The 72,089-nt window shown below is 35.5% G+C and overlaps 1 protein-coding gene across 1 annotated transcript; it reads left to right on the top strand.

Annotated features, from left to right (window-relative positions):
* Positions 1-49,936: 49,936 nt before the first annotated feature.
* On the top strand, positions 49,937-57,491 carry LOC149546730 (nudix hydrolase 2-like). Its single transcript, XM_089794649.1, has 8 exons — positions 49,937-50,131; positions 50,215-50,283; positions 50,393-50,530; positions 50,633-50,710; positions 50,812-50,861; positions 50,957-50,992; positions 51,110-51,218; positions 57,303-57,491. Exons 1-8 carry the CDS (start codon positions 49,937-49,939, stop codon positions 57,489-57,491), a joined length of 864 nt encoding a protein of 287 aa, XP_089650775.1.
* The last annotated feature ends 14,598 nt before the right edge of the window (positions 57,492-72,089 follow it).

A 72,089-nucleotide genomic window follows, 5' to 3' on the forward strand; every position in this document is an offset into this window, starting at 1 on the left:
AAACACCCTTTTGGCACATAAAAATAAATAATGCATTAAAATAAAATAAAGGATAAAAGTGTTGCTTAGGTATTTTGTCTCATTTTCCTGTGACTTGCATTAGATGCCAATGGTACAAAGTTTGGTGTAACCATTTGAAAAAAGTAGAAGAAAAGAGAAGAGGGGCTCTGTGACAAGCTGATCATGGAAATTTCATGCTAAAAAAGTGCCAATTCATTTGAGCTCCGAGCATTAGATGCCATTGTGACTGATTCTTTCAAATAGCTCACACAATAATATTCTGGAGCATAATTGGCAAGAGGCACTTGGCACCACCTTGAATTATCTGGTGCCTCAATTATAGGGCACACATTCCTCCCTTGGAATTCAAGGTGAAATAGAGAAATTTCTCAAGGTGATTTGGCAATGGCAAGGGGAACAGGCAACGACGAGCTTTCTAGCTAGAGAACACCCTTCTAACATATAATGGAACAGATGATAACTAAGTTTCCCCTCAACATAATGATGCATCTATATCATATTTTGAACATGGTGATGTTGTACCGATAGAAGACATTTATCAATAAAATAATTAGATAAATTACTTCATTTGAAGTTGTATACAATGATTACGTTATGAGAGAGGAATTGAGGATTTAAACTTGATGCATAGTTTGGGATACACATAAGGTGTATACATTGGATATTTGTCATTAAAAAATAATTGAGGTTGATGATCTTATAGATTCAATGGTGTTATAATCATCAATATTCCAAGTTATGTTGTAGGTTGAATATGCTCAGACATGCTACTGATTCAAGATTGGATAGTTCGTCACTATGATTCAACACTATTATAGACCTCTTAGTTCATTTGATGAAAGATAGAGAGGAATGTGGTATACAAACAAAAAGGGTATTGATATACCTACAATAGTATGAAAACCTTTAAATGGGTTTGTGTCATTCAACAATTTACACCTAACACTTCCCAACAACATAACAAAATGATGACTTTCACATACTTAAAACCAACCAAAATATGTGGTGGTCAATATATGCCTAGCATATTAGGAGATAAAACCAAGATGTGGGTATTGAATACTTGCTAAAATACCCATTGAACTTAGAGAACAAGGACTCATCTATTCAATGTGCAAATATAGAAGATATCATGGGATAAGGGTCTTAATGTGGAATAAGAGAGGTATATTATTACGGAATTCCACATCATCACCCTATCACACAAGTTATGAGGTAAGTTATATATTTTCTTTATATTGTTACTTTGAAAAAAGTTGTTAATATGAAATGTTGTTATTATCATATAAAAGATTATTATTAGTAACATTATTGACATATTTCATTATTCTGATGAATATTGAATAGTCTAATACCTCCTACAATGAATTCAATTGACTAGTTACAATGAAATAAAATTGATTTTTAAATTGATAGGTAATGATCAAATTATTATTGAATTAGATATTTACCATTAATAATGATCGAATATAATCAAGTTTTCAATCTAAGTGAGATTAGTTTCTAATCATTATCACAAATAATATTATTAAGTAAAATCAACAAGGTCATCATCTTTCAAGATAAGATAAGGCCTGCAGTGGAATGGGCTGGGTGATGCCACTCATTGGGCTGCATCATCCAAGGGTACTAGGTACGGTCTACATGGGCTAAATACCCTAGGCTACATCATATAAAGGAACTATCTTAGAGATGATGATCAAATAGAGATAACAATAATGAGGGAGAATAATGAGGCCCATGATTGGGTAACATGGCACACAATTATAGTTTCTCCTCCCATAGTTAGAAAATGTTGAGTTACCAAATGGACTATACCTTTGATTGACATGACACTAAACTGAAACCATAAATACCTTGTCAGAAGACTGATATAAGGAAATCCTAAAAAGAAAAATTTATATATAAATGTGTACTAATGATTCTTTGTGGTTGCAGGTTTGCAATCAAGGAATTGCATAACATGTGTCTTCATCTATTTGCATCACATTTGCTTCATGTCTTCATCTATCTACACTATGTTTGCCTTGTGTTTTCATTCATTAAAATGTATATTTCATAGATCTCTTAGGACTTTTGTATGAAAATATGTTTTGCATCTATGAAGGAATTTATGTATGAATGATTTTGCTCAACGACAAGAAAATTCAAGAGGGGAAGACTATGATATCCCCATTTTGGCATATAAATTAACTAAATAAGTATTATATATAAGGAGTATAATATTAATAATGTTGGTCTCAAATTGGTTTTGAGAATTGAGTGTCAAGACACTTAACCAATTTCCAAAATGATAACGAGTATAATACAGATGCCAAGCTATAGTGTGTGCCAAGCCAGAGATTAAATAAGTCTTTAGCAAGTATCAAGTGTCAAGTAATAAGTGATGTCGAGTCACTATAGGTGCTGAGAAAATTATTGATGCCAAGTGAGACAGAGTTACAACACATGTCGAGTGAGATAGAATTTTTATATGTGCCGAGCATCAACAATTAGTAAGTGTCGAGTAACACAGAATCAGCATATGAGTTTGTGCCTTCACAAACTCAGATGTAAACCATTTTTGAGCTAACTCAGGATGAATCTCAAAGGATCTTGAAGATAAGATCAAATATTTTACATTCCCTATGTAATTGTTATCATTTTTCTGCCCTACCAAGATTCAAATTTTAAACGTCCAGCCCATCCAATGGCTAATTCCCAGAGTTAATATTATTTTAATGCCTGAGAGCCATCAAAAAAATCTAGACGATCAAACCTTATAAAAGTTTCTACGGCCCGCAGGTTCTCCATCGTCAGATCTAAGGCAGATCGACGGTTGGCACTATCTCGCCATCGAGAGTTGCACGGTGAATATGATGGCGACATAGCGCCCTGTCGACGCATGTCCAATGGGTATAGTTTGCAGGTCATCCAAGGTTATTTGGCGGGTCAAAAAAGTTTCACGACGGATGGTCAGTTTCACGGGTCAAAGATGAGAAATGCCGGTGAGGTGCTATGTTACCATCAAAAAACTCACAAGTTTTTTGATAGCAACATAGCACCTAACGGAAGGTTGCCGCAGAAAGAACTTCAGGAAATTGAGTCGGGTCCCATTTTATACTTTGTTTGCCCAGTTGGAAGAGTTCTCGATCTACGCTAACAAATCAAAACATGCCACATTTGCGTGAAAGAGCTACTCAATGGGTCGAGGCAGTACAAGTCACTAGGATGATGCTATGTGGACTAGTGTGGGGTCGCCACGTAGGATCAGGGCAGGTCTTTCATGGCCATAAGATCAGAGCAGATCAACGATCAGCACTATGTCGCTTTTCAAAAGTTGCACGGTGAATGCGATAGTGACATAGCGCCCTTCTGCCACATGTCCGGTGAGTCTCAGATGTGCTCCGTGAGATGTCAGCAAGGATTTGTCAGTCAGTTTGTACATGGCCAGTTCCTATTCATTGATGCACTGAGGGGGATGGTCCATCTTGCTCGCGGTCAGATTAGTTCAGATCAACGACAGGTGCCATCTCGCTATGGTGAAGTTGCGCAGTCTTTACCATAGCAACATAGCGCCTCAGTGACACATGTCAGGTGGGGCCATGTTATCTCGTAAACCTCAGGGGTGATGCCAGGTGTGCTAACAGTGTTTCATGGGCCTAGAAGCAAAGTGCAAAGTACAACGAGTCTTCATGATCATCAGATTAAGTCAGATCGACGGAAGGCGCCATGTCACTATGATGAAGTTACGTGATCTTTACCATAGTGACATAACACCCTTTTGCCACGTTGATTAGTGGGGCCAGCTCTCACCAAGGTACATCTGTTAGGTATTTCTAGGTGTCATTCGAGTGTGGTGCAGTTGCTGAGGTGGCGCCAGATATGATGGACCCGGGTAAGAACAGCATAGCGGTACGACGAGTCTTTATGATCATCCGATTTAAGGCAAATCAATAGTTGGCACTATCTCACCATGAGAAGTTGCGCGATCTTTATGTTGGTGACATAGCGCCTTGCTGACACATGTCTTGCTGGCCTGACCAAGGTTGACAGTTGACAACTGGTAGTTAGTGTGATCATCACAGTTAATGATAATAGTTTTATTGGTGGCACAGTTAGTTCAATAAATGGTGGTCAACAAAGAAAGACTTAGTAGGGTGGCAAAAGGATAAAAGACTATTGGTCCACATGGCTCATTTTGGTACCAAGGATATGTTGACTTGTTGGCTCTACTAATTTATGCACCAAAAAGGGAAATTCGAGGATTATCTTGCGGATTTGATCTCGACAATCAATCCAAACCACCAGAAATGAATGCGAAACATAGAAAGACACTCCACTATCTTAGTCAATCCATCTACCTGGTCAAAGCGCAGTTATGGCACCATTTTTGTCTTATCAAGGCATTATTTGATAGCAAGATCAGATTTTCTTCAGATCGCCATGATTGTCCTCCGTAGGACTTAATGGCAGGTAGCTGCGAAGTTATTTCAGCAGGAAAAGATCTCAGTTATGCCTGAACTATAAAGGCAGATTTTGTAGTTTTTGTGAAGGAGGACCTTCTCTCTGATTTTCCTCTGCTATTGCTTTTCAATTCTAGTGTAAATTCCCCTGTGCCTCTAAACTGCCTGATTCTCCACTTATCTCCTTCAGCCATTGGTATTAAACTGCAAGAATTCTTTGCCTGTGCCATTGCTTTGTGGAAATCTATAATCTACTGGCCTGTGAATGATATATAAGTGAACTTCTTCCTTGTGTCATTCATCTTGGTTTTCTGATATGTATGTGGTTATTTGATTAAAGCAAGTTTGGATGTGTATATCCTTAGCTTCATTCTGGTTTAGTAGCGCATGTATGGGTAGATATTGGTCCGAACAATCTATTTTGGTGCACACCTCCTTACATTAGAACTAGGTAAATTTTCTTTCATGCTCTCCTTCTCCCTTTTCCTCTCCAAGAGTAGTTAGGTGCGCCCTGATAGTAAGAGGAAGCTGGCCTTCTCTGAAGACTCAACCTCGCAGTTCAAGTCCCACAGGTTGGAGGTTGTTTCCATGTTTCACTACGTTGTCCTCACGCATAGGCCTTGGACAAGGGTGCAAACCTAAGTGACAATAGTTTTTGGCATGCCCAATAGGACTCACCTATTAAAGATTTAAAGTCTACTGGTGTCAAAGAAGAAAGAGTTTCAAGATTAATACTGAAGAGATAGTACTAGCTTCGGTGTTTAAGCCTTCAAGAGGCTGATTCTTCAAAGTACTTGGCGACTCTGAGCTTCGACAAATCTGGTTCTAGGCCAAAGTTGCAAAAATTCATGCCTAGAGCTGAAACAAGGGCATCATCTAGAGGTAAATTTCAATATCAAGAACTTTCTCTTTCAAATCCTAAAAGAAGGAGGACTAGAATTTCATTATCACCAGTTAGGGGTGTAATAACAGTCGATATAATTGTAAGATCTATCTCTACTCCTCCTATTGTTTGAACTCAACCTAGATTGCCATCAACACTCATCAATAGAACACTTGTTTACATGGCACAACCAAGAGTTCATGCTTTTGCCACCTTTAATGGTGGAAGTCCTCTATTGTTAGCCCAAAGACATGATATACCAATATCTGCACTCAAAAGTATACCTGATTTTACTGGTGAAACTCCCATCTCCCCTTTAGAGCATATCCAAGAAGTAGCAAATGTCTATAATATTCATGGTATTACAAAGGATGATGTTGCTGTCAGACTTCTAGCCTCATCTTTAAAAGGAAAAGCATTATAGTGGTATAGAGACTTAGCTCATGGTTCTATAACTAATTGGGATGGACTAGGAGCAGGATTATGCAAACATTTCAAGGATAGAAGTGACTATCTGTCACTTTTAGAGTAGTTGACTACTATTAAAAGAGCCCCCTATGAGTGTATGACTGATTTTAACTATAGATTTCAAAAGACGTGGGATAGAATACCTACTACAATGAAACCTACCCCTGGTAATGCCTTCGTGCATTACCTTAGAGCTTTTAACAGTGATATTGCCACTACAATCCAAACTATGGGAGGAGATACCTTGCCTAATGCCTATGAGATAGCCATAAAAGCTGAGAACATCCTAATACAAGGAGAAAAGTTGGCTCCAAGGCCCCCTATGCCTTTCTTTCCTGATGTTCCCAACCACCAACCAGCAATGGCCCCTCTTCCTACAACTTCTACATCACAAGCCCTTCCTCCACTCCCTCAAGCTTCCACATCCTCAAATGGGATAGATGAACTCAAAGAGATGCTCCAAGGTCTAGTGTTGAATACAGATAAGAGAGAGAAGACCCTGGATAAAAAATTGCAAGAGCAGGGCAAGGAGTTGAAAGACCAAGGAAAGATATTAGAGGATAGTTTTTCTATGATACAAAAAATGAGTAACAAGGTGGTGGCCTTAGAGAGGCACTAAGCTCAAGGTGGCAAGCCTCCCCAATTACAATATTAAGATCCAAATGGTGGTAGGCCTCCTAATCAGCGGAATAGCTCTTTTGATCAGGGTAGGCAAAATAGTCATGCTTCTACTTCAAGCTCAAATCAGAATAGAGCTATAGTCCCTCAAAATAACTTGGCCCAAGATCAAGATTTGTGTCCTTCCTGCAACTATTCTTATGCCTATTGCATGTGCCAAAAGATAGAATCTTATTTGGCCCTAACTGTCCAAAAACTTGCAGCAAAGCAATCATCCAAGGAGGATCATTCCAAGGAGGCCTCATATATTCAAGGGCATGATGATTGCTCTTTCATGAATCATCAGATTGGGGAGCATTGTAATGTAAACCAGGATTCCATCACTCATAACACTAGAAACAAAAAAAGAGCTATGGAAGATGTTGTCCCTCCTCCTCCTAATCAGGCCTCAACTTCAAATGCAGCATCTCATGAGCAAGCAACAAATGAATGAACAAGTACTTTGTAGCAGCAAAGGCAAGATTCTAGAAGGAAAGATGCAAGTGATCCTTATGTTGCCCCATCTCAACCCCTTATAAGTGCGGCTCCCAGAGTTTCTACTAAAGTTCCTAATGCACCATTTAGTGTGGTAGAGAAAATGGAGAAGACAAATGTGAACATTTCTATGTGGGATGCTGTTGCTACCATACCAATGTAGAAGAGGATGTTGTAGCAAGAATTAGAGAAGATTGAACCCAAGGATCAGCCATCTACCATGGAGAGTGCCACAAGCCTAGTACAACCAGTAGGGGACGTGGAGACAAATAAAAAGGTTAGACCTCCTCCATTCTATGTTTCTCTGGTTATAGGGGAAAATTAGTCCACAATTGCATGATAGATTCAGGGGCTAGTAGCTCAGTGATGCCTAGGTGTGTTGCTGACGCTTTAGGAATGAAGTATGAGCCCATTGTTAGGGATGTGTTACAGTTGGATGGTAGTACTGTCAAAACTGTAGGTATCCTTAGGAATGTGGAGATGGGCCTACATGCATGCCCTAGTTGCACTAAGATTCAAGACATATCTATTGTTGAAGTTAAGCCCCACTTTGCTATCTATCTTTCAAGAGACTTCACTACTCAAATTGGTGTATTCATATCTGTTGATTGGTCATATATGTCTTTTAAGACTAGATATGGAGCTAATGCTTCAATCAAAGCAGAACCTCAAGTCCTTCATCACACTGAATCCTACACCCCCAACTTCATCAATATGAATGGTTCCATTTTAGAAATGAACAAAAATGACACAGTAAATGAGCCTGCCACTTCCATAGCAGAGATTCCTAATTTCTTCTTGGATGAGTGGGCAAATGCATATCAGTTTGAGCCTATGTCAGAGACTCTTGAGACAGGCCTTAGTACATATTGCATAATAGAGAAAGATGCTCAAGTTCCTGATCTTGTTGGGACTAATGATGATATAAATGGAACATGGAGTATGTACTTTGACGGCTCAAGGAATAGAAACAGATCAGGGGCTAGTATTATGTTGATCTCTCCTACACAAATAAGATACTACTTCTCCTTTAGGCTCCAATTTAGTTGCACCAATAATGTGGTCAAGTATGAATCCTTGATTCAAGGCCTCCTACTTGCCCAAAAGAGAGGAATTCAAGCCTTGAAAGTATATGGAGATAGTGAGTTAGTATTCAATCAGGTGAGAAACTAGAACATCACCAAAAATGGCCTTCTCAAGTCTTACAAACACAAAGTTTGGGATTTTCTTGAGGGCTTTAATGCATTTAATATTCAGAGCATTCCTAGGAAAGAAAATAAACATGCTGATAGACTTGCAGCAATAGGCGCATCTTATGGTGTACCATGGAATCTTGAGGAGAAGAAGAAGCAACAAATAAAGGTGGTAGTGAGGCTTGCCATCCCTAACAACAACACTCATTGGCAAGTGTTTGATTCTGATGATAAAATTGTGAGTTTCTTGCAGAATGAGGTAGAATTCTCAGATAGAAACTAGTCAAGACTGCAAGATCAGTATGGTGATCAGATCATTCATCTCAATTCTAACAAGTTTCCCAAGGGTCTCATTACCTTGGAGAGTGTCTTTAATCCTGATGATCAAATAAGAGGCAAAGGAATGAATCTAGCTACAGAAAAGGATGATCATGCCCCAGTTACAATTACTGATGGAAAATCTCTGAATATGGGGAAGGTATGTTCTGAAACTGAGCAAGAAAGCTTCATTCATCTACGTCAAGAATTTAATGATGTATTTGCTTGGACATATGATGACTTAAAAGGGTTTGACCCTAGTTTGTTTCAGCATACCATAGATTTAACTGATAAGTCCAAACCAGTAAGGCAAAAAAAGAGGCCAGTGAATCCTAAGATTGAACTTCTCATGAGAAAGGAGCTATCCAAGTTGGTTGAGGCTAATATAATTTTTCCCATCAAGCACTCATCATGGGTAGCCAACCTAGTCCCTGTTAGGAAGAAGAATGGAGAAATCAAATTGTGTGTGAACTTTAGGGATCTTAATCAGGCTTCCCTTAAAGATCACCATCCTCTCCCTTCCATGGAGCAAATTCTGTCCAAGGTCAGCGGTTCATGGAGATTCGCTTTTCTTGATGGATTCTCTAGTTATAATCAAGTGCTGGTTAAAGAATCTAACAGACATAAGACAACATTTATTACTAAATGGGGCACCTATGCTTATTGCAAGATGCCATTTGGGATAACAAATGCAGGTGCCACATTTCAAAAGGCAATGAGATGGCCTTTAAAAAATTAATTGACAAGCTTGTCTTAGTATAACTTGAATATATAATTGTATATTCAAAAAATGTAGAAGATCATTTTGATCATCTAAGACAGGTATTTCTAAGATGTAGAGAGTTTGGGGTCTCCCTTAACCCAGCCAAGTGTGTCTTTGCTACAAGCCAAGGAAAATTATTGGGACACATTATATCTAAGGATAGGCTGACCATTGATCTGGAAAGAACAAAGGCAATACTTGCCCTTCCTATTCCTAAACACAAGAAGGGGTTGCAAAGTTTCCTTGGTAGGATAAATTTTGTAATAAGGTTTATTCCTAATCTTGTTACCATGGTGAAACCTCTTACAAATATGCTTAAGAAAGGTATGGTCTTCTCATGGACCAAGGAAGGGAAGGAGAGTTTTGAAGAGATCAAGCCAGCCATAGCCTTAGCCCCTACTCTCATGAACCCAAATTTTGAGAAAGATTTCATCCTCTACACTTTAGGTGGTGAGTCAAGTATCTTTGCTATCTTGACTCAAACAAATGACAAGGATGAGGAGCATCCCATAGCTTTCTTTAGTGAAGGTCTTAAGGAATATGAAAATAAGTACAGCTTTATTGAGAAGCAGGCCCTTGCAGTCATCAGAGCCTTGAAGAAATTCAAGCACCTCTTATCCCACAATAAGATCCATTTGTTGGTTCCCCATGCCAGTGTAAAAGACTTCCTATTAAGCAAAGATATCAGTAAAAAGAGAGCTGGATGGATCACTAAGGTAATGGAGTATGATGTTGATATTCAGATTACCAAGTTGGTAAGAGGGAAAGGGTTGTGCAAAGAAATGTTATCAGGTCAAGATTCTGATGAAGAGGCTACTATGGTATTAACAGAGCAGCATGAGGAAGGAAATGTTAATTGTCCAAGGAGCTGGATAAATGATATGAAGAGCTTCTTATCAAGGAATGGATACCCTTAGGGATTGGACAGAGCTAAAAGAAGACAATATAGACTACAATCCATTCCCTATGTTGTAATTGATGGTATCCTATTTAGGAGGGATTTTAATGGGACCCTGTTGAGATGCATTAAAGAGGATCAGGCTAAGAAGATGATTAAGGAACTTCATGATGGCCTTGATGGTGGTCATTTCTCTACAAGAACAACTACCATGAAGATCATGAGGGCTGGTTATTACTGGCCATCCTTGTTTCACGATTGTTATAGATATGTGAGAAATTGTGAGAAGTGTGCTCTCTTCTTAGGCAAACAGAGGCTTGCAACTCTCCCCCTTCATCCTATTCAAGTGGATCAGCCCTTCACTCAGCGGGGGTTGGATTTTATAGGCCCCATTAATCCTCCATCTAGTGCATGTCATAAATGGATTTTGGCTGCTACTGATTATTTCACTAGGTGGACAGAGGTAGTTGCCTTCAAGGGTGCCACAGAACCATCAGTTGTTGAGTTCCTTGATGGGATTGTATCTAGGTTTGGTGCTCCTTCTACTATCATCTTGGACAATGCTAAGTCTTTTGTTGGGACCCAAATTTGTGCATGGTCAATGAACCACAATATCTACCTGATCACATCATCAAATTACTATCCCCAGGGTAATGGTTTGGCTGAGTCTTCCAATAAGAATCTGATCAAAATCATGAAGAGGACAATAGAGTACAATTAGAGGGCCTGGCATAAGAAATTAAGAACTGCTCTATGGGCTGATACAATAACACCCAATAGATCTGTTGGGAATTCACCTTTTGTGCTGGTATATGGTAGGGAGGCCAGACTCCCAATTTCATTGGAATTCCCATCCTTGGAGTTGGCCTATCAGTTGGAATTGATTGAAGATAGTGCCATGTCAATAAGAATGGGAGAGATAATTGAACTAGAAGAGAAGAGAAATAAAGGTATGCAAACCCTAGAGATACATCAGCAGCAGATGAAGAGGAATTTTGACAAGAAGGCTAGGGTCAAAACCTTTAGAGAAGGAGATTTAGTTCTAAAATGGGATTCAGACAGAGCAAAACTAGGAAGACATTCCAAATTTGATGCATTATGGAGTGACCCCTATTTGATTGCCAGTTGCAAATAGGCTAATGCATTCCAGCTGAGCAGGCCAAATGGTGAAGTTTTTCCCATTCTAGTCAATGGGATTTATCTCAAAGCTTGCTTCTAATGAGGGTCAAGTTCCTGTATATAAGTAGTTTAGTTTCCTTCTGTTGTTTCCTGCTTTCAAGAAGTGCGTAGGCACAGCCGTCTTCCTGTGAGGTAGCATATTTTGAGGTGTTTCAGTTTGCAGAGGAAGTTTTGTTTTAGTTCCAATTGTAGTTGCAGAGTTTTAGGGTGTTCATGTTTTAATCTCTCATAGGTAGGGTTAGGATTTCATAGTATGCACAGACCCATTTTTTGACTCCATAGCCTAATGGATACATGAGGCCACTGGTCATACACATAGCAAGCTTGTGTCCCCTATGAGTCACCAGAAATGTTATCATTTTTTTGCCCCGCAAAGATTCAAATTTCAAATGTCCAACCTGTCCAATGGCTAATTCCAAGAGTTAATATTATTTTAATGCCTGAGAGACATTAAAAAAATCTAGGTGATCAAACCTTGTAAAAGTTTCTATGACCTGCAGGTTCTCCATCGTCAGATCTAAGGCAGATCGATGGTTGGTGCTATCTCGCCATCAAAATTTGCATGGTGAATATGATGGTGACATAGCGCCCTGTCGACGCGTGTCCAGTGGGTCTAGTTTGTAGGTCATCCAAGGTTCTTTGGTAGGTCAAAAAATTTTCATGGCGAGCGGTCAATTTCATAGGCCAGAGATGAGAAATGCCAGTGAGGCGCTATGTCGCCATCGAGAAACTCACACATTTTTTGATAGTGGCACAGTGCCTAATGAAAGGTTGCCAAAGAAAGAACTTTAGCCAAGCGAGTCGGGTCCCATTTTGTACTTTATTTTCCCAGTTGGAAGGGTTCTTGATCCATGCTAACAAATCAAAACATGCCACATCTGTGAGAAAGAGCTACTCAATGGGTTGAGGTAGTACAAGTCGCTAGGATGATGCTATGTGAACTAGTGTGGGGTTGCCACGTAGGATCAGGGTAGGTCTTTCGTGGCTGTAAGATCAGAGATGATCGATGGTCAGTGCTATGTCACTTTTCAGAAGTTGCACGGTGAATGCGATAGTGACATAGCGCCCTTCTACCATGTGTCTGATGAGTCTCAGATGTGCTACATCAGATGTCAGCAAGGATTCATCAGTCAGTTGGTATGTGGCCAGTTCCTATTCATTGATGCACTGAGGGGGATGGTCCATCTTGCTCACGGTCAGATCAGTTCAATTCAATGACGAGTGCCATCTCGCTATGGTGAAGTTGCACGGTCTTTACCATAGCGACATAGTGTCTTAATGAAATGTGTCTGGTGGGGCCATGTTATCTCGTAAACTTCAGGGGTGATGCCAGGTGTGCTGATAGCATTTTGTGGGCCTAGAAGCAGAGAAGCAAAGTGCAAAGTACAACGAGTCTTCATGATCATTAGATTAAGTCAGATCGACGGAAGGCGCCATGTCGCTATGATGAAGTTGTGCGATCTTTACCATACTGACATAACGCCCTTTTGCCATGTCGATCAGTGGGGCCAGGTCTCACCAAGGTACGTCTGTCAGGTATTGCCAAGTATCATTCAATTGTGGTGTGGTTGTTGAGGTGGTGCCAGATATGATTGGCCCAGGGTAAGAACAACATAGCGGTACAATGAGTCTTTATGATCATTCAAGTTAAGGTAGATCAACGGTTGGTGCTATCTCGCCATGAGAAGTTTTGTGATCTTTATGTTGGTGACATAGCACCTTGCTGACAAGTGTCTTGCTAGCTCAGCCAAGGTTGACAGTTGACAGCTGGCAGTTAGTGTGATCATCACAGCTAATGATAATAGTTTGAAGAGTGGTGCGATTAGTTCGATAAATGGTGGTCAACATAGGAAGACTTAGCAGGGTGGCAAAAGGATAAAAGACTATTGGTCCATGTGGCTCATTCTAGTGCCAAGGATAGGTTGACTTGCTGGCTCTGCTGATTCATGCACCAAAAAGGGAAAATTCAGGGTTATCTTGCGGATCTGATCTCGGCGATCAATCTAAACCACCAAAAATGAATGCAAAACATAGAAAGACACTCCACCATCTCATTCAACCCATCTACCTGGTCAGAGCGCAACTATGGCACCATTTCTATCTTCTCAGGGCATTATTTGACAGTAGGATCAGATTTTCTTCAGATCCCCATGATTGTCCTCCACAGGACTTAATGGCAGGTAGCTGCAAAGTCATTTCAGTAGGAAAAGATCTCAGTTATGCTTGAATTATAAAGGCAGATTTTGTAGTTTTTGTGAAGGAGGACCTTCTCTTTGATTTTCCTCTGCTATTGCTCTACAATTCTAGTGTAAATTCCCCTGTGCCTCTGAACTATCTGATTCTCCACTTATCTCCTTCAACCATTGGTATTAAAGTGCAAGAATTCTTTGCCTGTGCTATTGCTTTGTGGAAATCTATAATCTGCATGACTGTATCTCTGCTGGGCTGTGAATGATATATAAGTGAACTTCTTCCTTGTGTCATTCATCTTGGTTTTTTGATATGTATGTGGTTATTTGATTAAAGCAAGTCTGGATGTGTATATCCTTAGCTTCATTCTGGTTCAGTAGCGCATGTATGGGCAGAGATTGGTCCAAACACTCTATTTTGGTGCATCACCTCCTTAGATTAGAACTAGGTGGATTTTCTTTCATGCTCTCCTTCTGCCTTTTCCACTCCAAGACTAGTTAGGTGCGCCCTGATAGTAAGAGGAAGTCGTCCTTCTCTGGAGACTCAACCTTGCAGGTCAAGTCCCACAGCTTGGAGGTTGTTTCCATTTTTCACTAGGTTGTCCTCGTGCATAGGCCTTGGACAAGGGTGCAAACCTAAGTGAAAATAGTAATCAACATGCAACCAATAAGAAAAATGGAGAAAGCATGCAACCAATAGGAAAAGTAAAAGAATTGAGCTAGAAAAGAAGAAGAATACTAATCATAGATTCATACCTAACCCTAAGTCTTCGAAACCTTTAAAAGGAGGATGAAACTCCATAATTCGTGTGTATACAAGAGAGATACATGGAATGTATGAGTGAGAGTTATATGAGTGAATGATAGAAAAGTTCAGAAGGGTGAGAAGGAAGAGAAGCATTATAGAATTCAGTTGATTAGAACAGAGCATCAATACTTTGAGCAAAGACATATCAGATCAAGAAGGATTAGAATTAGACTGAGTAGAACAAGGATCTAGAATCAGCAATTAAAGATTGTAAGTCATCAGATCAATACATTCTAATAATTTCTAGCCATTGTATTAGGAATGAACATCCTATAATGATAGGTTTGTCTAATAGCCATGTTGTAATCCTTTTAACAAGGTGCTAAATCCTTTAACAGGGTAACATTCCAAGTGAGTGTTTGTAAATCCTTTAACCAAGTCACTTTTAACAGAGAGTAAAGCCTTTAACAAAGCAGGCCTTTCATAGGGTAAACCATTGGAGTTGGTCAAACTCTATAACCTTAAATAGTTACATATTGCTATAGTGATAATTTGTGGGTGTCATCCCCACCCCAGTTTTACCTTCTCATTTTGTAGGGTTTCTGGGTGACCAAAATCTTGTGTTATCTATTTTCGTGCATGTGTTTATTTTCCATGTTAAGTAGATATGTTAGATGCATATGAATGATCTTAGCTAAAAAATTTAAAATGTTAAAGTTAGTTACTTCTTATTCACCCCCCTCTTAGATGTAAATCTTCCCATTTGTAAATTTCAACAATTGGTATCAAAGCCAAGCTCTCACAAGGAGGAGCCTTACAACTTGAAGAAAAGATCTAGAAATGGAAGTCTACAAACTTGGGAAGGTCATAGAAAACTGGGTGATTGATATACAACTTACTCTACATACTTTGGAAGAAGCTAGAGAAGAACTAAGAAAATCTTTAAAGAGAAGAAGAGAGATTGCCATAGCTGAAAATGATACACAATACAAGGAGATTGACACCTCAAAATTGTTTGCAAATGGAGATTCTAAAAAGTTTGATGCACCAATAGCAGATCTAGTGGAGAAGAATAGAGCTCAAGTAGAAGAGATAAGAACTCTCAAGATTAAACAAGAATCACAAGCCGTGATTCTTTGCGAAGTAATTGAACAGAAGAAAAGAGCCACTGAAGATAAGGCTATGCTACAAGATGACTAGAGAAACCTTGCCAATAGATTGGAAGAAAAATTAATTAGCTTGCAAGAATTTCCAACATCCAGCTAGACAGCCTTAGTTAGATGATGAATACACATCATGAACTAAATATTAAGGATATTGAGATCTCCACACTAAAGATGTAAAATGAACAATTGCAAAATGATCAAAAAAGAGACAAGGAGATTGCAGAGAGTTCCAAAAAACCTAATGAGGCCATGAAGTACTTTGAATAGCTACTAAAATCGCCAAGAGCTAGTAATATTACTTCAGGACTAGGATACACTACCACTAAAAAAGGAGAGTCATCCAAGACTGTAGAAGAAAGGAGTGAAAAAGGTAAGAACACTAAACCTACTTGTCAATTTTGTGGTAAAAAGGAACATACCTCTAATGTGTGCAAGAGCAAGAATGCCCATCAACAAAATGTAGGTCACTGTCACAAGTGAAACAAGAAAGGTCATCAAGCACATGATGATAGGACTAGGACTATCAGAACACCAAGATTTGAAGGTCACTGCTACAATTGCAAGAAGTATGGACATAAAGCTTTTGAGTGTAGGTGAAAGCCTATGTGGACACCTAATCTGCCAAAAAGAGGAAATAATGATGGATATCACTACAATTGGAACTACAACACTAGGTATAGCTACCATTACTGTCAAGAATATGGACACATCCCTAAAAATTGTATAAGAACACACTTCAGTGGAAACTATAGCAGATGGTTGAGTCAAACCACATGTTTCAATTGTTTGAAGATTGGTCATATCAACAGGAATTTATCAACAAGGTCAAAGGCACCCAACTTAGAGTTAAAAATAGGAAAAGAGAAGGTAGACGTTGAACACATTAGAGGAGAAATGAATAAGACATGGAAGAAGAAAGATGGGAGTAGCACATCAAATGAAGGGATCACTTCACCTAAAAGGTCAAGTGGTCAACCTTCATCCAACTAAGCAAAAGAAGACATGGAACTAATATACAAAAGCTTTATCATACATAAGGTCTAAGACTAGTAAGTAATGAAAAGAAGAGATCAGCATGAATAGAGATGCAAAGTTAAAATATTGAGATTTCATAAGTATTGCCAAGTTGTCTTCAAATGCCAAGTAAAATTCCAATACATGCTGAGTTGATTGCCAAGGTTTGTAGAAGCCAAATGGTTAATTGCAGTCGAGTTGGTAGTGGAATCTGAGTGAAGAAAAATTTCAATTAAAATTGAGTATGCGTAACTTCAGTGGATGCTGAGTGTTTGAAAATAAATGGAAGTTGAGTAATGTAGAAAACCTTAAGAAGCTGAGTAGACAGCTATAAATACATTAAGTATTATATGCTACAAAATAAGGGTATATGATCACATTTCAAACCATTTTTCTTCATCGAGAAAAAAGAGCAAAGACGAAGAAGAGTGCAGAATGACTTCAAAGTAGAGAATCTAGCATTTGAGCAAATTTCAACAGTGATTCAGCATAGTTTCATCGATTCCAAGCTATTTACACTACTGTTGAGCTACGTAGTTTCACATTTTCTTCATATTTAAATCCTAGATCACACAAATGGACTCTAGTTCTAGGAAACCATAGGAGAAAGAGCCATTTGAGGTCCAACTCATGTCAAATAGAGTTAAACAACCTAATTTTGAGGAAATCCTTGAGGTGGCATACAAAAATGACCCAGTTAGAGCCCTGTCTGTTATTCCTCCTAAAGTAGTTATAGTCCAAGATGTTAGAAGATGTTATAACTATAAGATTGGTGCTATTGGAGACATGGAAATGAGAGAAGAATATGATAGGTTGTGTGAAAATGAAGTTTTGAAGGAAGAGTACCAAATCGTTGAAAGGAAGGGTTTGACTCGTGCCCTAGAATTCTCCATTGTCTTCAAAATAGAATGGATTAGAATTGTGTTGAGCAGAATTCATGATGGAAGTTTATGGCTAGAAGATGGCCCAATCAAGATATCAAAGAGGATTATTCATAGGGTAATAGGGTATCCAATCCTAGATTGGCCAAAGACCCTCGAAAGTGACTCTAAGGAAGAAATTGAGAAGAACATAGGAGCCAAATGGAACAAGAGATGAATGACTATAGATACTATCGATGACCCTCTTCTTGACTTTGCTATTAGAGTCATTTCATACAAATTTTATCAATCCAGCAGACTTAATAGTGTACCTTACATTGCAGTGGATGTTGGCAACAAACTAGTCAAAAAAAATCATACATATGATCTTGCAGAATTGCAATTACAACAAATAAATGAGAACTTAGGCGCAATGAGGAGAACTAATGGAGCACAGTGAAAATTTGGTGCAATTTTGATTTGCATATTCTTTTATGTACAAAATGAATTTCCATCCTTTGGTAAAGTTAGTTGGAATACTAATAGGTCCATAGTAGCTCAAGTGAATGAATACGTTGAACAAATAGGAGCTAATTTTGAAACTCTTATGACAAGTTATTTTGAAGATTTCAAGAAATCTATGAAATAGAGATTGAGGATACCAGTTTCATTAGTAGAACAACATGTAAATGATGTATGTTTTCCTATAGATATTGATTATTAATACATACAAGCAGCCATACCAAGGGTTAGATGGCTAAGACCTCTTGGATATGAGATAAACATAGATGAGGCATCTGCAACTATAACTGCATTATTCAAGCATTCCTCTATTGAAGATCAATGGTTCAGGTACTCAAGACATTGGAGGAGTTTATCTTCACGATCTTTTTCAATTCATTCATGATCCTTTATTACATATTCTACATCCATCCATTTGTATATCCTTGATTCAAGATATTCATCCACTGTAAGGTGAGTTTGCATATTTTCTTTATATTCATGTTATTTCAATTATTTAAATTCAAGATTAATTCCAAAATTGGGGTTTGACCAAGAAAAATCACAAATCAATAATAAAAATCCTTTTTTTTTGCATGTTACAGCTATCAAATTTACAAATAGGTTGTATGTATGAGTACCCTTTTCAGCTTTCTTTGAAGTTGTGAAACCAAAATCATCATAAGACATAGTCAATTAGGGGTGCATTGCACTCCTGATGATCCCTTTTGCCCCTGAAGATCCAATTTTCCCCTAACAGAGTGCTAAAAGATTTATGGGTTTTATTTGTTGTACAATTTAAGACTAGATACAACAATTTCCATTTATTCTAATAAGAATAAAAAGCTTAACATATAATTTAAAGGTGTGTTCTTCACCCTCTTTGTTCTTTCAACATGTTATCCTTAAATCTAGCTCTAGCTTCTTACATCCATCTAGGGTTTTCAAGGACTTGGACACCTTTCCCCTATTCTTCCTAGACCTACTTTGCATTAGTGCTCCTTTCTTATTTGGTTATCACTAACCTCTCTAGACATAGTTGAAGTTCTCTAGAATTGTGATTGAAAGGATTGTTTTCCTTAATTTCCCTCCCTCTATATGCTTATGTATGTGTGGTTATGGGATGAAATTATGCTTTTATCTTTGAACCACATTTCCACCATGACTACATTTATTGTTGAACTGATGCAAGAGCATCCAGAGGTATAAGGGAAATCCTATGTCACCCAAAAAAATGTACTTAGACAAAGTTTTTGTTTCATGTGCTTTTATTTTTGGATACCCATTTGTGTCAAATAAAGGTTCCAACTCTCACAGTTCCACCATCAGTGTGCTAGAAAATCTTGAGAAAATAGGAGCATGTGATTGGGCCATCATTTTGGTGACCTAGGAGGTGTAAATTGGCTAGATGAATGTAATTTTAATTTAGAGCATTCCAGAAAAAGAATCAGGTCAAAAGGCCCCACGGTTTGAAAGTTATTGCTGTTTTTCGAGTTTTGGAGACCTCTTAAGAATGCTTCAAAGTCAGGTTAGGGGCACTAAATGACCTCAAAAAGGGCCACAAAATGGGGGAGAAGCAAAGCTTGTCCATACGGCTATAGAGCGCTTCAAGAGCTTTCTAGAAATGTAAATGGTTTGTCAATCGGAGCTACGGTTCAAAAGTTATGCCTCCCGAAAGTTTGGTTACCATTTTTGGATTCTTCTAGATTTGCACCAATTTCTAACGCAGCTTCTGGAACCTTCTATTTGGTCGGTGGATGCCTACTAGCACTTTCTAGAATGTACTCCTAGTCCTTAACCCTCTAGGGTCTATTTAAGGAGATTTATGGCATTGTAAAAGGCAGTTTGGAGTGGAGTTTGAGAGGAGGTACTGAAAGGAGAAATTATCTCCAGATTTATGCTATTGTAAGCCCTTAGGGAATGTTTTGAAGTTTATTTTCTCTGTACTATTTGTACTAGCTTATTTTCTCAGTTAATACAATTTCCCTTTTCTGTTGTGTCCATTCTATTCTTGGGTTGTGTCCCCATCATGAACCCAACTTATGACATTTGGATTTTCGATTTACTATTATATTTCTTATTCAAAGTTATATCTTTGCACTCTCTTATATTTTCTTGAGATCTATCCTTTGATGCTTTATATCTTTCTTTACATTGGATTTATGTTCATATCATAAGGTTAGATCTCTTTATGTCTTCTATCCTTGATTGGTGTATGAGATTTACTAGTTTTAGTCTTGATTATAGCATTCCTATTAGGAGAAGTCATAGACTCATGGCTCTCTTTGATCCTCATTCCTCTTCTTGTGTTATTTGAAATCTTAGTAAACCTATAGTCTCTCATGATCCTAATCCTTCTATGGAGAATGAATCTTCCCACTCATCTCATGATGAAGATGAGGCTTAAAGGGTTGTTCTTGAAAAAACTTGATAAAATTACTACTTAGATTGATAAAATGGATGATCATCTTTTACAAGAACATAACAACACCAAAGCTATTGTTTCTTTTGATTATCTTTGATCTATAATGATGAACATGATGTTAGTTTTTTTCATGATCTTACTCATGTTTCCCATACTCATGTTAAGCCTTTGACTCAAGTTTCTTCTAAAGTATGGATTGCGCCTCCTATTTCTACTCTTGAGTTGGTTTTGCCTATTTCTATACCCATCTCTATAATTTCTACTTATGTTAATCCTATTGTGCCTACTTATATTACTGCATCTAAATCTCTTAGTAGTCTTCCCATTCTTTATTTTCCTATGATTTTTATGCATGTCAACTTTAGAAAGGTGATCCTGTGACACATCTTAAGACTTTCCAAATTCTATGTAGTTATTATTCTCATGACCATAGGATTTTAGCTAAGTTGTTTTCTCACACCTTCCATGAAAAAAATTTGCAATGGTATTTCTCTTTGCAAGCCTATTCTATTGATTATTTCCACTAACTTGCTAATGCCTTTATACAATAGTTTTAGAATAATATTGGTCCTTATACATTTCTTTGACTAATTTGATGTATTGTAAAAAGGGTCATAAGGAGAAAGTGACTAAGTTTATTTATACATTAGAGCATTTTAATGCTTATATTGCTTATCCCATGGTGGATCTTGATATTAACCATAGGTTTACTATAAATTCACAAAAAGACAATAGAGATAAAATTATTCCTTTTGAGTTTACTTCTTTTTCACAACTTTGTGCAATGCTTCATCATTATCAATTACAAGTGAGTTAGTTTGAGAGAACCATTGCAATGGCTCTTATATTTATTGATAAAAGTGATGTGACACCTAATCCTAATTTTTTTATGAACCTAACAAATATTTCAAGATTAATAAAACCGCATATATACAATAGATGATCAAGTAGCTACTCCATCTAGAGGTGTCGCTATGTCTTCCTCAATTTTTTGGATGAATAATACATTTAGTCCTCTTTCTGAGTCCTTACATTCCATTATGACTAGGCTGGTTAGTGATATTATGTCTATACTTCCTCTTGTTAAACTACTTCTTCCTTCTACCACAAGTCGTCTACATTTATATCCTAAATCCTTTAGTCGATTTCATTGCTAGTTTGGACATGATATTGAGGCATGTTATTCTTTGAAATATAAGATTCATAATTTAATTTATTCTAATGCTTTATCTTATGATAATAAAGATAATGGAAATAAATATGTGGCACCTCCTAATCAAAATCTTCAAATCTACACCAATGCTTTACCTTGACATACTACTTAATACTATTGTTCAACATTATTATTCTTCTTCTCCTCCTAAAGTGAATATATATTATGATACCTTAAAACAAGAGAATGATAATAATATTAATTCTATGAAATATGTAGTTCAACCTACACCTCCACTTAAGGAAAACATTACCTTTTTCATAATTCCTACTTCAGATCAGTTCCAAGTGAAGCTTAGTTTACCTTGGTTGACTTCCATGCAAGCTATTGTTCCCCTATTCATAAATGCATTAAGTTTCCTTATGATGTTGAGATTAAGTTGATGATCATAGTCTTTAAATAATCCTTCTAGACCTCAAAATTTTGCTGCTCTTATTTTATTTTGGCCTTCTATTCCTAGTACTCCTCCTACTCATCCAAATTATATTTTTCCCACTTATCAAGCTCATAAATATAATTTTTTTCCTAATTAAATATTCTTATTGAAAGTTATAATAGTATTTTACTTGTAACACCTTCTACCCCTATCTCTTTGATTCTTCTATTTCTAATGGTCAACTACCTCTTACATCTATAAATCCTCCTAGCATGGTCCCTTCTTCTAGTGTGTCTGCTTTTTCTATACATATTCTTCTCCTAGTATGGTTTCTCCTCCTTTATATCAACCTCTTGTTTTTCCTCCTCTTGTTCCATCAAATGGTAAGGAACCTATGGTTTCTGATCCTCCTTCATCTTCTCAACAAGTGATGCAGAAGCATCTTGGGTTAATGAGAAATCTTGCATCAACAAAAAATATAACATTTTTTTTTCTATACCAGTCTATTGTTTGTGTAGTCAGTGCTTCTTTTGGTTTCACATTAAGTGTGGTTGACATCATGCTTAGGATATATTTTAGATCCTTATCCTAAGAGCCCATAAGTTCATGCGTCGAGTACTTTGAGGTATAGACCATTTTATTTGATCACAATTTTCTATGATTTAATGTAGAGTGATGTGTTATTTCTTTTGCATGGTTTCCTATGATAAAGTGAAATCTCACACAGTTGGGAGATAACTCCTTGATCATGTTTGGACCTAGCTTTAAGAATGTGTTGAGAAAAATGTAATGCCCATTGCTTGAGTTATGGTTTACACCTCCAACGTAGGACCTATATAGTAAATAAATGCTTGACTGGTCAATTTGTGGTCTAGCTAGCTATATAAGAACTTGGATTCAATGTAGGAAAGTAGTGTCATGTTAATTGGATAGAATATATATAGAAGAAAGTCTAAATCTTATGAGCTTTAATCTCTGATGTTATAAATTCATTATAATGGTCATAACCTAGAAGGCCCTATAATTGGGTGTGTTGGTTGTTAATTGATGACACATTTTATCATTAGTAAATCTATGAATTTTCTATTGTCTCTTTTCTACAATTTTGTGTTTACTTCTATGTGTACTCTTGGCAAGATATTAGGTGATTGGTTCTAAGATCAAATTATCTTCCTTTCTTCTAACTATGTTGCCTCAAGTGGTATCAAAGTAAGTTTTTATTTACTTGTGAATTTTGGAATTGTGTAGAACATTAATTGGATTGGTCGTAGCATGTAAAAACTAGATTTTGACCTATAACTTGTAGAAGGTTATGATCTTATAGGAACTATTGTTAAGATGGTTCGAGGTAGAAGAAAATTAGATAATGCTATAATGGATATGTTGAGGCAGATTGCAGTAAGACTTGAATTTTTTAAGGCAAACTAGAGCACATGTATACATCTTAAGGATATTAGTGATGATGAAGAATTAGTACCCAATCTTGAACCTAAGGTAGAACAAGATGAGGAAAGGCTTCTGAGATTTTTTTCTAGGGCTAATACTAGACCTTCTATTAAATTTTCTTACTATGATGGAAGACTTGAGACTAATGCTCTATTGGATTAGATCTCTAAGATGGCTATGTAATTTGAGTATTAGAGTACTCCAGGTGATAATAATAAGGTTAAGATAGCAGTCACTAAGTTGAAGGGTCATGCTTCACTTTGGTGGGATCATTTACAAATTGGTAGGTAGGAAAGAGGAAAAGATAATATCAAGACACATGCAAAGATGAAGGTGAAGTTTCTTTCTATAGATTACCAGGTTAATTTATTAAGAAGAATGCAAAATTTACAACAAAAGAACATGACTATGAAAGAATACTCTAAGGAGTTCTACAAGTTAGATATCATATTTGTACATGTAGATGATGAAGTTGAGAAGGTGTCTAGATACCCAAATGGCTTGAGAACAATAGTTCAAGATGAGATTAGATATGTTAAGATGGATAGTGTGGAAGAAGCGTATCAGTATTCCTTGAAGGCTAAAGAAAGATTGGAAAAGAAAAATGATTAAAGAAAAAGAGAAAGAGGTGGGAGATTCCAAAGTAGAGGAAGAAACTATAGAGAAAGTAGTAGGAATGGAAGATAAGGGGAAGACCGAATGGATAGAAGAACCTATTAGTAAAAGAGGAAACTTCACTAGAGGTAGCTATACTAGTGGTCAAGGAATAATAGTGGTAGTAAAAGTGAAGAAAGGTCTTGGTTTAAGGGAACTTATTCCATTTTTGGTGAAGGACATATGGCCTTTGAATGTAGTAATTCTAGAAAAAAATATTGTAAGTAGTAGTAGAATACTTTTTCTTCTGTCAAAGTTGCTAAATTGCGCAATGAACCTAAGCTATGAAGAACTAATGCTGAGAAGAATCTCGTGGAATGAGGAAACTAACATGAAGAACCTATTCTACGAAGGAGTTTATTCAAGACTAAGTGTAATCTCACTGAAAAATGTTTCAAAGTAATCAAATTAATAGTTGAATTTTAGATAACTTAGCATCATAGGAGTTGGTTAACAAGTTGTAGTTGTAGAGGTTGACACATCCTAAGCCTTGTCATTTTTCTTAGAACTAGAAGGAACATAAGTTACTAGTAAGTGAGAAATACCTAGTTAAATTCAAAATTGGAAATTATTATGATGAAGTCTTATGTCATATTATGCCTCTTGATTGTTGTTACATTCTTTTGGGTAGACCTTGGAAATATGAAAAACAAACTTTACATGATGGTAGATTGAGTGAGTATACTATTTGGGTTGATGGAAATAAATATGCATTGTTTCCTTTGGTAGACAAACCTAATGAGAATCATTTTACCATGGTGGAAGATTTGAGGCTAATTCTCTTTTGGATTAGATCTCTGAGATGGATATGTACTTTGAGTATTAGAGTACTCTTGATAATAATAAAGTTAAGGTAGCTGTCACTAAGTTGAAGGATCATGCTTCACTTTGGTAGGATCATTTGCAAATTAGTAGGCGGGAAAGAGGAAAATAAAATATCAAGTCATGGGAAAAGATAGTTGGAAAGATGAAGGTGAAGTTTCTTCCTGCAATTACCAGGTTAATTTGTTGAGGAGAATGTGCAAAATTTATGATAAATGAACATGACTATGAAAGAATACATTGAGGAATTCTACAAGTTAGATATTAGATTTGGACATGCAAATGATGAAGTTGAGAAGGTGGCTAGATACCTGAATATCTTGAGGACATCAGTTCAAGATGGAATTAGATACGTTAAGATGGATAGTGTGTAAGAAGAATATCCATATACACTAATACATTTGGCATCAATTTGCGATGGCTATGTGTCACAATTACGAGAGCCATGTTTCACCACTGTGACAATAATAGACGTCGTTGTTTTTTCGTCACAGATTATGACATCTAACATATGACATCACAATTATGACGCATATCCATCACTATACCAAACCTTTATTGTGACTCCAACCCTGTCACAGTGCTTGTGGCTAGCATCGTAATTGTGACGCATGCCCTAGAAATGCAACAGCTATTAGGCATCGTCACTACAGGAAACCATCATAATGCTAGTAGCTTGCATTGTAATGGCAATGAAAACCCTGGCAATTGTGACAGTAGTGGGTGTCACTGCTACAGTAAACCCATCACAATGCTAGTGGCTGGCATCGCAATTATGATGAAAACCCTAGAAATTGCGATGGTAGTGGGCATCGCTGCTATAGCAAGCCCGTTGCAATGCTAGTGGTTGGCGTCGCAATTGCAACGGATACAAAGTAAAACAAAACAAAATTTACTCGCTTGTTTTAGATTACCTTTACAATTTTGGTAATTAGATTCTGGTTTTTGTCCAGGTCAGGAATGGCTACTAATTAGAGTGTGCTTGCGTGTTTGTGTAATGCAAATAACTTAATATTAACCTTGCCCTCTGGACTAAACATTAGTGCTCTCTATAGATCATCTCTCTGCTTCTGCAACAAAATGACCTTCAATTTATAACCATCTTAAAAGATGGATTTAAATATGATACCCTAAAGGAATTTCAAAACAAAAAAGCTCATTAAAATGATATGTTTATAAAATAATTTTTCAATGATCACCTTATAATGCTTTTGGTTTCCCAAGAAAGAAACTAAGGCGAATTTTCTATTAGTAGTACTTGCTCCGATGGTTAAAATCCAAGGAGCAACATTCAACACATTGCTTGGAGTTGGGCCACTGTTTCCTGCAGAACAAACCACAACCCTTCCTTTTTGGACAACACAGAGTGCTCCAATGGAAATTACATCAAAAAGGCGTAGTAATGCACCCTGAACACCTCCAAGAGAAATAGAGAATATTTCTACTCCATCTTATATCCCTTGATCAAATGCTGCAAGAATAGCTACATCATAGCATCCAACTTTTGTGCTGCTACTGTTCAACTTCCAACAAACCTTGTAGGCTACAACTTTGGCAGTAGGAGCCCCTCCCTTTGCAACTCCCTTGGCATATCCAAAAACATTTTCTTTTTCCACAAAATTCCCACCAACTGTGGACAAGGTATGAGATCCATGCCCATTCATGTCTTGAGCCAAAAGTTCTTCCCCTCCTTCAAGAGGCCCAATTTCAGCCTCAAATCCCTTGTGAAAGTACCTTGCTCCAATAAAATTTTTGGTGGAGAACAAATAATCTTAAGACACAAGTTTTTGATTCTACAAATCCACTAAAGATATCAAATTTCCACAATCTAATCATAATTGTTATCATAGATTTCTGAATTTGATTATATTAATTTTTAGTATCAACATTTCGGATCACACTTCGTGATCCATCATCAGAATGAATAGGAAGATATTAAGAAGGGACATTCATCAAAAAAATCCATTAAAAAGGGACATTCTTCCTCTAATACTTGGAAATCTCTTTTAGGGATTAGTTATATCGAGGGTATATACAAGCACAATAACCCAATGATTATTTGAACGCTTAGATCCTTATTCACTTTATCTAATTACTAAAGATCCCTAGTTCTTCTTAACAATTAGAACATCCCGCACACACTTATCTATTGAAAACTTTGAATATAAATATAAAGCATCTTCTACACTAATTACTCTAAATTGAAATTTGGATTGCTCAAAACTGTTTTGAAAACTTAGAATACCGGATTGGATTTTGTGATGGGTATAAGAGAGTACCTATTGCAAGTGAATTTGGTGTTATTTTGGCGAATTCCCCTTCATTGTGAAGGAATGGGACCATAACCCTTGTCACTGAAGCTTGCAGATTCAAGCCACACACCTGACACGAGGCAAAATAAGATTAGCTATATTGCATTATATATGACATAATCCCATATATATATAGTCTAACGATGGGGCTTCTGATGAGCTTCTACTTGAATCCAAGTTAATAATAATGACATTTTGTCTAAATTTTTTTTTGTTCGAGAGCGATTGTGAAAGGATTTGTTGATTGGCATTTTATAGGCCCAAGAAAGCCCACGAATAAGTAGTCTGCAATTTTTGCAGACTATTAGGAACCACAGATGTTACTCCTGGGAACTCTGAAGTAGAACTATTGTGTTAGGGATCTTAAACATATGGTTTGCCAATACATAATGAGAAGAAAAAATCATAGTTGTAAGAATTTAATTGAAATGGCAAGAGCGTGATCTTCCTGGAGTTTAGTAGCAACCTCATTAATAGTTTTACAATATGAATAGAAGATTGATTCCTTGGCTGCATCCTTGCTGAAAAAATTAGACAAAACAGTCGAAAAAATGGAGAATTTATGAGAAAAAAATGAATAACTACCATCCATAGAAATAGAGGAATAGAACAAATATCATTTTTCCTTGATAAGGCTAAAGTAGGGATTTGGGAAGGTTTTTAAATGTTTCACATTCTCAATTAAGTTACAATAAAGAGGGATCGAACTCAGCAATGGATGGTTGGAAGGATAAAAAAATGAAAGAAATGATTGATTAGTTTGAATGGTAGATTTCTATCTTTCGATTTGATTGCAATCTATCATCAAGATGACAGAATACTAATCCAAAAAATATATACAATCAAATTCAAGAAAAAAAATCTACATATCAATAAACCTATATAATAGGAATAAGAAAACAAAAGTATTTCAAAAATTTATAAAGAAAAAATATGTTTATGATTGTATTTTATAAATATTGTTGTTTAAGTTTATAATCACTGAATAAAAAATTGAGATTTTAGAATTGAATCAAACAATATAAATTTTGAGGATTATCTAAATGATGGGTAAAATAATCTTTAAAAAATATGTAACATCTGATTTATGTAAATGAATTTGAAAAATGAACTATCAATATTACATAAGCATAGAATTGTTTTTTTATAAAGGACTCAAATTATAGTGCATAATTTGATCTATTATATAATCAAGACAAAGAATATCAAAAATTCACATATTCCCCTTGATCGATGTAGAATCTAATGGACTCTTGTAAAGCAATGGGTCCAGAGGATTATTTTTAGTTTTATACAAAATATATCTGACTAATACGGCTCTAAAGTTTATATCTATTACCTTCCCAAAATAGATGACATGAATTTATAATGAGACTCTGTAGCTAGATGAGCCCTCACGCTTCCTTTATAATGTTCTCCCATGGAAATCACATAAGACTGCCATCAACCAAATCAAAATTGCATCATGCCATTCTTTCTTATAAAATTTTATATAATTTAGAATGGTCATTCTTAAACATTAGACATCAAGAGGAAAAAAAAGCTTAAAAAATAAGTAGACTTTGATTATTTAATATTTTTAGCCTAAAAATCAAGCCTTAAAGTGTGATGTTTAAGTCATCCAATCCAAAACAACTACAATGATTCAACTTTAATCACTACATATGTTGTCTTCTCCTGACCCTCCTAATTTCATCTAAACGGCATTGTAAAGAAAATATATATGAAATCTATATCATATATATCCTTCTTAGTTATAATCATAGAGAATCAGATATTAAATTTCTACTATTTATTATAGTCATAGTGATTGGTTTCTAGATTAAATTCAATTAAGATTTTTATCATCACATAAAACTAATCTCCTAAGTTTTGAGAGATACAATCGACAATTCTAAAAGATGAGATAGATAAACATTCTGCCTTATGAATACATTATTTCCAAAGCTATATAATTAGATTGAAAAATTTAAAAAAATAGTATGCTTTTCTACTTGGATAAGGAAAATTGAGCATGAAGATAATACTTACCTTACCCATAATACTACGTTGTCGGCTTATTCCCACCCATTCCTAAGTTTTCCCATCAAAATAGCACGCAGTTTTCATACCTGCCCATATACCTTCACAAGAAAAAAACAATAATGACATTAGGACTAGATTTGTATACTACTTAAACAATCCATGATACAAAAAAGTGGAAATCAAAGTCAGGTTTGCGATTTTTTTTGAAGATTGAACTCTCCAATTTAGGCTCAGTTACAATGAGGTGAGATGTTGAGTGTGTATAAGTTCTCTACCAATTTTCTTTAGTACCTTATGATAATTATGATAATCGTATCATTGGTGATAACATAGTCCCAAGATAGTGCTAGGATCCAAGGATGCAATAAAATGTATTAGTGAATGGGCAAAGTTGACTAATGAATTCCTCCTCCTAACACATGTGCTCTATGATTGTTGCATTGTCCTCTGACATGAATTGTTGGGAGGGAAATGTTGGGGAATTATCCACCAGATTCACTGAGAAATTATCTAGTCTCGTAATGTTGTTATTCCCATATGGGCTCCCTCCTCTTTCCAAAAGCAATACTGTGAAGTTCTATGAAAGTGTTGCTACCAGTGGACATCCTACTATTCCTCCTCCCACAATTATGTAGTCATATGTCGCTACTGTGGGAGATTTCATTTCCTCCCTTATGAATCTACCATGGTGTGGCACTGTCACTAGTTATATTACACACACAAATTAGTGCTTAGGGCTAATGGGTGTGTATAACAAGACATAATACACATTAATTTGTTAACTAGGAAGAAATAAATCATTGAATATATATGATAGTTTTTAATCTAGAATGAAGATTGTGAGAAATGCTTCCATAAGCTATGGTGTAAGTTGGTTATCAAGGACGGTATAGAAGCAACATGAAACACTAGGTGGAGTAATAGAAAACATTTCTCAGCAACGAAAGATGGAAGAAAGTAGGTTCATCATGCACTCAGAGCCAAGTTGATGAGTAGGTTTGAAGTAGTGGTTTTTAACATTAGGCAGTTAAAACTAATAACATGAATATAACAACATCAAAGCATCAAGAGCAGGTATTGAGCACACCAACATTGCCTCAAGAAAAAAGAAATCAGTTTTCAGACTGGTAGATCATGAAAAAACTATTCCCTTACGTACCACTGAAAATAATTCTATTGATAGGTAATATCAGTTCAAATCCTTCCACATTAACGATTCTTTTGAAAACAAGATTTTTGATTAAACTTTTGGATCCTTTTTCTTTCTATAATACGTTACTGAGTGTGATTAGAAATGTCCATAAAGTCAGTTTAACCTACAATAGGTCATTGAGATCTATTAAATCAGTTTAACCTACAAGATTGCTTTCAATTATAACGGATTGCAGAGAACTCATATCCTTAATAATATATGGTATTTGATTTTCAGACACGAACTTCTTAAAATCTCTTATAATTTTTGAACATTGATTATCTCAAAAGAAATTAAATGTAAGCATTGTTCATATATAAAACACAATTATAACTTCCAAGCATTAAGTCTATGTTGTGCAATTCATTATCCAAATTACTTTGGCACTCATTGATATTGATTAACGATTTAACCAAGACTAATACAAGAAAATCGTGACCGATCAACAATTCAACCAAGAATAATACAAGAAAATGATGACCTCATTTTGTGGAGCCACAAATGCAAAAGCTGCACAGTACTCCAAACAAAATTAGAACCTTCTTCTTAATCTCCATATTATTTTCCTTGCAACCAACACTCTCGTTTAGCTGCAAATCAAAAAATTAAGATCTGCTCTATATCATATGCATATCATCCAGACTGAACATAACAATAGACAAAATGTGTATTCTACATTAACAAATGACTAATATTAACAGTGATTTAATAGACATAGAAAGTTCATGAAATTTTCCATGCTTTCATTGTGAACCCAGTACCTTCAAGCCTACCACATCGTAGTCGATGAAAAAACAATAGTTAAACAAAAAAATAACAAGAATGGTCCTTTTCATGTTGAGGTGCAAGAGAAAAGACCTACCTAAAGAAGAGGGAAATGTAGCCAATGTGAGCATAAATTTAGCAGATTTTTCCCAGCTACTTTTACTAGATCACCTTTTAGATATGCTTAATTCACTTTGCATGGTTCTAATGTTTGGAGATCTTTAAGCTTTGCTTGAATGAATTTGTCTATGATTTTGTCATGGCCTAATCAAAAATTTATATTATTCATCAACTCATTAGTCAACTTTTCCCATTCACTAATAGATTTGGCATCGATAATACATTAGTACCTAGTTAATTAAGATAATCATATCATTGGTGATAACACAGTCCCAAGACAGTGCTGAGATCCCAGGATCCAATAAAAAAGCTACAAGTTTAGAACTTCATGACAGTTCAAAGCATGAAGCCTTAGATGCATAGGACAATAGTCTAAATATAGGACAAAATAGAGAAATATTTAGTATCTTATTGAACTTCACTTTGTTTCAAGAATAGTATAATATTCTCTACTAAAAAGGGCCAACCACATGAAGGTGGAAGCTCATTTGGCCCCACCCCCCTCCCCCTAACACCACTCTACATTCCTTGTTAACATCTAACATTCATTCATTCTTTCAACCATTAATAAAATGTAACATTCAATCAATATCACATGATAACATTCATTAACACATTAGATTCATAAACATGCAACATTCATCAATATTTTACATTAACACATAATTCATGAACATTCATTAGCACATAATTAAATTCATTGAGACATAAAATTCAGTCATTATCAATTAAGGTATGTAGATGACAATCATTTCTTTTTTTTCTTTCTATTTTTTTTATATGTAAGCTCTAAGAGGAGCATCAATGTCATCAAAAGAGTTAAATTAAAAATAATTTACTGTAATTGTTACAAGTATTTAATTATTTTAAATAACATAACTGTGGCACTCTTTACCTGATATGACCACATCATTTTGTCTGGACTCAACATCAACATGCTCATGAATATCGACCCCTCAATCCTATACAGCTGCTATACAAAATGTTACATTAATCCAAACACCAATTGCAATTACATATAAAAAATTTAATAGAAAATGTATACCTCCATCATTGGGATGCACATCATGCGAACCTTCACCATTCACAGATTGTGTAGAAGGATTGTTAGGCTGCATTCCAACATCCTACACATTGTTATCATTGCTTGCTTAAAATATATATACTCACTTTATATTGGAACTTAACATCAAATAGACTAATTGGTAAAGTATTCAATTTGAAATAAATTTCATTTAGCTCATTTACCTATGGCTCAGATGCATCATTATTAGAACCTTCCACACTGATTTCAGCTCATAGTCATTCAACCATGGCTCTATAGCCTTGTTGGAAGCCAATTCTCTTATCCTCTTTTGTGAAGCATCTCTTGAACTCTTAGCCCTGCATTTTTGCATGGTATGGTGAATTTTACTTGCATTTTTTCATCAACCAATGGAGGGTAGTTAAAATATCAAAAGGAAATACAAAAGTTCCAAAAGTTGAGGATCAGGATCATAGACAAGCTAGTCTATCCTAGCATTTCCCATCACAATATATATAAAAAATTGATACAATTTTTCATTTACTAATACTTACAACTGATGCTTGAAGTTTCAAAAAACCACCAGAGCTAAGCTTGTGTCCTGTGCTTTTTTAGTCTTGCCTTTGTTACCTTTGATGTGTAAGGCAATCTATGAAAAGTTTGAAATATGTTAGATAGTATAAATATAGAGGTTAATTAGTACATAATTACATTCTCAACAGTATCACATAACTTTCTGTACTATCTACTGGTATAATATTATTTTTCTTGTCAGCTTTATACTTTCCTTCCAAAATCAGAGCCTACCACTCAGCCTCAGGAACATAGGGCGGATGCTTGTACCTAGGGTTATAGCATAAATTTTTTTGTACTAGTCCCTAATATACTTCAAACATAAACCAAATTTTTCAAGGAGCTTGTTTCTCTCGAATGCACAAGGTCCAAAGAGTTGGGTCATGCTCTGTACAAGATCATCCTTCAACAGTTTGTCTTGGTTATTCCACCTTTTAAGTAAAAAAAAAACATGTTAGACTCATAAATGAAGTGAAGCTACCTTTAATATAGTTCAAGAAATGGATGAAAAGGAAAACTATTCTAGCAATGATATGAAATCAAAATAGTGGTTTGGGATTTTAGTTAGGATATGATGTTCCACCAGGTACACAGGGTGGGCCCGAATATTCGCAAACACTCATCACCAAGTTTTCTCCAAAAAACATCATTCCCTACAAAACAATCATGGGATTATTAGTCGATGAAGAGTGATCAAAAACTAAATTACTATTATATCACTATAGAATAATAACTTTAAAGTACCTAGAACTTTGGCTACTTTTAATGGAATGCCTTCATCGTTGTTGATGATCAATATGACATCCTTCATCATTCCCATACTAGGAACATATGAACATCCAAGAAATGATGCTGCAGCTCCTATTGCAAAAAGTTTCATAAGTTTCATAAGTCTTTGTCATGAAGTATAAAAGAACAAATGATAATTGATGTTAAAAAGTTGTAAAAAAAAAATTGTTGGACTTTGATAGCGCATACAACTACAGGAATTATCTTTAACCTCTAGTTGTTATGCTGTTCTAGTTGTGGTCTACTCCAAGAATGTCATAAAGTAGCCTTGCAGAAAATCATCCATTAGTTTTGATGAGGATTCTCATAAATTTTACATAGAGAACATTGATTTTCAGTGGATTTGAATATTAGAAGTTGAATTGCAGCATCAACTCAGGCATGAGTTGTTTGGCATAATGCCAAAAGAAGCTAAAGTTGGGGAGAATGCATACAAACTATTTGTTAAAATGTTAAAAGGGATTTTTTTTAAAAACATCAAGTGCATGCTATCTGAGTGAGGTTTATCTAGGAAGAGGAAGCCTTTAGTTTCAAATTCCAACAATCACATTCTTTTCTTGAACAAGAATAGCAGGAGCCTCATATACAACAAATTGAGAGCCATCTTGTGGAATCTGTCATGTTGAAGTATCATTTCAGCCTTCAACTAAGCCGTATGGAAAAAAATGTTTTTAATGTGAAGATGGTTTAAAGGCTAGTCGTGATACATTTTTGATATCTAGGCAATAAGATACTACTCAAGGATGTATGCAATCCCATGACTCGTCTGCCAGGTCAGTTGCCATCAAGTAGAAGGGGTAAGTTGAAGTTGCCATTATGGAAGCATATCAAGCTTTTGCTGCAAGATAATTGGCAAAGCTTTAGCTAAGAAGGAAATTTCTTGGAACTAGATATGGTTGAACATCTAATCAATGATCCTGAATCTTAACATTTATTTCCTCTCCAACTAGCTGTAATTATGTGTAGTCCTAAGTGCATTAGTGCAATGTTCCCTACAGGAAAAATAAGGAATAGAACCAACTCTAAAATGTCACTGTGGATTCTTGAAAAGGAATTCTCTGACAATGTGGAAAAACTAGCTTAGGAAAGTGCTTTTTAATGCTAGTTGTAGAATTGTTATACCATATATGTTTTACACCTTGCAATGGCATACTTTTGATCATCATTTCTCCAAATCGAGGGCTTTCCATGTAGATATATATGGCAGATGGTCTTATGAAATATCACTAACAAAAACATGGCTTGGTCATCCAGGTGCTAAACAGAGTTCATCTAGAGAGTGTAAAGGACAACTAATCATATTAAGATCATGGGGAATTTGAGGCCAAATTTTTTGAAAAGTTTGTAAACATAAACATGGTAAGAACATGGACAGAGATATTTATAGCTATACAACTCAAATAATGGCTTCGACCTCCAAGCTGGTCAATCTGTTGCATCTATACAATGTTGCACCTCGAGAATATACTCCACTTTCAACATGACAAGACTAGGAAATACTCTATCAAATAGGAGCCATTATGCATGTATTTATCGATTAATTGTAGTGAAATGTTGCAGCTCAGTATGCACACCATTTTAATTATGAAATAATTGACCACGCTATAGTCACAAAAGGTATGCTAGGTCATGAAATGAGGGATATAGGCTTAAGTAGAAAGGAATTGGACCTCAAAACATAACAAAATACAAGAGATTAGCAAAAGATAGTCAAATGAATAGACATGAAGAAGCAAAGTATAACAATTCATCATGTGGCTTTCGATGGAGATAGTGATCAATGTCAAGATAGCTAAAGGAATGGACAAATAGGAAAATTTATAGTTGCTACAATATGATGAAACACATGAGCTTCCTGAGGCATCACAAGGATATGAGGCTATACATCTATGTGTCAGTATTTAGAATACTGCACAAGAATGTGTACCCATACCCTTTTATGCAAGCTGATAGCTCCATTCCTCATCGATATGGCAGAACAAGCATAGGTTAAGTAGAAGCAGACATTTGTTGGAACTCGTGGGTGGAAGAATTGGCATATAGGAAGCACATTCACATTCACTTCTATCTATAGGAAATCCCATGCATGCCCACTAGATATGTATTAAGCCATAACAAAGTTTTTAAAAGCCATGACAGTATTAGTGGTTAGTGTAAATTTGTTTAGGCTGTAGTGAACAAGTATAATTTGTGCAGGGTTGGTGTACTCATTGAAATAGCAACTAAACAGGAGTCGGCAATTGTAACAATCAAAAGAAGGTGATGATTCATGCAAGAAGATGTTAAAAATAAATGAAAATGTAATGTTTGAGTTCAAAGACAGTAGACATGTGAGTTTGGTTAATCATTCACATGAATTATAAAAACCAAAGACATATCAAATAAATAGTTGTAAAAAAATTGTGAAAAAGTTTAAACGTTGAGTGACTACCAAAGGGGGGTCATTACAATCTACATAGTAAACACATAACACTTAAACACATAACAAAAGAGAGAAAAAGAGGGATTTCTGTACTAGTAGATGGTGCAATAGTTGATGTCTATAAGTTGCATGTTGTCGACTTAGCAGTCGGAAAGAGATTTGTGGTTGTCTTGGATGGAGGCAATGTCGTCATAGGATCTAAAGCTCAAGAATAAAATTGTTAGAGCATGCATAAATATAGAACACGTGGACTAGCATGGACAAGATTGTTAGAGCATTAAAAAAAAAAGATTGTTCAAGCATATTTTGTCAATGATTATTGTAATTCCTATATATATTTAGTGGAAAACACAAGTGGGGAATGGAGCATGCGATCTACCTAAACCACCTACATCACCCTCATCATGGGAATGAGGCACGAAATCACGCAAAAAACTCTATAAAGACAATGCATCCATATTTTAATTAATGCCAAATGTATAATTTCTTTACCAATTTTCTTTAGCAACTTTTTAATCGAACCGATCGGGTCATCGATCTCTGCTAAATCAATATAAAAAGGGTCCTCCTCAGGGGTGGGATGCTGAGGGACTGTAGGTTCCTTTCCCTCCCTTCGACCACTGGCCCTCTATGACAATAATAGTATTACTATTATCAAAATTACTCAAAAATAATGAAGAAAAACACATTAAAAAAATAACATTTTGCTTCTATCTAGTTTGCACAATTACAATGAGTTTTACCTGCTCCTGTGTAGATGAGCCAGGAACATTGCCAGCATCCACTCCGGGCGGTTGCTCCATATTGTGCCCCTATGTCAAAGATCAAGTATAAAAATTTTAGCCAAAAATTTATTGACTAAATGATATGTTGGAGTCATTGATTAGAAGTTGGTTTAATAGTATGTACCACCCCCATGATAGTAGCCTCGTTTGTATCTATGCGATTCAAATTGTAATCAATAAGAAGCTCTTCCCCTGCACGTATTGATTTTATCACATAGATGAATACACGATTTCCCTCACGTGCCTCAAATATGCAATTGGGTTGCTTTATAGTTGACCCAAGCCATGTACTATTTATAAAACCCAAAATATTCCCTGTTGCTTTTGGCCTTCCATCAATGTATATAGCCACACTTTTACTTTGATTATTGTCTAGCTATTGTATATAATTTTTCGAGAGGGTATACCTATGCATACTTTTTTTATATTGAACAATATGCATCCAACTTTTGTAATCATAACATGGTCCAACATACTCCATCAATTCAGAAACTTTGTTGTAAGACATCTTTATACCATCCATAGAAAATAGGCCCAAACCATGTAATGATGATGGTGCTATGCGATATATCCTCTCGTTAACACAAAAATCAATGTTTATTGGAGGAAGTTCCTTGGGTACCCAATGTTTCTATAGATGTTGGTACCTCAAGAGCACCTTGATGTCGCCTTCTGTCTCATCATCATAAGAACATGACCCCCCTTGAGCAAGGAAAAATTTCATGCATTTATTGAATTTCCTTCTAGTCCTTTGACCTCTAGTTAATCTCCCTATTCTAGATAAATTGCATGTCTCACTTTCTTCTTCTATTCCTATATTTCCCTCACTCGAGGAAGACACTTTTGACAAATACCTATTTTCTGGTACCTTGAAGTGAGAGAGATCTTAGAAGACATCAATCTTACTATTGATAAGTGTATTAAATAGACTGTCTATAAGGAGTATTGACTTATACCTATCGATCCATGAGACTATGCAGGATGCTCCTGAAAGGGGTTCAATTTCTTTCAAATGTAATTCAATTATCATAAGAATAATCACATCATAATAATAATCACATCCATCATAAGCATTGAATAAAAATTAAAAACAATAAAAGGTACATAGTATAACACTTAAATCAGGCTCACATTATAAGCCTACTAGGGAAGTAGGCATAGTGAAGGGCTAAGCACTTATATTATTTTTTCCCTATGAATTTTATTCTAGGTACAACTCACTTTTTTAGATATTTAATGAATTCCCTTTTCTAAACTAAACACTTACAAATACTTTTGACCTGAAAGAAAATAAGGCTCAATACATTCATGCATCAATATGTGTTTTAAATAGTTTTATTTAATTAATTTAGATTAATAGTTAATTTATATTAGCAGTATTCTATTTCTAGTTGAAAGTTGTAGCTTTTAAATAGATAATGAAGAAACTATGTAACCATATAAGATAAATATATTTCTATCAAGAAATGAATATTAAATAGATTAAGGATTGATGGCATACCTCTAAATTTCATCATCATCATCATCATCATTATCATCATCCTCCTCGTCATCATCATCATTGTCGTCATCATCATCATCCTCACCATCATCATTGTTGTCGTCATTGTCGTCATCATCAACATCATCAACATCAACATCAACATCATCTTCATCATCATCATCAGTAGCAGCATCTACATCATCTTCTACTTCTTCGGTATCTTTTTCTTCCATCACATTATACTTTATTGGCCTTCCTCTCGGTTCATGTCTAACAAAAAATGACCAACTCCATTTATGTGGAACCTCTAAGTAAAATACCTACTCACATTGGCTTGGAAGAACATAGGGCTCATCCCCAACCGGCTCAAATGACCTTGTATTAACCATTGTAAATCCATTATCATGTTCAATAATAATTCTATCAGGATCATTTGGATTAAGTTGTAGCCTGTACCATTTGACAATGAAGAGTACTAATTTGAAGGAACTATAGTCACAGTCAAGTATATCATCCAAAATGCCATAGTATTGATTTTCAGACTCTCAAGGATGTAAGTCATTTCTAGATGAAATATTAGTCACTTGAAAGATTGCAATTATTCCTGGATTACAAGTTTTCTTCGTGTCATTTTAACACTTTGACGCAAAATTTTTGACCATTATAGAACATAGCCTTGTTGCGTTTAACCTGCAATAATATGTGAAACATGTCAAAATTATTGTATCATGAGTTGATAAACATATGGGTGATTAATAAATTTGTACGTACCTGGAAATCTCTTAAATCTATTTCCCTTTGCGTAACATTGGAATCTCCATTATGATGAGCTTCTTTAACCAATGAAGATACACCTTCCCATGTTAATGTCCAACTAGAATGTTGACATCGTTCAATCCATACCATCATCCAATCCAGATTGTTTGCAATTTACAAATGTAGTGCATCCCACTCTCGAGCACCTGTACAAAAAAAAAAATAGACAACTTACAACTGATTTATTTTGAAGATTAAGAAATAATTTATTACAATAACATCTTATAATTTATTACCTCTCACTTTCCTCGATGTACCTTTCCCCATCAAGTACTCTCCTTCTAATTTTTTAAAAGGCTCGAGATCCCAAATTTGATCTACATGGATATTTGATACAAACCTAGGAAGATATTCAGTAATGTACACCATAGTTTGGTATACCATGTATCCCTCTACCATAGAAACCTTAGGATGTGCTCTTTGTCGAACCAAAGCATTCAAAGATTTCAAGTGCCTCTCAACCGTCCACATTGACCTAGTGTGTACAAGTCCACACAATTCAATCTCCTCAACTAGGTGTATGAGGTAGTGTTCCTGTGCATTGAAAAAAGTTGGAGGTAGACACTTTTGCATTTCACACAGTAAATGAGAAATTCTTCCCTTCCAATAGTTCATATCTTTTTTATGGATTTCTTTAGATGACAACCACCTTCATTAAGAGATTCAAGTCACAAAAAATATACAGATACGAGACTTTACAAAATAATATACAATGGATTACATAGCAAGAAAAACAAATCACGAATATAATAAATATATACAACAAATTGAACAGATATTACGGCTTACCTCATGTATTTTCCAAGATCATCTATCACTTGTTTGATGTTATTGTTGAAGGGCTCTGGAAGAGATAGAGGAAGCATGGACTATAGTAATTATAAACCAATAATTTCATTATTTTCTAACATAACATAACGAACAGTACACGTAGTTTATGAATATATTGTAAATATAGAAGAACATAACTTAACTTGATGAAAGTATGCCAATCATGTGTTTTGAGCCCTTGCCCAAATTCACTTCTTTTTTATATGAAATCATTTATTAGCCCTGGGGCATCATGTATTGTCCATGCAAGTATTGCATGGAATTGAAATTGTCTTTGTCCTATTGGTCTAGACACGTCATACATAGTGACACCGCTCCATAACTCCACCAACTCATCGATAAGAGGCTCAATATATACATTCATATCTTTAACTTGATATTTACCTACTTGAATGAACAATAACATCACATAATTATTGTGACTGTTTTATTGCAATATTTGTAAGTACATGTAAATTAATAACTATCAAATGATAAAATACCTAGAACAATCATTGCTAGCATAATGTGATATCTCTTTATTGACATCCATGGAGGAATGTTATTGTTGATAACAAAAATAGGCCACACCGAGTAAACAAATCTCATCTCTACAAATGGATTGACACCGTCTGCTGCCAATGAAAGCTTGAGATTACGAGGTTCTTCTTTGAAGTGTTGCCACTTTTTCTCTATGTGCATAAATGCCAAACCATCCATAGGGATTCAAATAATGTCATCTCAATTTCTATTGCATGCATGATAATCCATAAATTGAGCCAAGCTACTAAACCTAAATAATTGTTGCATCCGTGGAATAATGGGGATGCAATGAACCTTTTGAGGCACCTTTTTTGTTAGTCGATCTGTTGGATATCTACTCTATGACATATAGGGCATTGTGTTGAAAATTCATGTTCTTTATAATATATAATATGATCATTGGGACAAGCATGTATTGCTTCATACTCCATTCCAATATCTTTCATAACAATAGATAATTCTCAATATGAGCAAGGTAGAATATTTGATGGTGGTAACAGAAACTCACCTACCAATCTACAACAAAAAATATAAGTTCTTAATATAAACAATATTAGTGGTACATTATTCACCCTTGGTTAACTATAAAAACATATATGACATACCTTAACATACGTGACATTGTTATGTTGGATAAAACATTCATAACCTTCAAGTTCAACAACAACAATACAATAGAGAGAAGATTTGTTTGGGAGTCTTTGTATAGGGGCTCGTATGCCTTCTCAAGTAGAGGTACATCAAGGCTATCATCATCATCATGATCAGATACGCTTGGACTAAATGTGTCATGGATCAATGCATTTATACCATTATCTTCAATTATGTTTTCTGGTGCATGATCGTCATCTTCCATGGGACCATTATCTTCACCTTGGATATTCGCACCTCCATGTTCCTCCACTTTGAAAACCATACTCTTCAGATTGTTGTGGTTCATATCATGTACTTCCTTGGGGAGATCAACCTATATAAAATTTATTAACATAGATAAACCATGATCATCAACTCATCATCAAGTGATTTCATATGTATATAAATTATTAAAATGATATAATGAACAACTTACCAGTGGATGATAGTCATGCCCCTCTTCAATGTGACCATTCTCCCTACAATGTCTCTGAACTATTTTGATTAGGAGTCTTCTATGGTTTACGCCCTTACAAATTTTGCAAGGACAATAACATTTTACATCACCTTTTCTTTTCAAGTTAGACCACAATCTAGTGATTGTCTCCCTATTTTGTTCTTCACTTATATTATTTGACATGATCGTTCTTCACAGGAAGCAAAAATTGAGCTATGAAAACTTCGGTCTACAACTTTGACAAACTAAGCAAAACTATCGAAAACTTACAAAAATCTTCATAAACCTAGCTAAATACTTTAATATTTTAAAAATACTTTCTTTGACTTTATTCCTAAGACATTTAACCCAATCACCTTTTATAACATTCAGTCAATTGCTCTAGGCAAATTTGTAGATAAGATTATTTGTAAAACTTTGACCAACCACTTGAAGGTCTTATTTCAAGAGACCTTACAATATTAAGCCACTAAAAGCAATTTCAAAAAATATAAGCTAAAATTCTAGTTAAAATATACATTAGATTAAAAAATATACAATTTTCATACCCGAGTGTGCGGCTATAACTCGTGCAATAGCCTTCTTTCTTAGCTGTAGAAGCTCTCCAACAATCAAATTATACAAGCTACAAGGCCTAATGACAATTTCAAAACATATAAGCTAAAAGTCTAGTTAAAATATACATTAGATTAAAAAATATGCAATTTTCATAACCGAGCGTGTGGCTATAACTCGTGCAAGGGATTCACATACTCTTCCCCTAAAGGTATCCTGAAGAACAAAAGCCACTATTCTTGAGTTTGTGAATTGCACCTCAAGATGAATGAAGCTTAAAAGGAATGAAAATTGTTTTCATACATTTAAATCAGGGTGTAATATTTATTCATAAGTATATACCTTGCAAGCACTTATAATTGTTGTTATATGTGTTGCAGGAAAAGAAGAACTTTACATTGCTTTAACTTGCCATTGATGAGTATCATTTAACACTTTTAGCAAAATTTTCCCAAATTTTTTTATCAATTTTGCCTCTCCATAATTATACTTATTAAATAAAATAAACCACACAATTATTGTTTAGTACAAGAGAGTTATGTTCATATGTTAAGAGACAATTCATTTTTTGTTATGAAAATCTGGAGATGCCAAATGCTCTCTAATCTGTTATATTCAATTTTGTTCTAATTTTATTACAGTTAATTTCAATATAAATTAAGGTTATGCTTTTTTTGAAGAATGATATTGAATGGTCTATCACAGGTATGTGCTTCATCACTTGGTGAGATTTCTACTGAGGCTCAATTAGATGAGAGAGCCATGATTGAAGAGGCCTTAAATTCTGTAGCCACTGATATGCCAACCATTCATCCAAGTGCTACTGAGGAACATGGTGAAGTAGAGAAACCAGCATCTTTAGAAAAGCCAAGGGAAATGAATGAACCACTTGAGGAAGATGGATGCTAGTTAGGTAAGGTTAATTCTAGTGAAAAAAGACTTGAAATTTTTGAAACTCCCATGCAACAAGATATAACTGAAGAGGTTGAGATGCACCTGGTGGAAAACCAAGAATCTCCAACCATAGTTAAATCATCAATTGAGATCCTATCTCGGAGTGAAGATATTGTGAAGCAGCAAGAAAAAGGGTTACTAATTGTGGAGTTGGTTGTTGGAGTTGATGCTAATGCTAATGCTTCTAAAGAACCCGAGTCAAAAGAACTAATGTATTGCCACAAAATGAGAAAACAGTCTACTATATGATTATAAGAATGCAACATGATTGTAACCTTGATCAAGATGATACTGTAAGATGTCAAAATTCATGAAATCTTCCACAAAGGACCCAAATCAACACAAAACCAACCTTGAACTGATGTATACCATAAAATGACATAAAGATGCATGGTCTAGGTTTGTAATGCACTTTTCATACTTTCCCAAAACCTTGCAAATAGTTTTCTATATGATTATGAGCATGCGACATGATTGTAACATTCTTATTTTAATAATGCCAACTAGTAAATAGAGGACCCCAAATAGCAAGAATTAACTACCAAACAATATTAATATTAAAAATGAAAATTTTATAAAAGAAAAATATCTTTTTAAAGTGTAGATGTAGCCTATCCTATTGGGGACGTGTATTCGTCCTAGGACTTCCAAGACGTCTATAGTCATCCTTGGGACATCTTGGCATGCCCCCCAATTTTGGGCGTAGTCCCCAAGTTTTTGGGACGTTCCTTTTTTTTTTTCAAAAATTAGGACGTGGGAGGGATGTCTATTGGCCATTCCCAAGACTTGGAAATGTCCTCGATGTTGGGACAAGGGAAATTAGGTCGAGGACAGATCCCAAGTAACATTGATAAAATTCTAGAGTTAGAATGATATGTTGTTTCATGGTGTGTAATGATTTCTAGATATACACAATTAAATCTGTTGAAAATGCCTTGTAAACTAACAATCAAATGCCATTAGCAAGAATAAAGCCAAGTTATACAACCTTTTGGCCATTATTAGAGCATGTGGAATTAGAGTTGTAAGTCTATGAAATATTTGAAAGGTTTCTTTACTAGATGTGGAATGGGAGTTGCAAGTCTATGAAGTATTTGAAAGGTTTCTTCAATAGATGTCATCTTGTGGGACACATGTTTGTATGAAGTATTTGAAAGGTTTCTTCACTATATGTCATCTTGTGGGACACATGATTGTTTTATTCTCATAAACTTAATCTATGCTTATGCCAAATGGGAATTTTGATGAGTGGATGTCCATTAAAGCTCATGCCAAATTTAGAAGTTTATAAAGGTGATGTAGGAGCATAAGTGGTTCTTGGCAATCTTGAATCAACCAAAAACATTTTCTTTGAGTTTCTTCCTTTTTGTTCTAGTTCTATGTTTCTTTCAACATTAGTTTGAATTGGCTGGTTTTCTCATGTAGACCTGTTTGACATGTTCCTAGCACCATGGTGTAGGAGGACCTAGGGTTTGGGCTAAAACCTCAAGATATTCTAGCTTGTAAATGATCCTAGTATGGTCATTGATGAATAAAGACTCCAAGAGGGTCTAAGTGGTGTGTCAGGGTAGTTTGTGTGCCTTTGTGATCCTAGCTAGGTCATTGATGAATAAAGACTCCAAGAGGGTCTAAGTGGTGTGTTAGGGTAGTTTGTGTGTGTTTGGGCAAAAGTTGCCAATAGGTGACAAGAAATTGCCAAGTTCGGCAAAATGAGATCATGCTAAATGGCCCTAGAAAGTGTGTAATTTTTTTAAAAGGATGGAGACATGGTTCATGTAGTTGAGGAAGGCATTCTGCATCAATTTGAGGTAATGGTAGGTTGATAGGAGTCAAGATGCTGAAAAGTTGTAAAGTTGTCATTTTAACTTCAACATTTGGGCAAGATTTTACAAAATCTCCAAAGGTGGTTATGGGTCAGTTCCAACAGTTGGAACATGGCATATGGAGAGATATAAGGTCATCCAAGGCCTGGTGTACGTGTTGGTTGAGGTTTTTCTCAAACCTTAATAGCAAGCAATACCATTTACATTACAATTTTGTCACAGTCTGGCTTGCAACTTGAGAAACTACCTTAATATGAATTGAAATTCACATTTTCTTATTATTCTTAATTAGTTTGCTTTGATTCCTTTCTCTATGTGTTTTGGTAGATCTTTGTGAATAGTTTGGCATAGTGTAATAAAATTCCAAACCCACTGGCCTGTTCACTGCCAGAACTAGGGTTTGGTGAATAAACATGCAATTTTCTTGAACTCCCACAGTGCTTCACAGCCTTTTGAGGGAATTCAATGTATAGTGTATTATATCTTTTTTGGGTTGAAAAAATGCAGTTTTCTATTTTTCATGTATTGCCCTAGGCGGGCCATTATACCGTGGAGCATAGATATATACCTCTATGTTTTGTAAGCCTATATTGTTTGTGGCCAATTGTTTTTGAATTAATGAATCTATGATATTGCTGTTAGTGTTATAGCTTCAGTCAGATCAGTAATGGATTGATATAGAATCAATCTTGAATTCCATATGAACTATATTGGTTATTATTTGGAATGGATATGAGTTTGTATATATATTTGTATATTTAATATATATGTGGAAATAATAAGCATACATACATACATACATGCATATATATAAATTTATAAACATAATTATAATTAATTTTCATTATGAATCATCACCATTTGTATGAATGGTCGTTACTAATAAAGTATGACTTTTAAGTGGCTATCCGTATATATATTAGTATGAGAGCTGAATTAGAAAATATATATAATACATAGCAATAGAAATATAAGTAATGGCCTTCAAATTAATAATTTGTTATTATCAATTTATTCATATTATTATCATGGTATCAGAGTAACTTTCATCTCCTATGCCTTCTCTTTCGTGAAAGAACAATTTCTTCTAAATATTGCAATATTTCCTGTCACAAATTTGAACAAACCCACAATTGCATTGATTCAAGATTATTGTGAGTATTGGGTTATGAATGAGAAGCAATCAATACATTGGTGGCTATGAAGTATAACCATCGCATGAGTATCCTAAAAAGAAATACAGAGGGATTGGCATGGATTGGAGTTCTTGAGGAATAAAATAGAACACATGAAAGGGTAAATAGAAAAGGACAATACCATTGCACATTAAGGAGAATGAAGCACAAGATGGGAAGAAAACATTCTTATATACATGATTGAATTCTTTTTATAGCTAACATATAGAATGAATAGTTCTTAACATAGGAAAACTTATGGGGAAAATAATAATAATATCTCAAACTAACATATAACTGATTAAAAAAAACTACAACCCTATATTCTTGTATGCATAACAATTAACATTAAAAAAAAATGGAGATATGTAAATACCAGACATTGGTAGTGAGACCCTTCTTCCTGCCAATCACCCTTCCTTCAACCAGCTACTCTATAGAGTACAAAGCCTAGGCTTTTCCTTGGAACGTGGTTAATGTATGTCCAAGATTCAGGAGGAAGAAATGTATGTTGGTTTCGTAGCTGGTACTGGAAGGTTTGTGGCACTAAAATCATAAAAGAAATAGAAAAAAATGAAGATATAACAAATCTCACTCGCTGAATCTGATACAAGATGTCAATGCATTTGTATCAATCTCAGAAAAAATTGAAGCAATCAAATAACATCTGACAAATGAACCGATCTCCTCACCTGAGTGGACACCCTCTCCAAATCTAAAATGCTCGTATTTCAAGATCACCAAACACCCTAAAGAAAATTCATATCTCAATCGACCTAATCAAAATCCAAATTCTCAAAGCATTCAAACAATCCCCTTGCCCACATCAGCTCTGTACCAATGAAAATGTGATGGGCAGAAATGTTTGAAATGACATATATTGTATGCCATAGAACAAAACCCACATGCCAAATTTTTTTTTTCAATTATAGCCCAACGGTGTTGTAATTGCGACACCTACGTTGCCTGACATCGTAATTGCAATGTTGTCGGGCTATAATTGATAAAAAAAGCCAAAAACATATAACATTTGCCTGCCGTCACAAATTGGCATCGCAAATTGACCCCTAATGTATTAGTGATACCTTGAAGGCTATAGAAAGATTAGAAAAGAAACACAATCAAAGACAAAGAGGAAGAGGTGGCAAATTTCACAGAAGTAGAGGAAGAACCTATGGAAGAAGTAGCAAATCTAACATTACAATGGGAGATAAGGGGAAGACCGAATGGAAATAAGAACCTGTTGGTAAAAGAGGAAACTACACTAGAGGTAAAAGAGAAGGAAGTTTTTGATTTAAGGGAATAGGTTTCAAGTGTGGAGAAGGACACAGGGACTTTGAATGTACTAATTCTAGAATAAATATTGGAGGTAGTAGCATAATATTTTGGCTTGTGAAGAAGTTACTAAATCACCTAATGAATTTGAGCGTAATGAGTATTGATGTTGTGAAGAAACTAATGAAGAACCTATTCTAAGAAAGAGTTTATTCAAGACTAAGTGTAATCTCACTAGAAAATGTTTAGAGTAAATTAGCATCAAGAGATTGATTAACAAGTTGTAGTTGTAGAGGTTGAGACATCCTAAGCCTTATCATGATTCTTGGATCTAAAAGGAACACAAGTAACTAGTAAGTGAGAAATACCTAGTTAAATTTAAAATTGGATATTAATATGATGAACTCTTATGTGATATTATGCCTCTAGATTGTTGTCACATTCTATTTGGTAGACCTAAGCAACATGATAGATAAAATTTGCATGATGGTAGATTGAGTGAGTATACTATTTAGGTTGATGGGAAGAAACATGTATTATTTCCTTCGGTAGAGAAACTTGATGAGACTCATTGTACCATAGTAAAAGTATGCTCACTTGAAGGAAATCATCTTTCTAAATATGTAAAGGAGTGGAATGTTTATTTTTCCTTGATTCCTAGGAAGAATGAGAAACAAGATGAACTTGAGCATGCACCTAAGATTGAATCTTTGTTGACTAAATTTTAAGAAATTATTTCTCATAATATACCTGACGGTTTACCTCATGTGACAAGTATTAGTCATTGTATGGATCTTATATCTGAAGCATGTTTGTCTAATAAAGAACCTAGCAAATTAAATAGACAATTGCAAGAATTTCTTGATAAAAGTTTTATTAGAGAAATCTTGAGTCCTTGTGTTGTACCTACTATGTTGACACCTAAGAATAATGGATAATAGAGAATGTGCACTGATTCTAGAGCTATAAACAAGATAATATTGAGTCATTGTTGAGGAAGATCTATCTTTTTATAATTGAAATCTTGCCTAAAAGTGAGATTTATAAAAGGGTCTTTCTATGTCGACTCCAATGAAGCTATGATGATGTATTATGAGTAATTTTTCAAGAATCCACTTTACAATTTAAGCTTTTTCTCCCTATAGTTTTATCAAGGATATAGAATGGGTTCTTCTTATAAGAATTTTATGTGTACATTTCAAATATTAAGGCCTTTGAGTTTATTTGTCTTTTCAAATTCTGATTGTATGGAGTCATTATGTTGGTTATCATGTTATTCATGTAAATAATATTTTAATAAATAAAGTTAGCAAGCTCAAGATGATTCAACCTAGTTGACTAATTTGATGAAAAATTAATCTGCATGAGAAGGGGAAACTATTTGTAGAGATGTATTAGGTTCATACCTAAGAGATTATTTCTAAAAACAAACAAGTTATTCTATGATTCCCACAATACTTCAATCCACCACGAAAATGTCTTGTAAGCTCCATTCTAGAAAGATGAATATAGCCCACTTTAACATTAACATTTAATAAAATAAATTGAAAGATTGAGAGATTATTGTAAAACACAAGAGATTCCTATGCTCTAGAAAGTGGTTTTCACTTACAATGGATGAAAACGTGCAACAATGATTGAAAAATGAGGAACTACTTGATAGATTTAAAAATTAATTATTTTTTAAAAATGTAATTCAAGGGATACTTTTTATTGGTGCCTCATTCTATCTAACCTAACCTGTAGGCATGAAAAATGTTGTAGTATGGATACTCTTTCTTGTGTCGAGTGTGTACCACACATGTTAGGACAAAAGGATTGTTCCTATTTTTCCTTGTGTAACAACAATATCAAAATAAAAAATTTAGTTTATTCAAAAAATATAAAGAAAAATCCAATCTATAGATTCAACCATACAAATTAGCAAAAGTCTAAAATATATATATATAAATTATTGAACAATTACTTTACATGGTAAAAAGTTTTCTTACTAAAGATATTCTGAAATGCTACTCTTATTTTAAAAAACTGTATATTTATAAAATATACATTTAGGCTTCCTTCCATGCCTCTCAAACACACATATTTGGGTAAGTGAAATGGTAGAAGCATACGTACTTTTTGATGTGTCTGTTTTCGTCGGTGACATTGGTAAGGTAAATCTCAAATGGGATAAGGAAGCAACGATAGATTATGTTATGCTGATATAATGTGATGGATAAAACTGGGATAGGGAAGCCTCAAATCTTTTTGAATGTTAATTCATGTGTAGAAAAGGTCAATGTGAACAAATGTTGGTTTTATATGGAGCACAGCAAGCGAACGATCGAGAGTAGGGAGAATTCCGCGAACCTACGCAGCACTGATCTGGACAAGTTGAATTTGCTGGATGATTCGTGTGTCCTTCCTGCAAATTTACGAGGAATGCTAATAAATGATTCTTGTATCCTTCCAAGTTTCGTTGCTTAAGTTTCTAGCGTTTTTCCTTTTCTTTCAAGCTTTTCCAACAATCAATACGCGCTTTCTATTTTAAAATGGAAGCTGCAACGTAGGGCTGTGGTAGTTGCTGTGGTAGTTGCTTCTTACCAGCATCAGAACCTCCGCTTATCACTATAATATATACACTCGCTGTACCACTTATTCTTATTGCAATGCTAATTCAATTCATTTGATGAGTACTACAGCGAACGAGGTTTCGCTGACCAGTACCACTAACGACGTTGAAATAATTATGAAGAAAACAAGTGATGATCAAGCCCATGAAGATAGATATGACGGCATAGTTGTTGACGTGGAGAATATGCAGAACGATGCCTCTCTTTTTGAAGCCTCGCTCAAGGCCTCACTTTCTCTATGGACGGGCCAGGTAAGTGCTAATTACTGCTCTGTTATAATATACAATTGCAAATCCCTAATTAGTAATAATATGATACTTGATAGATTGTACAGGGAAAGAAGGCGGTGTGGATTAAAGTGCCCAAGGAACAGGCTGCAAAGCTAGTCCCCGTTGCGATCAAGGTCAGTTCTTCAATAGTTTGGTGCTACCCGCCTTAATTAATTGTTTTTCTTCCCATTCCAATCCATTTATTTACGCTTCAATCAATACTTTATGATCGGTGGATCGCAGCTGGGATTTTGGTACCACCACGCTGAGCCTTGGTACGTGATGTTAGTGTATTGGATTCCTCAAACTCCTTGTACCATCCCCGATAATGCTTCACATCAAGTGGGGATTGCAGCTTTTGTATTCAACGACGGCGGACACGTAACATTTGCAATTGTATTAGTTATTCACAAACATAGATTAATTACGGTTATTGACCAATGGCTTGAAGTAATAAATCTGATGCATAAATTATGATGGTAGGTTCTAGTAGTTCAGGAGAAGTGCGGACCTTACAAGGATTCCGGGTTGTGGAAGATGCCAACGGGAAGGATTAACCAGGTGTGCAGCTTAAACTTCGACATCGTGAAACGAAATTAATGACTCTGCAATTTTTATAGACATGCACAAATATATATTTATCGGCAATTTGTTTGTGATAGGGGGGAGGCATTAAGGAAGGGGCCATAAGAGAAGTCCAAGAAGAAACGGGTAAATGTCACTTCTTTCGTCTTTTGGGATTTTCACTTATAAGCAATTCAATTTCCTGACATTTTCAGTTATTGAACTATTTCCTGCACTTTTTCAGATTGAAACAGAGTTTGTACGAGTGGTCGGGTTCAAGTAAGCAAAAAATATCATCCCATAAGATGCGTAATGTATTGCAACATGCATTAGGATGAGTTCCAAGCAGTATTTGTTTTCATAGCTTTCTAATAGTTGTGGGTGAATGAACTGCAGGGATGATCACACTGCCCCCTTTGGAAAATCAGATATGCTCTTCGTGTGTATGTTGAGATCACTTTCTTCTAACATTGTTGCGCAAGATACTGAAATTTTTGCAGCCAAGGTACGTCTTTAAATTAGTGGTTGTGATTCAATATCGCTATTTAATTGGATATTGCAATTGTTGGAATATTAAATGAAGGGTACGTTTGCCCTTTGAGCCAAACGCTCACCTACCACTTCTGACATTCAGAACAGATAGAAACATAAATACGGTAGGTGAGATTTTTTGAAATAAAAAAAGAGGAGGAAAACGAAATGTGACAAAAGGATTGTTTATTCATTTATTCAGTGAGTTTTTAGTAGATCAGTAGTTGCAGAGCAGAAGAAGGAAGAAGAAAAGAAGTTTATGCCTGCAGTTGCACATGTTTCCCCTGTTCTCTCTATAAGTTTGTTATTGTTAGATTTGTCCTGTTGAAACAATGATTGCTCTAGGCACCATTATATGTAGCCATTAGAGTTGCAGGTTTAAAGTTTTTGAAGCATTATCAGTTTAGGGTTATTTTAAGATTTTTTTGGTTGAAGCCGAATGCTCCCAGATTTTGTAATGGTTTAATTAAGTTGAATAGTAAAGCAAGCAGTCACACTTGAATCCATTACTCTTCCCTTGAATGTTGCATTTGACAAGTCTGTTTTTTTTTAATCTTAACGTATTGGCTCTCTGGTTTTAATGGTGAAAGCATTCACGTTAGAATTTTTCTAAGTTATAATTTTTCAAGTTGAATAGAACATTCGGCATCCTCTTTCTCAGTTGGAGCCGAGCTCACTCGACATCCATTGGTGCTGAGCATTTTTTTTGTGCCAAGCCAACTCATCACCTATTGCCCATGACTCGGCACCATCAAGTGCCGAGCAATCTATGACTCGGCACCTTCAAGTGCCGAGCAAAACTGGCACTTGGCACCTTCATGTGCCGAGCAGTTTTTAAGTGCCGAGCAAAGATTTTAGGTTTAGGGTTGTGAGTTGTAATTTAAATTTATAATATTTCTCACATGGTATCAGAGCTTTGAGGCTCCACATCCAGAGTGAGTTAGGGCAAAGTTTTTTCTTGGGATATTTGACATGGCAGTAGCCACCACCATTCAATGGGCAAAACTATGATACATGGGCAAAAAAGATGAAGACCATAATGGTTGCAAATGATTTGTGGGAGTTTGTTGTTAATGGGTTCAATGATGTGATAGACCCAACTCAGTATGCTGCCCTCACAAATGCAAAGAAGACTCATTTGAAGGAGTCAATGAGGAAGGATGCTAAGGCATTAAGTCTTATTGAAGCAGCAATGATAGAGATAGTATTCCCAAAGATTGTAGCAACAAATTATGCAAAGGAAGCATGGGATATCCTTGAGACAAACTTCAAGAGAACTGATAAAGTCTATAGTGTAAAGCTACAGAACATAAGGAGGGAGTTTGAGAACTTTCAGATGAAGGAAAATGAATCAGTTGCAGACTTCAGTTCAAGGACCTCCAATGTGGTTAACCAACTGAAGTCAAATGGAGAAGACTATCAAGAGCAGAGGATAGTGGAAAAGATATTGAGGAGTTTACCTGATAAATATGACAATTTGGTCATGACCATAGAAGAGGCAAAAGACCTCACTGTTTTGACAATGGATGAGTTGATGGGTACACTTCAAACCCATGAGCATAGAATCAACAGATCTACTTCTTCATCTTTCCAAGAGCAAGCATTCAAGGCTCAGACAAATCCAAGAGGAAGGGGGAAAGGAAGAAATGGCTTAGGTAGAAACTCCAGAGGTAGAGGCCAAGGTAGTGGAGGACAAAGGAATGCTGCAGCAAAAAGCTCAGGAAGAGTAGATGGAGGAAGTAGCTCTCAAAATACCTCAAGAAGAGGTAAGAAAAACTACAACTCAAATCAAAGTAATGTAGAATGCTACTATTGTCATAAATATGGGCATTATGAAAATGAATGCTGGAAGAAGCAAAATGATCAGTCAGGACAAGCAAATGTGGCTGATGTGAATATGAGAAGTGGAAATAATGCCACTGCCTTCATCATGCGTAATGTTGGTGAAGAAGGAAGCCCTGAGGTTTGGTACCTCGACAGTGGATGTAGCAACCACATGAGTGGTAATGAAATTTTTCTTTCATTCATTGACAAGAGTTTCAAATCAAAAATTAAGATGAGTAACAATGGAACCCTACCAGTTGGGGGCAAAGGATCTATTATGGTCTGCACCAAGAAAGGTGACAAGAAGGAAATACAGAATGTGTATTTCACCCCTGGTATGAAGCACAATTTGATGAGCATTGGTCAGCTCATTCAAAATGGATACAAGGTGTTGATGGAGAATGACAAGTGTGTCATCCATGAAAAGGATGGGAGCAAGAACTTACTTGCAGCAGTTCAAATGACAAAGAACATAATGTTTCCATTGAAGATAGAGATATGTTTATCATCTTAAGTTGGTGTTGCACCTTCCACACAATTAGTTCTAAGGAGTCTGATTGAAGACCCCTCACGACTATGGCACCTTAGGTATGGTCATCTTGGCTATGCTGGTTTAAATTTATTGTCAAATAAAAGAATGGTAGAAGGTTTGCCACGCGTAGAAAATTCATGTGACAAGTGTGAGGCTTGTATTTCGAGTAAGCAAAATAGGCTTCCATTTAATTCTAGAAATTCTAGGAGGGCTAGATATCCATTAGAGTTAGTGCATACTGACCTAGTCAGTCCTATGCAAGTTACTTCTATTGGGGGAGTACTTATTTCATGACATTTATTGATGATTTCAGTCGTAGGACATGGGTGTACTTCTTAAAGAATAAATTTGAAGCATTTGAAAAATTTATAGAATTTAAAGCCTAGGCTGAAAGAGAATGTGGACACTATATCAAAGTCTTAAGATTAGATAGAGGAGGGGAGTATACCTTCAATTCTTTTGCAAACTTTTGCAAGAAACATGGCATAAAGAAAGAACTCACAGCTAGCTATACACCACAACAAAATGGAGTGGTTGAAAGAAAGAATAGGACCATTGTTGAAATGGCAAGGAGCATGATGAAAGAGAAAGGTCTCCCAACTGAATGTTGGGGAGAGGCTATGGCAACAACAATTTAGCTAATTAATAGGTGTCTTACAAAGGTAGTCTATGATAGAATTTCAATAGAAACATGGTCGTGAGGAAGATGAACAGTTGAAAACCTAAGGGTGTTTAGATGTGTTGCATATACACATGTGCATAAAGAAAAAAGGCATAAATTGGATGACAAAGGTGTGAAGTATATCTTCACAAGGTACAGCTTAGAATCAAAGGCATACAGATTGTATGACCCATTGAACAACAAGATGACTCTTTGAAGAGATGTGAAATTTTTTGAAAATCAGTCTTGGTATGGTCCAACTGATGAGTCACTGAGCACTTCAAGTAAAGTGTCAATTATGAGTGAAGAAGACACTAATGAACAGCAAGAAAAAGGAACAAATAGAAGAAAAGGCAAGTAGGTTCAGTCATTTTCGAGCTCCTCTAAGCATGACCAAGTGTCAATGCTGAGTACTAGTGAAGACCGAGCTAGTCGGCAATGTAGTAGCAGTGAAGATTTTGATCCCACACTCTCCTCCTTGTTACCAAGAAAGACCAAGAGTTTTAGGGAGATATACCAAGATGAAAGGTATTAAGATTATGATGAGAGTGTTAATTTTGCGTTATTTTCTCATAGTGATCCAATATATTTTGAAGAAGCTATTAAAGAGAAGAAATGGTGTAAGGCCATGGATGAGAAAATAGATGCCATAGAAAGAAATGAGACATGGGAGCTAACTGAATTGCCTCCAAAGAAGCAAGTGATTGGAGTGAAATGGTTCTATAAGACCAAATGCAATGCTAAAGGCAAGATTGATAGGCATAAGACAGGGTTGGTAGTCAAGGGAAACAATAGTATAGAAGAGACTATGATGAGACATATGCCCCTGTTACAAGAATGGAAACCATGCATGCTATCATAGCAATTGTAGCTCAACACAAATGGAAGGTATTTCAAATGGATGTGAAGTCTGCCTTCCTTAATTGTGTATTGAACGAAGAAGTATATGTGGAGTAGCCACCTGGTTATGAAGTTGTAGGTGAAGAACACAAAGTATATAGATTGAAGAGAGCTCTTTGTGGGCTCAAGCAAGCTCCACGAGCATGGTATAGCAGGATTGACTCATATTTAATGAGCAATGACTTTAGAAAAAGAAATTGTGAGCCCACTCTTTAAATCAAGGCAACAGATGGTAATGTATTGATTGTTGTCTTGTATGTAGATGACTTAATTTTTACTGGAAATGACAAGGCTCTAATTGGTGAGTTTAAAGAGGCCGTGAAAAGTGAATATGAAATGACAGACCTAGGTCTCTTGAAATACTTTCTAGGCATAGAAGTAAAACAAATGCATAATGGCATCTTCTTCTCTCAAGAAAAGTATGCAGGGCAGATCTTGGAGAGATTTAAAATGCAGAATAGTAAGGTAGCCCTCACAGCAATAGTAGTAGGTCTAAAATTGAGCAAGGAAGACTCTAGCAAGAGAGTGGATCCAACACTATACAAGAGTATGGTTGGAAGTTTAATATATTTGACTGCAACTCGGCCAAACCTAATGCATGCAGTAAGTCTAATTTTCAGATTTATGGAAACACCAAAGGATTCTCATTGGCAAGTGGGAAAGAGGATCCTAAGGTATATGAAAGGTACCAAGGGATTTGGAATTTTGTATACTGTAAATGATGATTCCAAGTTGGTTGGTTACACGGACAGTGATTGGGCTAAAAGTATAGATGATAGGAAGAGCACTTCTAAATACATGTTTCATATGGAATCGGGTGCAATTTCATGGGCATCCAAGAAGTAACCTATTGTTGCTCAATCTATAGCATAAGTTAAATACATAGCAGCAAATGAAGCAACATGTCAAGCTATTTGGTTAAGGAGGATCTTGATAGATTTAAATGAAAGGCAAGAGGATGGAACCACAATTTATTGTGACAACATCTCATCAATTGCATTGTCCAAGAATCTAGTCTTCCATGGGAGAAGCAAGCATATTGAGATCAGATATCACTTCATCAGAGAGTTGGTGGAGAATGGGGATATCAAGATGGATTTTTGCAAGTTTGAGCAGCAGCTAGCAGACATCTTTACTAAGCCTTTAGGCATTATACCTTTTGTACACCTAAGAGAGTGTCTTGGTGTAATTGATTTGGATCAACATTGATCCTTGTTTGTTTGTCTCAGGACAAAGGGGGAGTGTTGGAATATTAAATGAAGCGTATGTTTGCCCCTTGAGCCAAACGCTCACCTACCACCTCTGACACCTAGAACACACAGAAACATAAATACAGTGGTGAGATTTTTTGAAATTAGAAAAGAGGGGGAAAATGAAATGTTACAAAAAGAATGTTTATTCATTCATTCAGTGAGTTTTCAGCAAATCAGTAGTTGCAGAACAGAGCAGAGCAGAACAAGGAAGAAGAAAAGAAGTTTGTGCCTGCAGTTGCACGTGTTTCCCTTCTTCTCTCTGTAAGTTTGTTATTGTTATATTTGTCCTATTGAAGCAGTGATTGCTCCATGCACCATTGTATGCAGCCATTAGAGTTACAGTTTTAAAGTTTTTGAAGCATTATCAGTTTAGGGTTATTTTAGGGTTTTTTTGGTTGAAGCCGAATGCTCCCAAATTTTGTAATGGTTTAATCAAGTTGAATAGTAAAGCAAGCAGGCACACTTGAATCCATTACTCTTCCCTTGAATGTTGCATTTGACAAATTTTATTTTTTTTGAAACTTAACGCATTGGCTCTTTTGTTTTAATGGTGAAAGCATTCACATTAGAATTTTTCTAAGTTATAATTTTTCAAGTTGAACAGAACACTCGACATCCTCTTTCTCAGTTGAAGCCAAGCTCACTCGGCATCCATTCGTGCTGAGCATTTTTTGTGTGCCGAGCTCTTCTTGTGCCGAGCCAACTTGGCACCTGCTGCCTATCACTCGACACCATCAAGTGTCGAGCCATCTGTGAGAGCAAAACTAGCACCCAACACCTTCATGTGCCGAGCAAAGATTTTAAGTTTAGGGTTGTGAGTTGTAATTTAAATTTATAATATTTCTCACATATCATCTTATGTGGGATTCAAATTATTATTTTTTCCAGTGGATGGCGATTGAAGATTTTGCATCTCAACCTAAAAACCAACAAAGAAAACTTCTCAAAGATATGATTGGCACGTGTGTTGGCACTATGAAGGGACGATGCAAAGGATTTTCAGGCACTGGGATATCCTCCAACTCCAACTCCCGCAAAACCTCTGCCTTCTACTACACTGCCCTTGATTCTAAATAAGAAATACATAGATAGAATATTTTGAGCCACATTATTCAATACATTGACTCTATTTTATCTGTAGATAATTCTAGTTTTCTCCATGAGAAATAATAATATTCTATTTAGTTTAATTTTTTATGAGTATATTTTTTAATCTTCATGCAATTTCGCAAGTTGCTTTTGAAATATATATAATATTTTCAATAATTGAAAGACATTTGTATCGTATATTTGTTTGATGTTATGGTCATTTTAAATCAAGATTTATAATGATTTCACATTTGAGGAACTTAAAGTCTATGATTTTAGTTGTCTAGTTTAAATGAGTGTGAAAAGAGGTTTTACTGAATGGTTGAATGGTCGATTTTATGTGAAATGTATAAATGTCATAAATGAGAAAGTTTAATATGTGCATTTTTGTAATGTTAAACTTTGAATCATGTTCATGATTCAACAAATTAGATATGATTTTTATATCTGTATAATTACTTAAATGAGTTTATGTATGGGCTTTCTTGAAGCAATTATCATTTCGCTATTTTTCAATAATGATAAGTTGTAGTTCTTATTTAGGAGATAGTGGATTAGTGCATCACATTTAATTCAAATTTGGATTGGTCTAGAAAGTTTTATTTGTGCTTATGAAATATTGTGTTCTATTATACATATATATGGATGTGTCATATACTCATCACATTTCTTGATATACTAAAAATAAAGCTACCACTAATTTCAACAGAGTTTATGTTCTGAACTATAGAAGGCTCATTTTTTATAGCAACTTTCATTTGTTCATTTCCATTATAATTTCTACAAATATCTTGGTCCTCTTCATGGTTAACCTCTATATCAAATATTTCCTCAACATGTCACACATAATATTGATTTACTTTGTTATCTTTTCAATTTGCAATAATAGAATATTGTAAACAACACTTAATAAATGTATTGCATATTTACTAATAGGCATTTATTTGAATTACAATAGCATGTCTTTTTTTTACCAACTTTCATAATAAGATCAATATTTGAAAAAAAAAAAACTACAATTTCAAATACCTATTACCAATGATTCAATCATGTTATTGAATATTTCCTTTATAATGTAAAAGGAAAAAATATTTAGATTTTATTTTTTGATAGGTAATGGACCGAAACCTAGATTATTTATTATTATCATATATTGATATTAATTACTTTTATGTGTTAACTTCGAGGACACTCAAACTCAAAACCTCCCATATGAGAGGCTCACAAGTTACCATTGTGCTATAGGCTCTTGCCTAATATTTTGATTAAATATGGTATCAATATAAACATCTAATTATTATTATAATGTTAAAAATTGTTAATTTTTAGGATGAGGTAATTGAATTCCTTGATGATTCAGATCACTCGGTGATACTAAATCGAGTCAAACACCCACTTGAATTGAGATGAATCTCTACTATGAAATTGAAGAAGGCAAGGAGAAAAGGGTGTCAATTATATGTGTCTCATGTCAAGGACATGGAATAGATCCCACCTTGTTTAGAGAATTACCCCATCCTATAGGAATTCAGAGATGTGTTTCCAAATGATTTATTTGAACTACATCCTAAGAGGGAGCTCAATTTTTCCATTGATCTTGTGGCAAGAGCAAAACCTCAATCAAAGGTTCTTTAACGCATGACCTCCACATAAATGTATGAATTGAATACATAGCTATAAGAAATTATGGATAAGGGCCTTATCCACCCTAGTGTCTCACCTTTAGGAGCTCCTATAATATTTGTCAAGAAGAAGGATGATACCTTAAGATTGGGCATATCGATTATCATATGGTGAACAAGGTGACCATTAAGATCGGTATCCCCTCATGTGAATTGATGAATTATTTGATCCAATGAAGGGAGTGGCTATACTCTCCAAAATTGACATGAGATCTGTATATCACCAACTTTGGATTAGGGATGAGGACATATGTAAAACAACATTTAGAATAAAGTATGGACATTGTTTTAGTCTTACTATTTTGACTAACCAATGCTCTTACCACTTTCAAGAACTTGATAAACAATATCTTCAAAGATTTTCTTGACAAGTTTGTGGAGATATTTATTGATGATATCCTAATATACTTCAAGAACTTAAAGGAACATGAAGAACACTTGTGCATATTTCTGCAACACCTCAAAGAGAGGAAATTGTATGGAAAACTCTCCAAGTATTTATTTTATCAAAAAGAGATACATTACTTGGGATAAATTTTATTAGAAAATGGTATAGAAGTGAACCTCGCAAAGATTAAAGTCATTCTTGAATGACTAATACCTCAAATCATGAGTGAAGTCCAGATTTTTATTGGGCTTGTTAGGTATTGCAAGAAATTTATGGAGTAATATTCTAGAATTGTAGCACCTATTACTTCACTTTAGTGAAAGGGAAAGATATTCGAGTGGAAACAAATGCATGAAAAGGCTTTTCAGTTGTTATTAAAAATGCTTACTTAGATACTCCTGTCTTGATTATACTAGATCCAAATGGATATTTTGTTATGACAAATGATGCTTCAGGGGATGGACTTGGCATTGTATTGATGCAAGATGGCAAAGTGGTAGCATATGATTCCAGGAAGCTCAAGAAACATGAGGTGAATTATGGTCTACATGATTTAGAGCTAGTTATGAGATAGTGCATGCTTTGCAGATGTGGCAACATTGCCTATTAGAAAACCCATTTGAATTTAAGACTGGTCCCATGGGTTTGAGAAATATTTTCAGTCAACCCAACCTTAATGCCAAGCAGAGGTGATGGTTAGAGTTCCTTAGTGAATACGCTTTTGGAATTGAATACATTAAGGAAAAAGAAAATAGAGTAGTAGATGATCTCATTCAAAGAAGACATGTCACTACTATTACTACTTCTAGGACTCACATTAGGGAGTATATTCTATAATGTCTTCCAGGTGACACTCATTATGAATGGGTGAAATCAGCATTACATACCAACTCATTTGATTTGTGTTTTGATGGATACTCTTTTGATGATAGTGGTTTACTAAAATAATAGACCAATATATATATCCCCAACCGTGAAGGGTTGCAAAAAGTGGATATTGAGGAGATGCATTACACTTTATTTTCAAGGGACCTGGGGGTGAAAAAAATGATGGCTGATGTGAGGTTGTTGTACTTCTAGCCAAGACTCAAGCACGATGTGACAAATTATATTTTCTAGTGTTTAGAATGCTTACATGTTAAGGTTGAGCATGTCCATCCAACAAGACATCTTTACCCACATGAGATTCTAGATTAGAAATGGTAGGTTCTTAGTATGGATTTTGTACAGGGACTACCCATGATTCAACAAAGCATGATGTTATCTTGGTCATAGTAGATAAATTAATTAAGGTAGCCCACTTCATTCTGGGTAGCCTGAAGGATAGATTACCTATTTTGGCTAGAAAGTTTGTATAGAAGATATTTTGACTCTACAATATGACTTCAAGATTCTCAACAACCTTGAACACAACATTGGGTACATGTCTAAACTTTAGCACTTCCTATCATCATGATATTGATAGTTAGATCGACAATACAAATGTGAGGAGTACCTTTCATTAGTTGAGTTTGCATACAGTAATTTCCATCATTCTTCATTAGCTGTGGCTCCTTCTAAAGCTTTGTATGGATGTAAATGTTGTACACTTATCAATTGGGATAGAGTTATGGACAAAATTATTGTTGGTCCTAAAATGTTGAACAAAATGGAAGATTAGATGATTTTGATTTGTAGTCAGCTCAAGGAAGCAGTAAACTAAGAAAAAGCCAGACTAACAAAAAAATGCACCTTCAAGAAGTTTCAGACTTATGATAAGGTGTTCTTATGTGTCATGTCGTAGAAGATATCAATCTTGTTTGAAAAGAATTCAAAGCTTACCTTGAGATATGTTTGTCCCTTTAGGGTGCTAGAGCTCATCAACCCAATTGCACATTAGATATCTCTGTCACTCATGCTAGCCCACATACATAATTGTTTTCATGTTTAAATACTTAAATCTTATCACCCGAACATGTCTTATGTGCTTGATTGGCATGTGTTGTAGGTATAGGATTCAGGGATGGTGATAATTCATCCCACCCATATCATTGAGTAGCATACCATGTGTTAGGATTTAAAGACATAGAGATAACAATTACATGCAAATACAACCAATGTCACAAAATAATAATGCACAAATAAGAGAACACAAGACACAAACATTTAACATGGTTCACCCAATCCCTAGGCTACATCCACCAATAGTGAGTCCAATATTTTATTATCTAGTGATTGTAACCTTATTACAATCTATAATCCCTTACAGCTCAATACTGCCACAAAAAGATATTATCATATTACAACTTATGAAAAACCCCTAACCCTAAGCCATTTTATACAAGTATTTTTCTATTGTAGGGTTAAAATTAGTTAAAACATGTTGGCCCAAAATGTCAATTAAAAATAGCCCCCCAAAAATATTATTATGGAGTTTGCCCAGTACTTCCCTAATCAATCACAAAAAACTAACAATCTCCCACTTGGGGACTAATCAGGCTCCATAATAGTCAACAATCTCCCACTTGGAGACTAGTCCTATAGCAAGGTTGCTACTCTATGAGGCTCCCACTAAATCAATCCACCCTGAACTTAGATGTTCATTTAAATTTAGGTTCAGTCTAGAATACCAACCAAAATTGAAGAAGAGTTCAACTTCTCCCTTGTCAGTACTTTTGGAAACATATCTATTGGATTATTATTTGAATGTATCTTGTTCAACTTTATTTGTCTATCAAACAAAATTGACCAAACGAAATGGTATACCACAATTGAATGTGTTTGGATGTAAAGTAGGATTCTTGAAAAGATGAATGACACTGTGACTATTTGTAATTAAATAATTAACCTCTATGAGTGCCTAAATTATTTGAAGAAGAACTCAAACCATATCATCTCCTTAACTACCTATGTAGCAGTAACATACTCTGCCTCTTAGTGGATAAACCATTCACCTTCTATAACAGAGAAACCTAGCTCACTATTGCCCCACAAATAGTAAATACATAATCTATACTACTTGCTTGGTATTAATATCCCTGGCCAAATTTGAGTCAACATAGCCCTATAAATTAGTAGTAGAGCCCCCAAAATGTAAACATTTACTAGATGTTCCTCTCAAACACCTGAGAATCTATTTGATGGTATTCCAATGCCCAATCCTTGGCTGACTCATATACCCGCTAATGACTCCCACTGCATGTGAAATATCTTTCCAAGTACATACCATAGCATATGTCAAACATCCTATAGCTAAAGCATAAGGTACCTTGGACATTTTTTTCTCCTCTTGCTATGTCTTTGGATAAATCTTCTTACTCAATTTTAAATGACCAAGTAAAGGTGTGCTGACAACTTTAGCATTCTACATAGAAAAACATTGAAACACCTCATTATAATTGGTGTTAGATAAAGTCAATTTTGTATTTTCCCAATCTCTACAAATATTCATACCAAGGTTTTTCTTTTCTGCCCCCAAATTCTTCATAGCAAATGAATGTACTAACTATTATTTCAACCCCTAAATGTGATCCATGTTAGACGCAACAATAAGCATATGATCAACATATAAACATAAAATAATATAGTTATTATCATCCAACCTATTGAAATAAACACAATGATCTAAATGACACTGATTATAAATGATGTTCATGCATAAAATTATCAAATTTAAGATACCATTACCGAGGTGCTTGCTCCAAGCCATATAAACTTTTCTTCAATCTGCACACTAAATTATCCTTACCTTTGACTTGAAATCATTGTGGTTGTGCCATAAATATATTTATCTAAATCACCATGAAGAAAGGTTGTTTTAACATCAAGTTTCTCCAAATGTAAATATTTAGTAGCCACAATACTTAAAATAGTGTGAATAGAATTCATTTTAACAACATGAGAAAATATCTCATCAAAATAAATGCCCTTTTTTGTACAAATCCTTTTACAAATAACCTGGCTTTAAATCTATTTTTACCTTCATCCTCTTCTTTCAACCTGTAAACCAATTTATTTTCTAAAGCCCTTTTACCCATACACAACTCATATAAATCCCGAGTATTATTTTTAAGCATGGAGTCTGTTTCTTTTGTCATTGCTAACTTCGATTAAATATTTGTATCCACCAATATAGCTTCATCATAACCTCTGGGTTAACTAGAATCTATTAATAAAATATAATAAAAATAGGTAGAAAATATGTCTGGAGGTCTACATAGCCTTGTTGACCATCTAACATTCACTAGGGTGTGTGGTATTTGTTGTTGTAGTTGTTGCAGAGCATGAGGGACTATTGAAACATCATCGTTTTGAATATCATCTAACAATACATAATCATTTTCTTTCTTCTCGTGATGTTGCAATATATCTTTGTACAACACTTTCTCATTGAATATGACATCTGTGATTCTTACAATTTTATGATTTTCAAAATCCCAAAGCCTCTAACTAAATTCATCAATGACATATCCAAAAAATATACATTTCTTTGACTTAGCTTCCATCTTGGTTCTATTTTCATAATCTATATGTGCAAAATCCTCACAACCTAACATTTTGACAAAAGAATAAATCACCTTATTGTTGCAATACTCACCACCATCATCAAATCTAAGACATTTTAAGCTTTTACCAGTATCATTTTCAACCATACATTTCAATTTCTTAAAAGTTTTAAATACATCAAATTTTTGTCTAAAAAATAAACCCATACTTTTCTAGTGATGCAGGAGCATCCAAAGGTATAAGGGCAATCCTGTGTCACCCAAAAAATGTACTTAGACTTAGTTTTTGTTTCATGTGTTTTCATTTTTGGATACCCATTTGGGTCAAATAAAGGTTCCAACTCTCACAGTTCCACTATCAGTGTTCATGTAAATCTCGAAAAAATAGCAGTATGTAATTGGGCCATCATTTTGGTGAACTAGGAGGTGTAAATTGGCTAGATGAATGTAATTTAATTTAGAGAATTCCAAAAAAAGAATCAGGTCAAAAGGCCCCACGGTTTGAAAGTTATTGCAGTTTTTTCAGTTTTGGAGACCTCCTAAGAATGCTTCAAAGTTAGGTTAGGGGCATTAAATGACCTCAAAAAGGGCTAAAAAATGGGGGACGAGTGAAGCTGGTCCATAGGGCTATAGAGCACTTCGAGAGATTTCCAAAAATGTAAACGGTTCATCAATCGAAGCTACGGTTCAAAAGTTATGCCTCCCGAAAGTTCGATTACCGTTTCTAGATTCTTCTAGATTTGTGTCAACTTCTAACGCAGCTTTTGGAACCTTCTATTTGGTTGGTGGATGCCTACTAGTACTTTTTAGAATGTACTCCTAGTCCTTAACCCTTTGGGGTCTATTTAAGGAGATTTCTGGCATTGTAAAAGGTAGTTCGGAGTGGAGTTTGAGAGGAGGTACTGAAAGGAGAAATTATCTCCACATTTATGCTATTGTAAGACCTTAGGGCATGTTTTGAAGTTTATTTTCTCTATACTGAATGTACTAGCTTATTTTTCAGTTAATACAATTTCCCTTTTTCTGTTGTGTCCATTTTGTGCTTGGGTTGTGTCCCCATCAAGTGGTATCAAAGCCAATTTTCCTGAGTGTGTAGACAGAGCGCCGACTGTGAGGCAGTTTGCACTAGGGCTATGTGGTTGTGGGTTCGAGTTAGAAGATGCCTCCATGAAGAGAGTGTGGTAGAAGGGCTAGAGCTATTAATCCTGAGGAGGTTAGAGCCCTCCAAAGGCAGGTACAAGCATTGCAAGAGGAACTCCGTAGAGGAACGATTGTGGCCACCAGTGATGAAAGTGAAGATGACAACAAAGAAGACAAAATTTGACCAGAAGGGGAATTTGATGGAGAAGTTCTGAATCATGCAGAGGAAAGGCCTTTTGGGGCCCTTACTAAGTTTGGGAAAAGACCCACAATTGAAGTGGGTGTATTTTCAACAAATCTGAAACCAGATGAGTTGATCGATTGGATCAATGAATTGGAAGAATACTTTGAGTATGAGGATATCAGGGACCCATATAGGATTAAGTTTACAAAGGCCATGCCAAAATCTGGTGGCAAGAGGTTCAATTGGAAAGAAACAGAAGAGGAAAGGAGAAGATCACAAGATGGGATCGCATGGTGGACAAATTGAAGAAGCAGTTCATTCCTGTGGACTACGAGCTTGATTTGTTTAAGAAGATGCATGCATTAAAGCAAGCAGGAAGATCAGTCCAAGAATATATAGAGGAATTTTACCGACTCTTGATTAGAGTGGGGCATGCAGAAGCAAATAAGGAGAAGGTTGCTCGTTATATCAGTGGGTTGCGACCTAGCATCCAGGAGGAATTAAGTCTGATAAGAATGACCATTGTTGAAGAGGCATACCAGTTTTCCCTACTAGTTGAAGAGAAGCTGAATAAAAGGTTTGAAGGAAGACAAAGAGGGCACGGTCAAGGAGGAAGGGGAAGCGATAGATTATCTGGAGGCCGCAATGAAACCCAAAAGAAAAATGAAGATGTGGGTACTAGCAGGAACCAGAGGAATGAGGGTTTCAACCGCTCCCATTATCTAGACTTTGGAAATCAGAGAGGAAGAGGTAGAGGACATGGACAAGGAAGAGGAGGCTTCCATGGTACCTATTTCCATTGCAATAAAGAAGGTCATCTTGCCTTTGAATGCCCTCAATGACAAGGAAGGATAGATAGGAGAGCTGAGGGCCAAGCTAGGGTTGCTCATGTGGATGAAGATGCACAATCATCACATTCAGAGGATGTAGAAAGAGGAGAGACCTTGGTAAATGAAAGAGTCCTACTAAGTGGTGAGATTGAACCAGGAAAACAGAGGAGTTTGTTTTGTACCAGATGCAAGTGTGAGGATAAATGTTGTGACGTGATCATTGATGGTGGTAGCACTGATAACTAGGTATCATAAGAGATGGTCTCTAAGCTGAAGCTCAAGAGGGAGAAACATCCTTAGCCTTATCGGATTGCTTGGGTAAAAGATGATCATAACATCTTGGTAAGTGAACAATGTTTAGTAAAATTCAAAATTGGGAGTTACCATGATGAAGTTCTCTGTGATGTTATTTCGATGGATTTTTGCCATCTATTGTTGGGTAGACCATGGCAGTTTGATAGACATGCAGTACATGATGGGCATGCAAACACATACTCTCTGACAAAGGATGGAGTTCACCACAAATTGAAGCCCATGAAAAAGGAAGGTGAAAAGGTATGTAGCAGTGCTAGGATTTGTCTTATTGATGAAAGGAAGTTTTTAGATGGCATGAAACATCAGCATATGTGCTATGCTTTGATTCCTAAGAAAGATAAAGAAGGTAGTAGTGAAATACCACTTGAAGTTTTAGATTTACTAGGGGATTTTGGAGATATTATCTCTGATAATGTTCCAAATGGATTGCCACCAGTAAGGCAAATCAGTCATCAGATAGATCTGATTCCAGGAGCTAGTTTGCCTAACAAGGCTGCTCACAGGATGACTCTTACTGAAACAGAGGAGCTAAATAGACAGGTTCAGGAGATGTTGAGGAAGAGCTTGATTTGAGAGAGCCTGAGTCCATGTGCAGTACCTACAGTACTCACACCAAAGAAGGATGGAGAGTGCAGGATGTGTACAGATTCTCAAGCTATAAATAGGATAACCATCAAGTACTGATTTCCTTTGTCAAGGATGGATTATCTTATGGACTGCATGAGTGGAGCTCAATACTTCACAAAGATAGATCTCAAGAGTGGCTATCATCAGATACAAATTCAAGAAGGAGATGAGTGGAAAATAGCCTTCAAGACCAAGGAGGGTCTTTATGAGTCGTTAGTCATGCCCTTTGGATTGACGAACGCCCCAAGCACCTTCATGCGGCTCATGAATGAGGTACTTAAGAAGTTCTTCAGAAAATTTATTATTTTCTATTTGGATGATATTTTAATTTTTAGCAAGACTTTGGAAGAACATTTATTGCATATTCATAGTGTCCTTGAAAGGCTAAGGGAAGAGAAATTGTTAATTAATCTGAAGAAGTGTATCTTTGCAAAAAGGGAGTTAGTCTATTTGGGGTTTGTTATATCACCTGAAGGTCTCAAAATGGATCTAGAGAAGGTAAAAGCCATCTGGGAATGGCCTACTCCAAGGTCTGCTACTGAGGTAAGATCATTTCATGGTCTAGTTAGTTTTTACAGGAAGTTTATTAGGAATTTTAGTGGCATATGTGCACCCCTAACTGATACAATAAGAGGGGATAGAAAAGAGTTCAAATGGACTGCAACAACTATGAGAAGTTTTGAATTCCTGAAGAAGAAGGTGATAGAACAACCTGTGTTGGCACTTCCAGATGTTAGAAAAGTGTTCCAGGTGGACTGTGATGCTAGTGGCAGCACTATTGGGGCTGTATTAAGCCAAGAAGGTAAGCCTATTGCATATTTTAGTGAAAATTTGAATGATGCAAAGAAGAAGTATTTTGTTTATGATCAAGAGTTCTATGCAATAGTTCACGCCTTAAAGAAATGGAGGCATTATTTATTGCCAAATTTTTTTTTTTTGTATATTGATCATCAGGCATTATAGTACCTAAATAGCCAAGGTAAATTGAATCAGAGGCATATGAAGTGGGTAGAGTTCTTGCAGAGTTATACATTTGTGTTGAAGCATAGAAGTGGAAAATCTAACAGAGTTGCAGATGCACTAAGTAGGAGACAGTTGTTGCTTACAGTAATGTAAGTTGAAGTAGTTGGGTTTGATGAACTCAAGAAATTGTACCTTGAAGATCCTGATTTTGTTGAAGCATGGAAAGCTTGTAAAGAACCTGTTGCTGTAGATAGAACCAAGTGGTTAGACTATTTGATTCAAGATGGCATATTGTTCAAGGGTAGCCAATTGTGCATTCCAAGGAGTTCAATGAGGGAAATTCTGATTAAGGTGAAACACACTGGAGGGATGGTAGGACATTTTGGTCAAGATAAGACCATTTCCATTCTTAGAGAACATTATTTTTGGCCTCAAATTTCATAAGATGTGAAGAAGTTTGTACAAAGTTGCCAGGTTTGTCAAGTTGCCAAGGGGTTTAGTAACAATACTAGCCTATATCAGCCATTGCCTGTTCCATCAAGGCCATGGGAGGACATAAGTATGGATTTCGTTCTTGGATTGCCAAGGACACAAAGGGGTAATGACTTAGTATTCATGGTGGTTGATAGGTTCTCCAAAATGGCACATTTCATTCCATGCCACAAAACTCATGATGTTGTCCATATTGCAGACTTGTTTTCCAAAGAGGTGGTAAGACTACATGGTCTTCCAAGGAGTATAGTTTCTAATAGAGATACTAAATTTGTAGGATATTTCTAGAGAACATTGTGGAAGAAGTTGAGAACAGACCTAAAATTCAGTTCCATGCATCACCCACAGACTGACGACCAAACAAAAGTATTAAATAGAAGTCTGGGCAATTTGCTGAGATGGTTAGTTGGGGATAAGCCCAAGGGATGGGATTTTATTCTACCACAAGAAGAGTTTTCTTACAATAAGTCTATAAATAGGAGTACTGGAAAAGCACCATTCCAAATTGTATATGGGAATAGCCTAAGGACTGCACCAGAATTGAGGAAGATAGAGCAAGGGGAGAGGACAACTGCTGAAGTAGAAGAATTTGTTGAACATATCAAGTGTCTACATGAGGAAGTTCAAGCACACATTACCAAGATGAATCAAGAGTATAAAGCTAGGGCTGATAAAAGGAGAAGACATAAGGAATTCCAAGTAGGGGATCTAGTCATGGTGCACTTACGAAAACAAAGATTTCCAGCCGGTACTTACAACAAGCTGAAAATAAAGAAATTTTGCCCCTACAAAATTTTGAAGAAACATGACTCAAGAAATGCATATGAGGTGGAGCTGCCAGATGGTGTTCACATTTCTCCCATTTTCAACATTGCAGATTTAACAGAGTATCATGATGATGGTGGAAATGAGGAGCTGGTGTTAGAGCCATGTCCAATTCCTGCTTCTAAGAAGGAGGAGATAGAAGAAATTCTAGATCATCGTGTGGGGAGGAGTACTAGAAATAGGTAGTATAAAGAGTATTTGGTCAAATGGAAAGGATGACTGATCGAGGACTCAACTTGGATTTTAGCAGCTGAGGTTTCCCATTTGGGATTTCCTCTACCATTCATAAAGTGACAAGGTCACTTTTCAATCTACCCTACGTGTCTGATGCAGGAGCATCCAAAGGTATAAGGGCAATCTTGTGTCACCCAAAGAATGTACTGAGACTTAGTTTCTGTTTCATGTGTTTTTATTTTTGGATACCCATTTGGGTCAATTAAAGGTTCCAACTCTCATAGTTCCACTATCAGTGTTCGTGTAAATCCCAAAAAAAAGGAGTATGTAATTGGGCCATAATTTTGGTGAACTAGGAGGTGTAAATTGGCTAGATGAATGTAATTGTAATTTAGAGCATTCCAAAAAAAGAATCAGGTCAAAAGGCCCCACGGTTTGAAAGTTATTGCAATTTTTCTAATTTTGGAGACCTACTAAGAATGCTTCAAAGTCAGGTTAGGGGCATTAAATGACCTCGAAAAGGGCTGAAAAATGGGAGATGAGTGAAGCTGGTCCATAGGGCTATAGAGCACTTTGAGGGCTTTCCAAAAATGTAAACAATTAATCAATCGAAGCTACGGTTCAAAACATATGCCTCCCAGAAGTTCGGTTATCGTTTCTGGATTCTTCTACATTTGCGTCAACTTCTAACGCAGCTTTTGGAACCTTCTAACGTAGCATCCACATTTATGCTATTGTAAGCCCTTAGGGCATGTTTTGAAGTTTATTTTCTCTATATTGAATGTACTAGCTTATTTTTCAGTTAATACAATTTCCCTTTTTCTGTTGTGTCCATTTTGTGCTTGGGTTGTGTCCCCATCATCTAGTTTCATCATCAATGAATGTAACTTAATAATGAGTGCCTCTAAGGAAAGATACCTGAGCTAGTCCCCATACATCTCTATGCATAAGCTCTAATTTCTTTTTTTTTTTCCCTTCCCACTCTTCACAAAACTTACTCTCTTTTGTTTTCCATGTACACAACTTTCATAGAAATCCATATGGACACATTTCAAACCTAGTAAAACTTTCTTCGAATAAAGTAATTTCATACCTTTCTCACTGGTGTGCCCAATTCTATTGTGCTATAGTGTTGTATCAAAATCTACAGTAACTATTTGTTCTCCCTACTCAAATACAACAATTGTTCTTGAATAATCATTTTTCTCTAAAACAATTAAAGTAGATGGAACAATATGGCATGTACAAAGATATAAGGAGAAAGCTACTTTTACACATTTTTCTATCACAAGGGAACCTTTTGAAACCTTCCAAATTTTATCATTAAAAGTAACTATGCAAACCTAATCACCTAGTTGCCCTACTGAAATTAGATTCCTACTTAGCATTGGAACATGTCTTACCTCTTATATTAGAAAATAATTCTCATTCTCACTACAACATTTGAGGTCAAATTGTGATAGCAATTTGCAATGGCAGTGTAATTTGTGGTGATTTTCATGTTTGTTTTTCTTGTAATTTTTGCCATTGTCATAACAATAGTGATGTTGGCATAATTGCAACAAAGACGTGAGTATAAATAAAAAATATATATAGCATAAATCATTTAGCATTTTTTTATATTGTGGAGAGTTGCACCCAAAAGAGGGTGGAGAGCTATAAATGTTGTCATGCCCTTTCTCTTCATTTTGTTGTCGTACCCTCACTCTATGATTTCGTTATCGTACCCTTGTGATCTCATAATTTTGTTGTTGTGCACTTTCTTTGTGATTTCATTTCCATGCTCTTGCTCTACAATTTCATTTTTGTATGGTGCCCTTACTTTTCAAGTTCCTTGTCATGTCATGCCCTTTCTTTGTAATTTCATTGGTGTGTTGTGCCCTTGCTCTTTGATTCCTTTTCCATGGCCTGCCCTTGTGCTACAATTTCATTGTCGTGCCCTTGCTCTATGATTTTATTCAAGAGCTATGTAAATTTTCTTTTATTTTCCTTCTAAATATGAATCTCTTTATATTCTATTCTAAACATGTATATCTTAGAGATAATTTTTAAGCTGCTTATTACATCTTAACACAACTGAAAAATTGACCCAATTGCATACATATTCTAAAATCCAAATTATATAATAATAAAACTCACTCAACCCATACTAAATGACTTACCTCAAGATCCTGCATAAAAATAATCTAGACTAGGACAAATAGGCAGAGTTTGCAAGAAATTTTACAAAAACATATCATAGCAGATTTTTTAGAAAGAAACTAACCATAACCCAGTTAAATGAGTCTAATTGCTAATAAGTTGGGTTGATTACAAATTCCTATAGAGTTATCGTTAGATTAGGTACAATAAAATGAATAATCAATTGTTCCCAGCAAGTAGGATCAAATATAGTTTTCCAATGTGATAAAATTGCATACAGATGCATCACTTGCATGCTAGGCATGAAGCACAATCCCCAATTTAATATGAATGGTTGGAT

This window comes from Cupressus sempervirens, chromosome 7 (assembly GCF_028749045.1).
Source record: "Cupressus sempervirens isolate cs-2001-9-10 chromosome 7, ASM2874904v1, whole genome shotgun sequence".
Lineage (NCBI taxonomy): Eukaryota > Viridiplantae > Streptophyta > Pinopsida > Cupressales > Cupressaceae > Cupressus > Cupressus sempervirens.

Excerpts from the sequence above, each read along its gene's own strand:
- LOC149546730 (XM_089794649.1), top strand. The coding sequence starts at position 49,937 with ATGAGTACTACAGCGAACGAGGTTTCGCTGACCAGTACCACTAACGAC. Across the intron at positions 50,132-50,214 it reads TTTCTCTATGGACGGGCCAG|GGAAAGAAGGCGGTGTGGAT; the intron begins GTAAGTGCTAAT and ends TAGATTGTACAG. Across the intron at positions 50,862-50,956 it reads GAAGTCCAAGAAGAAACGGG|GATTGAAACAGAGTTTGTAC; the intron begins TAAATGTCACTT and ends TGCACTTTTTCA.